Here is a 72,089-nt window from a genome sequence, read left to right as displayed (position 1 = left end):
ATAAATACACTGGGGATATCGGGGAAGATGGGTGACACCTGGAGGAGGGCGGAGACAATCACAAGGACAGGGGAAACAGATCAGGCTGTAACACAACAAAATATGGAATAAGTCAAGGGGTATGAATACTTTCTGACGGCTCTGTATCCTCGAGGTGGTTACGGTTCGAGAATGCTGAAGACTATAGTAATGTATAGAACTGAGTAAATGTGCTGTTTATCTCATTGGAGCAGAAATGGTAATTGACCATTAATTACATAAACAATATTAACATATCCAGGCCTCCATGTATACAAGTCACTGTCGGAATATAAATCAAATACAATTCTAATAAATACATTTAATATACACTATCACAAAAATATATTTATTTTATACAGGTCTAAATTAACATGGTATGAAGTAAATGTATTTCAGAAGAACAGAATATGAGTTTGTCTTCTATATGTTAACTGGCTATGCGCCATGCCATATGCTGTAGGCTTGTTCATTTTGTTTATAGTATATGAGTTTATAGTATATGAGTTTATAGTATATGAGTTTATAGTAATCAGAATATAATTTAACTTAGCTGAAAAAAATAGAAAGAATATTTTTCCCATTCCGGAGAGAGTGCTCATGTGAAGTGGCTATGTTGAGCGTTTAAACGTGATCATTTGAAACAGGTCCTATATTGCTAGATTTAGAGTTATTTGGAAACTTTTAGTTGTGAATGATACAAACCTTAGAATGTCTCAGAAATCAATACATATATGATGATTTGATTTCTCTGTTCCTTGCCTCAGGCTTCACACGCTGTTCTCTCATCAAGTCATCACATTTTCACTCATCAGACTATTCTCAGTTTAATCTGGTCTTTACTAATATGTCAAATTTGTTTAGTTTATAATGCTCCATTATCAAATAGTCAGGAACTGGGGCAGTGGGGGGAAAAATACAAGTCTTCCATATGCACTCAAATAGTGATTATATACCGGTTAGTTTGTAGCTGAGTGTAAGTACAGTATAAGCAGCTGAGAAGTAAATATAGTAGCAGCTGGGATCCTCCTCTTTTTAGCAGCAGCCATCAAATCACTGCTTTCACACAGGATTACATATAGAAATGTCTGGGCTTATAAGAAAACATTTCACTCCACACATCAACCACTGTTTGAGGAGCGTACAGCCTCTCGCTGCACGACAGGTGATTCTCCACCCAAACTCTGTATGTCATGGGCTCTCCAACCCGGTTCCTGCAGCTACCCAGTACTTTGTATGTCATGGGCTCTCCAACCCGGTTCCTGCAGGTACCCAGTACTCTGTATGTCGTGGGCTCTCCAACCCGGTTCCTGCAGGTACCCAGTAATCTGTATGTCGTGGGCTCTCCAACCCGGTTCCTGCAGGTACCCAGTACTCTGTATGTCGTGGGCTCTCCAACCCGGTTCCTGCAGATACCCAGTACTCTGTATGTCGTGGGCTCTCCAACCCGGTTCCTGCAGCTACCCAGTACTCTGTATGTCGTGGGCTCTCCAACCCGGTTCCTGCAGCTACCCAGTACTCTGTATGTCTGGGCTCTCCAACCCGGTTCCTGCAGCTACCCAGAACTCTGTAAACATGTGGGCTCTCCAACCCGGTTCCTGCAGCTACCCAGTACTCTGTATGTCGTGGGAATCCAAGGTTCCTGCAGGTACCCAGTACTCTGTATGTCGTGGGAGATCCAACCCGGTTCCTGCAGGTACCCATTTACTCTGAAAATATATCAAATGGGCCTCCAACCCGGTTCCTGCAGCAACCCATTCACTCTGTATGTAGTAGGCTAACTCCAACCCGGTTCCTGCAGGTACCCAGTAGTCTGTATAGAGCTCTCCAACCCGGTTCCTGCAGTGTACCCAGTACTCTGTTGCGTGGGTTCCAACCCGGTTCCTGCAGCTACCCAGTACTCAAATCTGTGGGCTCTCCAACCCGGTTCCTGCAGCTACCCAGTACTCTGTTCCGTGGGCTCTCCAATTGAAAATGCAGCTACCCAGTACTCTGTATGACTGGGCTCTCCAACCCGGTTCCTGCAGGTACCCAACTCTGTATGTCGTGGGCTCTCCAACCCGGTTCCTGCAGCAACCCAGTACTCTGTATGTCGTGGGCTCTCCAATAAAGGTTAGAATCTCTGTACCCCGCACGGTTCCTGCAGGTACCCAGTACTCTGTATATCGTGGGCTCTCCAACCCGGTTCCTGCAGGTACCCAGTACTCTGTCTGCTATGGGCTCTCCAACCCTGTTCCTGCAGCTACCCAGTACATCTGTAATGTCGTGGGCTCTCCAACCCGGTTCCTGCAGCTACCCAGTACTAGTAATGTATGGGCTCTCCAACCCTGTTCCTGCAGCTACCCAGTACTCTGTATGTCGTGGGCTCTCCAACCCGGTTCCTGCAGCTACCCAGTACTAGTAATGCCGTGGGCTCTCCAACCCTGTTCCTGCAGCTACCCAGTACTCTGTCTGCCGTGGGCTCTCCAACCCGGTTCCTGCAGGTACCCAGTACTCTGTATGTCGTGGGCTCTCCAACCCGGTTCCCGCAGGTACCCAGTACTCTGTATGACGTGGGCTCTCCAACCCGGTTCCCGCAGGTACCCAGTACTCTGGAATGTATGGGCTCTCCAACCCGGTTCCTGCAGGTACCCAGTACTCTGTATGTCGTGGGCTCTCCAACCCGGTTCCTGCAGGTACCTAGTACTCTGTATGTTGTGGGCTCTCCAACCCGGTTCCTGCAGGTACCCAGTACTCTGTCTGTCGTGAGCTCTCCAACCCGGTTCCTGAGCTACCCAGTACTCTGTATGTATGGGCTCTCCAACCCGGTTCCTGCAGCTACCCAGTACTCTGTATGTCGTGGGCTCTCCAACCCGGTTCCTGCAGCTACCCAGTACTCTGTCTGCTGTGGGCTCTCCAACCCTGTTCCTGCAGCTACCCAGTACTCTGTATGTAATATGGGCTCTCCAACCCTGTTCCTGCAGGTACCCAGTACTCTGTATGTCGTGGGCTCTATGAGTTCCTGCAGGTACCCAGTACTCTGTATGTCGTGGGCTCTCCAACCCGGTTCCTGCAGGTACCCAGTACTCTGTCTATGAGCTCTCCAACCCGGTTTCTGCAGCTACCCAGTACTCTGTATGTCGTGGGCTCTCCAACCCGGTTCCTGCAGCTACCCAGTACTCTGTATGTATGGGCTCTCCAACCCGGTTCCTGCAGGTACCCAGTACTCTGTATGAGCTCTCCAACCCGGTTCCTGCAGGTACCCAGTACTCTGTATGTATGGGCTCTCCAACCCGGTTCCTGCAGCAACCCAGTACTCTGTAATGTATGGGCTCTAACCCGGTTCCTGCAGGTATCCAGTACTCTAATGTCGTGGGCTCTCCAACCCGAGTTCCTGCAGGTACCCAGTACTCTGTATGTGTGGCCTCTCCAACCCGGTTCCTGCAGTTACCCAGTACTCTGTATATCGTATGGGCTCCAACCCGGTTCCTGCAGGTATCCAGTACTCTGTATGTCGTGGGCTCTCCAACCCTGTTCCTGCAGCTACCCAGTACTCTGTAATGTCGTGGGCTCTCCAACCCGGTTCCTGCAGCTACCCAGTACTCTGTCTGCCGTGGGCTCTCCAACCCTGTTCCTGCAGCTACCCAGTACTCTGTATGTCTTTTGGGCTCTCCAACCCTGTTCCTGCAGCTACCCAGTACTCTGTCTGCCGTGGGCTCTCCAACCCGGTTCCTGCAGGTACCCAGTACTCTGTATGTCGTGGGCTCTCCAATGGTTCCTGCAGGTACCCAGTACTCTGTATGTCGTGGGCTCTCCAACCCGGTTCCTGCAGGTACCCAGTACTCTGTATGTCGTGGGCTCTCCAACCCGGTTCCTGCAGCTACCCAGTACTCTGTCTGCAATGGGCTCTCCAACCCTGTTCCTGCAGCTACCCAGTACTCTGTATGTCGTGGGCTCTCCAACCCGGTTCCTGCAGCTACCCAAGTGCTCAATTTGGGAAACCAAGTTAAATCTGTTTTGGGAACATCGATGGTACACATGTTTTCGCAACAAAACATGTTGACAGCCCCTCTCTTTGCACGCTCGATAAAGGAATGAAGGAGAGGGAGAGAGGAGATGGAAACACAGGCTGGTGAGAGATAACCTGCAGCTAAAGTTAACGCCTATTTATTAAGAAAATATATCAAATGCCCCATTACTAGGCTATTCCAAATCACATTCACTATAATAGTAGGCTAACTGTAAGGGCGGCAGGGTAGCCTAGTGGTTAGAGCTAGTAAACGGACTAGTGAACGAAAGGTTGCAGGTTCAAATCCCCGAGCTGACATGGTACAAATCTGTCGTTCTGCCCCCTGAACAGGCAGTTAACCCACTGTTCCTAGGCCGTCATTGAAAATAAGAATTTGTTCTTAACTGACTTGCTTTTAGTTAAATAAAGGTAAAATAGAAAAAGCCACCCCGCACAATCAATGAACCAACAGCATCACCTAGACCTTTACGTTCCCCCCCAGACTAATGGGTTGAAAGTTAGGAGCATATCATGCATAAAAACGGCACAATCAATATTCAGGTTAGGGCATGTATGAGTTCTACATAGTAATGTATGAGCTCTATATAATGTATGAGTTGTATATAGTAATGTATGAGTTGTATATAGTAATGTATGAGCTCTATATAGTAATTTATGAGCTCTACATAGTAATGTATGAGCTCTACATAGTAATGTATGAGCTCTACATAGTAATGTATGAGCTCTACATAGTAATGTATGAGCTATATATAATGTATGAGCTGTATATAGTAATGTATGAGCTCTATATAGGAAATGTATGAGCTCTATATAATGTATGAGCTCTATATAGGAATGTATGAGCTGTATATAGGAATGTATGAGCTCTATGATAGGAATGTGTGAGCTCTATATAGTAATGTATGAGCTCTATATAGAAATGTGTGAGCTCTATATAGGAATGTGTGAGCTCTATATAGGAATGTATGAGTTCTATATAGTAATGTATGAGTTCTATATAGTAATGTATGAGCTCTATATAGGAATGTATAGAGCTCTATATAGAATGTATGAGCTGAATACAATGTAGGTGTATAGAGCTCTATATAGTAATGTATGAGTTCTATATAGGTGAATGTATGAGCTCTATATAGGAATGCATGAGCTCTATATAGTAATGTATGAGCTCTATATAGAAATGTATGAGCTCTATATAGGAATGTATGAGCTCTATATGAGCTCTATATAGTAATGTATGAGTTCTATATAGGAATGCATGAGCTCTATATAGTAATGTATGAGCTCTATATGAGCTCTATATAGTAATGTATGAGCTCTATATGAGCTCTATATAGTGAATGTATGAGCTCTATATAGGACTGTATGAGCTCTATATAGTAATGTATGAGCTCTACAGTGGCTCTATATAGTAATGTATGAGCTCTATATAGGTAATGTGTGAGTTCTATATAGTAATATATGAGTTCAGCAATGTATGAGCTCTATATAGTAATGTATGAGCTCTATATAGGACTGTATGAGCTCTATATAGTAATGTATGAGCTCTACATGGGCTCTATATAGTAATGTATGAGCTCTATATAGTAATGTGTGAGTTCTATATAGTAATATATGAGTTCAGCAATGTATGAGCTCTATATAGGAATGTATGAGCTCTATATAGTAATGTATGAGCTCTATATAGGAATGTATGAGCTCTATATAGGAATGTATGAGCTCTATATGAGCTCTATATAGTAATGTATGAGCTCTATATAGGAATGTATGAGTTATATACAGTAATGTATGAGCTCTATATAGTAATGTATGAGTTCTATGTAGTAATGTATGAGCTCTATATAGTAATGTATGAGCTCTATATAGTAATGTATGAGTTCTATATGAGCTCTATATAGTAATGTATGAGTTCAGTAATGTATGAGCTCTATATAGTAATGTATGAGTTCTATATAGTAATGTATGAGCTCTATATAGTAATGTATGAGTTCAGTAATGTATGAACTCTATATGAGCTCTATATAGTAATGTATGAGCTCTATATAGGAATGTATGAGTTCAGTAATGTATGAACTCTATATGAGCTCTATTTAGGAATGTATGAGCTCTATATGAGCTCTATTTAGGAATGTATGAGCTCTATATGAGCTCTATTTAGGAATGTATGAGCTCTATATGAGCTCTATTTAGGAATGTATGAGTTCTACGTGTATGGGTCTTTGAATGAATCATGCCCACAGTGAAAGCGCAGTCCATTTCTTTGGGTTAGACTTTGAAACAACATCCACAACTACCATATTTTACACTCAGTTTCCACCTGCTGTTGAACTTCTTTCTTCAAATTAATCAACGGTGAGGTGTTGTAAAAGCACCATACTGTTTTGATGATAAGTGTGTTGGATGTGTTTTTAGACGCATTCAGGAATTGATGTCAGAGTGGTTAGAGGAACAATAGGGCCCTGAGTACCAGACCATTAGTGAAACGGTCATTAGCGAGGATCTACCAACGCATGTCCAGAGTGCATAAGAGGAAGGAGTCACATGTCATTTTATACTGAGGGCATGACTCATGACTGCTGGTGTGGCGGTAATAACAGTCACCAGTGAAATAACAATCCAACCACCGCTAATAATGACCTAATCTGGGCTGTTTAACATAAAGTCTCTAAACAGATAAAGCACGCTGAGTATATTTTGCAAATTTAAAAAGGATCCAGTATAAAATGGAACCCGCCAATTAAAATGTAGTTTAATGATTTGTCGTAACTCTGGTATGGCAGTGAAATGGTGTGGGGTGGGGGTGGGGGGGGGCTTTTACAACTTCAAATAAACATAATGGGATAAAAAGACCATTTTACACCTGAATTTTGTAAAAGTATTTTAGGTGTGGACAGAAATGCCCCAGTGAAATGCCTGTAAGGCATGACTTGGGAGATTTCCATATTGAGAAAAGAGACACTAAATTCGGGACTCATCTGAGAATATTACCATCAAATCAAATGTTATTAGTTACATACGCGAATACAACAGGTGTAGTAGACCTCACAGTGAAATGCTGAATACAACAGGTGTAGTAGATCTCAGTGAAATGCTGAATACAACAGGTGTAGTAGACCTCACAGTGAAATGCTGAATACAACAGGTGTAGTAGACCTCACAGTGAAATGCTGAATACAACAGGTGTAGTAGACCTCACAGTGAAATGCTGAATACAACAGGTGTAGTAGACCTCACAGTGAAATGCTGAATACAACAGGTGTAGTAGACCTCACAGTGAAATGCTGAATACAACAGGTGTAGTAGACCTCACAGTGAAATGCTGAATACAACAGGTGTAGTAGACCTCACAGTGAAATGCCGAATACAACAGGTGTAGTAGACCTCACAGTGAAATGCCGAATACAACAGGTGTAGTAGACCTTACAGTGAAATGCTGAATACAACAGGTGTAGTAGACCTCACAGTGAAATGCTGAATACAACAGGTGTAGTAGACCTCACAGTGAAATGCTGAATACAACAGGTGTAGTAGACCTTACAGTGAAATGCTGAATACAACAGGTGTAGTAGACCTCACAGTGAAATGCTGAATACAACAGGTGTAGTAGACCTCACAGTGAAATGCCGAATACAACAGGTGTAGTAGACCATACAGTGAAATGCTGAATACAACAGGTGTAGTAGACCTTACAGTGAAATGCTGAATACAACAGGTGTAGTAGACCTTACAGTGAAATACTGAATACAACAGGTGTAATAGACCTTACAGTGAAATGCTGAATACAACAGGTGTAGTAGACCTCACAGTGAAATGCTGAATACAACAGGTGTAGTAGACCTCACAGTGAAATGCTGAATACAACAGGTGTAGTAGACCTCACAGTGAAATGCCGAATACAACAGGTGTAGTAGACCTCACAGTGAAATGCTGAATACAACAGGTGTAGTAGACCTCACAGTGAAATGCTGAATACAACAGGTGTAGTAGACCTCACAGTGAAATGCCGAATACAACAGGTGTAGTAGACCTTACAGTGAAATGCTGAATACAACAGGTGTAGTAGACCTCACAGTGAAATGCTGAATACAACAGGTGTAGTAGACCTCACAGTGAAATGCCGAATACAACAGGTGTAGTAGACCTTACAGTGAAATGCTGAATACAACAGGTGTAGTAGACCTCACAGTGAAATGCCGAATACAACAGGTGTAGTAGACCTCACAGTGAAATGCCGAATACAACAGGTGTAGTAGACCATACAGTGAAATGCTGAATACAACAGGTGTAGTAGACCTCACAGTGAAATGTTGAATACAACAGGTGTAGTAGACCTCACAGTGAAATGCTGAATACAACAGGTGTAGTAGACCTTACAGTGAAATGCTGAATACAACAGGTGTAGTAGACCTTACAGTGAAATGCTGAATACAACAGGTGTAGTAGACCTTACAGTGAAATGCTGAATACAACAGGTGTAGTAGACCTTACAGTGAAATGCTGAATACAACAGGTGTAATAGACCTTACAGTGAAATGCTGAATACAACAGGTGTAGTAGACCTTACAGTGAAATGCTGAATACAACAGGTGTAGTAGACCTTACAGTGAAATGCTGAATACAACAGGTGTAGTAGACCTTACAGTGAAATGCTGAATACAACAGGTGTAATAGACCTTACAGTGAAATGCTGAATACAACAGGTGTAGTAGACCTCACAGTGAAATGCTGAATACAACAGGTGTAGTAGACCTCACAGTGAAATGATGAATACAACAGGTGTAGTAGACCTCACAGTGAAATGCTGAATACAACAGGTGTAGTAGACCTCACAGTGAAATGCTGAATACAACAGGTGTAGTAGACCTTACAGTGAAATGCTGAATACAACAGGTGTAGTAGACCTTACAGTGAAATGCTGAATACAACAGGTGTAGTAGACCTCACAGTGAAATGCTGAATACAACAGGTGTAGTAGACCTCACAGTGAAATGTTGAATACAACAGGTGTAGTAGACCTCACAGTGAAATGCCGAATACAACAGGTGTAGTAGACCATACAGTGAAATGCTGAATACAACAGGTGTAGTAGACCTTACAGTGAAATGCTGAATACAACAGGTGTAGTAGACTTTACAGTGAAATGCTGAATACAACAGGTGTAGTAGACCTTACAGTGAAATGCTGAATACAACAGGTGTAGTAGACCTCACAGTGAAATGCTGAATACAACAGGTGTAGTAGACCTCACAGTGAAATGCTGAATACAACAGGTGTAGTAGACCATACAGTGAAATGCTGAATACAACAGGTGTAGTAGACCTTACAGTGAAATGCTGAATACAACAGGTGTAGTAGACTTTACAGTGAAATGCTGAATACAACAGGTGTAGTAGACCTTACAGTGAAATGCTGAATACAACAGGTGTAGTAGACCTCACAGTGAAATGCTGAATACAACAGGTGTAGTAGACCTCACAGTGAAATGCTGAATACAACAGGTGTAGTAGACCTCACAGTGAAATGCTGAATACAACAGGTGTAGTAGACCTTGCAGTGAAATGCTGAATACAAAAGGTGTAGTAGACCTTACAGTGAAATGCAGAATACAATAGGTGTACTAGACCTTACAGTGAAATGCTGAATACAACAGGTGTAGTAGACCTTACAGTGAAATGCGGAATACAACAGGTGTAGTAGACCTCACAGTGAAATGCTGAATACAACAGGTGTAGTAGACCTCACAGTGAAATGCTGAATACAACAGGTGTAGTAGACCTCACAGTGAAATGCCGAATACAACAGGTGTAGTAGACCATACAGTGAAATGCTGAATACAACAGGTGTAGTAGACCTTACAGTGAAATGCTGAATACAACAGGTGTAGTAGACTTTACAGTGAAATGCTGAATACAACAGGTGTAGTAGACCTTACAGTGAAATGCTGAATACAACAGGTGTAGTAGACCTCACAGTGAAATGCTGAATACAACAGGTGTAGTAGACCTCACAGTGAAATGCTGAATACAACAGGTGTAGTAGACCTCACAGTGAAATGCTGAATACAACAGGTGTAGTAGACCTTGCAGTGAAATGCTGAATACAAAAGGTGTAGTAGACCTTACAGTGAAATGCAGAATACAATAGGTGTACTAGACCTTACAGTGAAATGCTGAATACAACAGGTGTAGTAGACCTTACAGTGAAATGCGGAATACAACAGGTGTAGTAGACCTTACTTACGAGCCCTAACCAACAACACAGTTGAAAAAAAGACAAAAAATATTAAGAAATGAAAGTAACAAGTAATTAAAGAGCAGAAGTAAAATAAGTAAAATAAGAATAGCGAGACAATATACAGGCAGGGTACTGGTACAAGTCAATTATTATATTCCAGGTGTAGTTATGTTGTGTGTATTATATTCCAGGTATAGTTATATTGAATACAACAGGTGTATAGACCTTACAGTGTGTGTATTATATTCCAGGTATAGTTATGACCTCACAGTGTATTATATTCCAGGTATAGTTAGTTGTGTAGTATTATATTCCAGTGTATAGTTATGTGTGAATACAACAGGTATAGTTAGACCTCACAGTGTAAATATGAATACAACAGGGTATGTTGTAGTATAGTGTTAGTAGTGTATTAATTGCTGAATACAACAGTGTGTATTATATTCCAGGTATAGTTAAATGCTGTATTATATTCCAGGTATAGTATTATATTCCAGGTATTACAGTGTGTGTATTATATTCCAGGTATAGTTATGTTGTGTGTATTATATTCCAGTGTAAGTTATGCTGTAATACAACAGGTGTAGTAGTTGTGTGTATTATATTGCAGGAATAGTTATGTTTGTGTGTATTATATTCCAGGTATAGTTATGTTGCTGTTTTATACAACAGGTGTAGTAGACCTTAGTTAGTGAAATGTGATTATATTCCAGGTATAGTTATGTTTGTGTGAAATTATATACAACAGGTATAGTTAGTTACAGTGAAATTGCTGAATAGTTACAGGTGTATTATATTCCAGGTATAGTTATGTTGTGTGTATTATACAATAGTTATGTTGTGTGTATTATACCAGGTATAGTTATGTTGTGTGTATTATATTCCAGGTATAGTTATTATATTCCAGGTATAGTTATGTGTACAGTGAAATGTGTAATACAACAGGTAGTAGATGTTACAGTGATTATATTGCTGAATAGTTAACAGGTGTATTAGATTACAGTAAATGTGTGTATTATACAATAGTTATGTTGTAGTATTATATTCCAGGATAGTTATGTTGCTGTATTATACAACAGGTATAGTTATGTTACAGTGAGGTTATATTCCAGGTATAGTTAGGTGTATTATACCAGGTATAGTTAAATGCTGATTATATTCCAGGTATAGTTATGTTGTGTGTATTATATTCCAGGTATAGTTACAGTTGTGTGTATATTAGACCTCACAGTGATATGCTGAATACAACAGGTGTAGTAGATATTACAGTGAAATGTGTGAATACAAGTTATGTTGTGTGTATTATATTCCAGGTATAGTTAAATGCTGAATACAACAGGTGTAGTTAGACCTTACAGTGAAATGCTGAATACAACAGTGTGTATTATATTCCAGGTATAGTTATATGTGTTAAATGTGTATTATACAACAGGTGTAGTTAGACCTTACAGTGAAATTATATACCAGGTGTAGTTAGTTTACAGTGATTATATTGCAGGTATAGTTATGTTGTGTAGTATTATATTCCAGTGAAATGCTGATTATATTCCAGGTATAGTTATGTTGTGTGTATTATATTCCAGGTATAGTTACAGTGAAATGCTGATTATACAGGTATAGTTATGTTGTGTGTATTATACCAGGTATAGTTAGTGTAAATGCAGGAATACAACAGGTGTATTATACCAGGTACAGTGAAATGCTGAATATACAACAGGTGTAGTAGACCTTACAGTGAAATGCTGAATACAACAGGTAGTAGACCTTACAGTGAAATGCTGAATACAACAGGTGTAGTAGACCAGGTACAGTGAAATGCTGAATACAACAGGTATAGACCTTACAGTGAAATGCTGAATAGGTGTAGTAACAGGTTGAATGTGTATTACCTTACAGGTATAGTTATGTTTGGTGTATTATATTCACAGTGAAATGCTGAATACAACAGGTGTAGTAGATTCACAGTGAAATTATGTTGTGTGAATACAACAGGTGTAGTAGACCTTACAGTGAAATGCTGAATACAACAGGTGTAGTAGACCTTACAGTGAAATGCTGATTATACAGGTATAGTACAGGTGTTATGTTGTGTGTATTATATTACAGTGAAATGCTGAATACAACAGGTGTAGTAGACCTCACAGTGAAATGCTGAATACAACAGGTGTAGTAGACCAGGTACAGTGAAATGCTGAATACAACAGGTGTAGTAGACCTTACAGTGAAATGCTGAATACAACAGGTGTAGTAGACCTTACAGTGAAATGCAGGTATAGTTAGACCTTACAGTGAAATGCTGAATACAACAGGTGTTAGTAGATTATACAGTGAAATGCTGAATACAACAGGTATAGTTATGTTACAGTGTGAAATGCTGAATACAACAGGTGTAGTAGACCTTACAGTGAAATGTATAGTTAACAGTGTGTATTATACAAAGTTATGTTGCTGATTATGTAGTAGACCTTACAGTGAAATGCTGAATACAACAGGTGTAGTAGACCTTACAGTGAAATTGAATACAACAGGTGTAGTAGACCTTACAGTGAAATGCTGAATACAACAGGTGTAGTAGACCTCACAGTGAAATGCTGAATACAACAGGTGTATTAGACCAGGTACAGTGAAATGCTGAATACAACAGGTGTAGTAGACCTTACAGTGAAATGCTGAATACAACAGGTGTAGTAGACCTTACAGTGAAATGCTGAATACAACAGGTGTAGTAGACCTTACAGTGAAATGCTGAATACAACAGGTGTAGTAGTTGTATAGTGTATGCTGAATACAACAGGTATAGTAGACCTTACAGTGAAATGCTGAATACAACAGGTGTAGTTAGTTTGTGTGTATTATATTCCAGGTATAGTTATGTTGTGTGTATTAATACAACAGGTGTAGTAGTTTACAGTGAAATGCTGAATAGTTATGTTGTGTAGTAGACCAGTGAAATGCTGAATACAACAGGTATAGTTACAGTGAAATGCTGAATACAACAGGTGTAGTAGACCTTACAGTGAAATGCTGAATACAACAGGTGTATGTTGTAGACCTATACAGTGAAATGCTGTATTATACAACAGGTATAGTTACAGTTGTGTGTATTATACCAGGTATCACAGTGAAATGCTGAATACAACAGGTGTAGTAGTTCACAGTGAAATGCTGAATACAACAGGTGTAGTAGATAGTTTACAGTGAAATGCTGAATACAACAGGTGTAGTAGACCAGGTACAGTGAAATGCTGAATATTCCAGGTATAGTTATGTTGTGTGTATTATATTCCAGGTATAGTTACAGGTGTAGTAGATTCCAGGTACAGTGAAATGCTGATTATATTCCAGGTATAGTTATGTGTGTGTGTATTATATTCCAGGTATAGTTAAATGCTGAATACAACAGGTGTAGTAGACCTTACAGTGAAATGCTGAATACAACAGGTGTAGTAGTTACAGTGAAATGCTGAATACAACAGGTGTAGTTAGACCTTACAGTGAAATGCTGAATACAACAGGTATAGTTAGTTGAAATGCTGAATACAACAGGTGTAGTTAGTACAGTGAAATTATATACAACAGGTGTATAGTTACAGTGAAATGCTGTATTATACAACAGGTGTAGTTAGTTACAGTGAAATGCTATATACAACAGGTGTAGTAGACCTTACAGTGAAATGCTGAATACAACAGGTGTAGTATTATATTACAGTGTATAGTTATGTTGTGTGTATTATATTCCAGGTATAGTTATGTGTGTGTATTATATTCCAGGTATACAGTGAAATTATATTCCAGGTATAGTTATGTTGTGTGTATTATATTCCAGGTATAGTTATGTTGTGTGTATTATATTCCAGGTATAGTTAACAGGTGTATTATATTCCAGGTACAGTTAAATGCTGAATACAACAGGTATAGTTAGACCTTACAGTGAAATTATATACAACAGGTATAGTTAGTTACAGTGAAATGCTGAATACAACAGGTATGTTAGTTAGTATTATATTCCAGTGAAATGCTGAATACAACAGGTGTATTATATTCCTCACAGTGAAATGCTGTATTATACAACAGGTATAGTTAGTTGTGTGTATTATATTGAATAGGTATAGTTAGGTGTTGTAGATTATATTCCAGTGTAAGTTATGTTGTGTGTATTATATTCCAGGTATAGTTATGTTGTGTGTATTATATTCCAGTGTATAGTTATATTGTATAGTTATGTTGTGTGTATTATATTCCAGGTATAGTTATTATACAGGTATAGTTATGTTGTGTGTATTATATTCCAGTGTAAATGTTGTGTGTATTATACAGGTGTTATGTTGTAGATTATATTCCAGGTATAGTTATGTTGTGTGTATTATATTCCAGGTATAGTTACGTTGTGTGTATTATACAGGTATAGTTATGTTGTGTGTATTATATTCCAGGTATAGTTATGTTGTGTGTATTATATTCCAGGTATAGTTATGTTGTGCTGATTATATTCAACAGGTGTAGTAGTTACAGTGAAATGTGTATTATATTCCAGGTATAGTTATGTTGTGTGTATTATATTCCAGGTATAGTTATGTTGTGTGTATTATATTCCAGGTATAGTTATGTTGAATTATATTCCAGGTATAGTTATGTTGTGTGTATTATATTTATAGTGTTGTGTGTATTATATTCCAGGTATAGTTATGTTGTGTGTATTATATTCCAGGTATAGTTATGTTGTGTGTATTATATTCCAGGTATAGTTATGTTGTGTGTATTATATTCCAGGTATAGTTATGTTGTGTGTATTATATTCCAGGTATAGTTATGTTGTGTGTATTATATTCCAGGTATAGTTAGTTGTGTGTATTATATTCCAGGTAAGTTATGTTGTGTGTATTATACAACAGGTATAGTTATGTTGTGTGTATTATATTCCAGGTATAGTTATGTTGTGTGTATTATATTCCAGGTATAGTTAGTTGTGTGTATTATATTCCAGGTACAGTTAGGTGTTAGTAGTGTGTATTATATTCCAGGTATAGTTATGTTGGTGTATTATATTCCAGGTATAGTTACAGTGATTATATGCTGAATACAGTTAGGTTGTGTAGTATTATATTCCAGGTGAAGTTATGTTGTGTGTATTATATTCCAGGTATAGTAGATTCCAGGTATAGTTAGGTGTTGTGTACAGTATTATATTGAGTTATGTTGTGTGTATTATACAACAGGTATAGTTACCTTACAGTGAAATGTATTATATTCCAGGTACAGGTGTAGTATTATATTCCAGTGTATAGTTATGCTGTATTATAACAGGTATAGTTATGTTGTGTGTAATATGCTGGTATAGTTACAGGTGTAGTATTATATTCCAGGTAAGTTATGTGTGTATTATACAGGTATAGGTGTGTATTATATTACAGGTATAGAAATGCTGTATTATATTCCAGGTATAGTTATGTTACAACAGGTGTGTATTATATTCCAAATATAGTTAGGTGTGTATTATATTCCAGGTATAGTTAAATGCTGATTATAACAGGTATAGTTAGTTTACAGTGAATTATGCAGGTATAGTTATGTTGTGTGTATTATATTCCAGGTATAGTTATGTTGTGTGTATTATATGAAATATTGAATACCAGGTGTAGTTATGTTGTGTGTATTATATTACAACAGGTGTAGTAGACCTTACAGTGAAATGCTATATTCCAGGTATGTTAGTAGACCTATATTCCAGTGAAATAGTTATGTTGTGTGTGTATTATATTCCAGGTAAGTTAGTTGAATTATAGACAAAAATATTTAGAAATGTATTATAACAAGTAATTATGTTGTGTGTATTATATTAAGAAGTTATGTTGTGTGTATTATATACAGGTATAGTTATGTTGTGTGTATTATATTCAGGTATAGTTATGTTGTGTGTATTATATTCCAGGTATAGTTATGTTGTGTGTATTATATTCCAGGTATAGTTATGTTGTGTGTATTATATTCCAGGTATAGTTATGTTGTGTGTATTATATTCCAGGTATAGTTATGTTGTGTGTATTATATTCCAGGTATAGTTATGTTGTGTGTATTATATTCCAGGTATAGTTATGTTGTGTGTATTATATTCCAGGTATAGTTATGTTGTGTGTATTATATTCCAGGTAGTTATGTTGTGTGTATTATATTTATGTTATGTTGTGTGTATTATATTCCAGGTATAGTTATGTTGTGTGTATTATATTCCAGGTATAGTTATGTTGTGTGTATTATATTCCAGGTATAGTTATGTTGTGTGTATTATATTCCAGGTATAGTTATGTTGTGTGTATTATATTCCAGGTATAGTTATGTTGTGTGTATTATATTCCAGGTATAGTTATGTTGTGTGTATTATATTCCAGGTATAGTTATGTTGTGTGTATTATATTCCAGGTATAGTTATGTTGTGTGTGTATTATATTCCAGGTATAGTTATGTTGTGTGTATTATATTCCAGGTATAGTTATGTTGTGTATTCAGTTATGTTGTGTGTATTATATTCCAGGTATAGTTATGTTGTGTGTATTATATTCCAGGTATAGTTATGTTGTGTGTATTATATTCCAGGTATAGTTATGTTTGTGTGTATTATATTCCAGGTATAGTTATGTTGTGTGTATTATATTCCAGGTATAGTTATGTTGTGTGTATTATATTCCAGGTATAGTTATGTTGTGTGTATTATATTCCAGGTATAGTTATGTTGTGTGTATTATATTCCAGGTATAGTTATGTTGTGTGTATTATATTCCAGGTATAGTTATATATTTGTGTGTATTATATTCCAGGTATAGTTATGTTGTGTGTATTATATTCCAGTATAGTGTTGTGTGTGTATTATATTCCAGGTATAGTTATGTTGTGTATTATATTCCAGGTATAGTTATGTTGTGTGTATTATATTCCAGGTATAGTTATGTTGTGTGTATTATATTCCAGGTATAGTTATGTTGTGTGTATTATATTCAGGTATAGTTATGTTGTGTGTATTATATTCCAGGTATATAGTTATGTTGTGTGTATTATATTCCAGGTATAGTTATGTTGTGTGTATTATATTCCAGGTATAGTTATGTTGTGTGTATTATATTCCAGGTATAGTTATGTTGTGTGTATTATATTCCAGGTATAGTTATGTTGTGTGTATTATATTCCAGGTATAGTTATGTTGTGTGTGTATTATATTCCAGGTATAGTTATGTTGTGTGTATTATATTCCAGGTATAGTTATGTTGTGTGTATTATATTCCAGGTATAGTTATGTTGTGTGTATTATATTCCAGGTATAGTTATGTTGTGTGTATTATATTCCAGGTATAGTTATGTTGTGTGTATTATATTCCAGGTATAGTTATGTTGTGTGTATTATATTCCAGGTATAGTTATGTGTGTGTGTATTATATTCCAGGTATAGTTATGTTGTGTGTATTATATTCCAGGTATAGTTATGTTGTGTGTATTATATTCAGGTATAGTTATGTTGTGTGTATTATATTCCAGGTATAGTTATGTTGTGTGTATTATATTCCAGGTATAGTTATGTTGTGTGTATTATATTCCAGGTATAGTTATGTTGTGTGTATTATATTCCAGGTATAGTTATGTTGTGTGTATTATATTCCAGGTATAGTTATGTTGTGTGTATTATATTCCAGGTATAGTTATGTTGTGTGTATTATATTCAGGTATAGTTATGTTGTGTGTATTATATTCCAGGTATTGTTATGTTGTGTGTATTATATTCCAGGTATAGTTATGTTTTGTGTATTATATTCCAGGTATAGTTATGTTGTGTGTATTATATTCCAGGTATAGTTATGTTGTGTGTATTATATTCCAGGTATAGTTATGTTGTGTGTGTATTATATTCCAGGTATAGTTATGTTGTGTGTATTATATTCCAGGTATAGTTATGTTGTGTGTATTATATTCCAGGTATAGTTATGTTGTGTGTATTATATTCCAGGTATAGTTATGTTGTGTGTATTATATTCCAGGTATAGTTATGTTGTGTGTATTATATTCCAGGTATAGTTATGTTGTGTGTATTATATTCCAGGTATAGTTATGTTGTGTGTATTATATTCCAGGTATAGTTATGTTTTGTGTGTTTTATATTCCACGTATAGTTGTTTTGTTGATATATATCAGTGGTGTAAATCTTGGTGGGGAAAAGCAAAGCCACTACACAACACTAAACAATACATTAAGTGCACTATAACGGTGACAAATGGAGTCCACAAACTGTTAGGGCCTACATAAAGCTGTCCCAACAGCAGAGCCTTTATTCAGCACCATGGAGTGAACCCTTACCACCGCTACACCTGGCTGTCAGCGGAGCCTTGTCCTGCAGAGAAACAGTTCATTCAGCCTCATTTGCCACCTTTTAAAAAACATAGCTGACATGGCTGACTTGCTTAAACAGATGGTTTCTACTGACAATTGAGATGTACAAACTACTGCATAAGGGAATGATGAGCAGATAAGAGGCAATCCGTAATTTTGATTAAGACTAACGAAGAAGCTAGGACGGACATAGTCAAAATAACTATTTGTTCAGCACTTTTTAAATGTACAGCGACAGAATTCAGAACATCGGCCGATCATATAGTATCCTCCCTGTACACCAAGTCAGAACCATAGGATAAATAAAGGGGGTGTGTAAAGCAGGCAATGAAAGCTCTTACAATATTCAATGATGGCATTTCTCTGAAACAGGCTACAGGCTACATGTGCACCACCAAGTCAGAACCATAGGATAAATAAAGGGGGTGTGTAAGCAGACAATGAAAGCTCTTACAATATTCAATGATACCATTTGTCTGAAACAGGCTACAGGCTACATGTGCACCACCAAGTCAGAACCATAGGATAAATAAAGGGGGCATGTAAGCAGGCAATGAAAGCTCTTACAATATTCAATGATGCTATTTCTCTAAAACAGGCTCCAGGCTACATGTGCACCACCAAGTCAGAACCATAGGATAAATAAAGGGGGCGTGTAAGCAGACAATGAAAGCTCTTACAATATTCAATGATGCCATTTGTCTGAAACAGGCTACAGGCTACATGTGCACCACCAAGTCAGAACCATAGGATAAATAAAGGGGGCGTGTAAGCAGACAATGAAAGCTCTTACAATATTCAATGATGCCATTTGTCTGAAACAGGCTACAGGCTACATGTGCACCACCAAGTCAGAACCATAGGATAAATAAATGTGGCGTGTAAGAAGACAATGAAAGCTCTTACAATATTCAATGATACCATTTGTCTGAAACAGGCTACAGGCTACATGTGCACCACCAAGTCAGAACAGTATACACATCTCTCCTGGCATATTACATCATTTATGCAGCAGCATACAAGACATTTTGGACTTTGTTGTTCTGTTCTCACTTGAACAGAAAGGTGGTTCGGCGATCCTTCATAGGCAAATTTTGTCATCAAAGTCTTGCATTCTCTGGATTTATGGTGATTTCAAGCCAACTGGCAAGTGGAAAAAGGTAAAATCATGAGGTCAGTGATCTTCGGGAATTCCGAGTTGGATGACCTTTCAAAACGTATTTTCCAGGTCAGAGCTGAATTTCCAGTTGTCTTGAACTGAAATCTGAGATTTCCAAGTTTCCAGAACGCGGCAGGATTGACAGTGTATTCAACCTTTCTCTGGTCCATGAAGTTGCATGTGAATGTTTATCTTTATAAACTTGTTGTGTAATGTTTATGTCCAATGGAGGATGAGCACCAATACATTTTATGTATTAAGTTTCTCTTCATATGACAAGTATTGAAAAGAGGATTTGGTTTGTCAACTTGATTCATGACGATGATTGCTTGCTAGGCAAGATTTATAAAGTATGAGAGAGAATCGGGGAGGAGAGTCTGAAGGGGATGGAGTGTGATGAACTGTCACCTCCTGTCCACTGAACTGTCACCTCCTGTCCACTGAACTGTCACCTCCTGTCCAATGAACTGTCACCTCCTGTCCAGTCAGAGAGCTCCTGTCCAGTCAGGGACACACACACACACACTTCATAACAGATAAATCACACACACACACTACACTATACACACTTCATAACATTCATAACCCATCCTCATGACAGAACATCACACACACACACTACACAATACACACTTCATAACCCATCTTCCTGACAGAACATCACACACACACACAGTAACAAATACTGTGGACTCATTCAAGGGCAGGGCTCTACTCTAAGGACACATCTGGCCCCTTGTTCTATCTGTCGACCTCGGCATTATGCCGATTTAAGTAGCTATGAGATACAAACAGTCTTTGTTTAAATACTAGGATGACTTCCTTCCCTACTCTACATGATACAAACCCCTGCGCCTACTCAGCAGAATGACATTTACTAGTAGTAGTGTGGTGTGCTTACTAGTATTGAATTATTTATTGTTGTAAATTAATAGTTGTGGTAGGGGTAGTGACAGCAGTAGTAGGGGTAGTGACAGCAGTAGTAGTGGTAGTGACAGCAGTAGTAGGGGTAGTGACAGCAGTAGTAGTGGTAGTGACAGCAGTAGTAGGGGTAGTGACAGCAGTAGTAGGGGTAGTGACAGCAGTAGTAGGGGTAGTGACAGCAGTAGTAGGGGTAGTGACAGCAGTAGTAGGGGTAGTGACAGCAGTAGTAGTGGTAGTGACAGCAGTAGTAGGGGTAGAGACGGTAGTAGTAGTGGTGGTGATGGTAGTAGTAGTGGTGGTGATGGTAGTAGTAGTGGGGGTGATGGTAGTAGTAGTGGTGGTGATGGTAGTAGTAGTGGTGGTGATGGTAGTAGTAGTGGTGGTAGTAGTAGTGGTGGTGATGGTAGTAGTAGTGGTGGTAGTAGTAGTGGTGGTGATGGTAGTAGTAGTGGTGGTAGTAGTAGTGGTGGTAGTAGTAGTGGTGGTAGTAGTAGTGGTGGTGATGGTAGTAGTAGTGGTGGTAGTAGTAGTGGTGGTGATGGTAGTAGTAGTGGTGGTAGTAGTAGTGGTGGTGATGGTAGTAGTAGTGGTGGTGATGGTAGTAGTAGTGGTGGTGATGGTAGTAGTAGTGGTGGTGATGGTAGTAGTGGTGGTGATGGTAGTAGTAGTGGTGGTGATGGTAGTAGTAGTGGTGGTGATGGTAGTAGTAGTGGTGGTGATGGTAGTAGTAGTGGTGGTGATGGTAGTAGTAGTGGTGGTGATGGTAGTAGTAGTGGTGGTGATGGTAGTAGTAGTGGTGGTGATGGTAGTAGTAGTGGTGGTGATGGTAGTAGTAGTGGTGGTGATGGTAGTAGTAGTGGTGGTGATGGTAGTAGTAGTGGTGGTGATGGTAGTAGTAGTGGTGGTGATGGTAGTAGTAGTGGTGGTGATGGTAGTAGTAGTGGTGGTGATGGTAGTAGTAGTAGTGGTGATGGTAGTAGTAGTGGTGGTGATGGTAGTAGTAGTGGTGGTGATGGTAGTAGTAGTGGTGGTGATGGTAGTAGTAGTGGTGGTGATGGTAGTAGTAGTGGTGGTGATGGTAGTAGTAGTGGTGATGGTAGTAGTAGTAGTAGTGGTGGTGATGGTAGTAGTAGTAGTAGTGGTGATGGTAGTAGTAGTGGTGGTGATGGTAGTAGTAGTGGTGGTAGTAGTAGTGGTGGTGATGGTAGTAGTAGTGGTGGTGATGGTAGTAGTAGTGGTGGTGATGGTAGTAGTAGTGGTGGTGATGGTAGTAGTAGTGGTGGTGATGGTAGTAGTAGTGGTGGTGATGGTAGTAGTAGTAGTGGTGGTAGTAGTAGTGGTGGTGATGGTAGTAGTAGTGGTGGTGATGGTAGTAGTAGTGGTGGTGATGGTAGTAGTAGTGGTGATGGTAGTAGTAGTAGTAGTGGTGATGGTAGTAGTAGTAGTAGTGGTGATGGTAGTAGTAGTGGTGATGGTAGTAGTAGTGGTGGTGATGGTAGTAGTAGTGGTGGTGATGGTAGTAGTAGTGGTGGTGATGGTAGTAGTAGTGGTGGTGATGGTAGTAGTAGTGGTGGTGATGGTAGTAGTAGTGGTGGTGATGGTAGTAGTAGTGGTGATGGTAGTAGTAGTAGTAGTGGTGATGGTAGTAGTAGTGGTGGTGATGGTAGTAGTAGTGGTGGTGATGGTAGTAGTAGTGGTGATGGTAGTAGTAGTGGTGGTAGTAGTAGTGGTGATGGTAGTAGTAGTGGTGATGGTAGTAGTAGTGGTGGTAGTAGTAGTGGTGGTGATGGTAGTAGTAGTGGTGGTGATGGTAGTAGTAGTGGTGGTGATGGTAGTAGTAGTGGTGGTGATGGTAGTAGTAGTGGTGGTGACGGTAGTAGTAGTGGTAGAGACAGCAGTAGTAGGGGTAGAGACGGCAGTAGTAGGGGTAGTGATGGTAGTAGTAGTGGTGGTGATGGTAGTAGTAGTGGTGGTGATGGTAGTAGTAGTGGTGGTGATGGTAGTAGTAGTGGTGGTGATGGTAGTAGTAGTGGTGGTAGTAGTAGTGGTGGTGATGGTAGTAGTAGTGGTGATGCAGTAGTAGGTGGTAGTGATGGTAGTAGTAGTGGTGGTGATGGTAGTAGTAGTGGTGGTGATGGTAGTAGTAGTGGTGGTGATGGTAGTAGTAGTGGTGGTGATGGTAGTAGTAGTGGTGGTGATGGTAGTAGTAGTGGTGGTGATGGTAGTAGTAGTGGTGGTGATAGTAGTAGTAGTGGTGGTGATGGTAGTAGTAGTGGTGGTGATGGTAGTAGTAGTGGTGGTGATGGTAGTAGTAGTGGTGTAGTGATGGTAGTAGTAGTGGTGGTGATGGTAGTAGTAGTGGTGGTGATAGTAGTAGTAGTGGTGGTGATGGTAGTAGTAGTGGTGGTGATGGTAGTAGTAGTGGTGGTGATGGTAGTAGTAGTGGTGGTGATGGTAGTAGTAGTGGTGGTGATGGTAGTAGTAGTGGTGGTGATGGTAGTAGTAGTGGTGGTGATGGTAGTAGTAGTGGTGGTGACGGTAGTAGTAGTGGTAGTGACAGCAGTAGTAGGGGTAGAGACAGCAGTAGTAGTGGTAGTGACAGCAGTAGTAGTGGTAGTGACAGCAGTAGTAGTGGTAGTGACAGCAGTAGTAGGGGTAGTGACAGCAGTAGTAAGGGTAGTGACAGCAGTAGTAGGGGTAGAGACAGCAGTAGTAGTGGTAGTGACAGTAGTAGTAGGGGTAGAGACAGCAGTAGTAGTGGTGGTGATGGTAGTAGTAGTGGTGGTGATGGTAGTAGTAGTGGTGGTGATGGTAGTAGTAGTGGTGGTGATGGTAGTAGTAGTGGTGGTGATGGTAGTAGTAGTAGTGGTGATGGTAGTAGTAGTAGTGGTGATGGTAGTAGTAGTGGTGGTGATGGTAGTAGTAGTGGTGGTGATGGTAGTAGTAGTGGTGGTGATGGTAGTAGTAGTGGTGGTGATGGTAGTAGTAGTGGTGGTGATGGTAGTAGTAGTAGTGGTGATGGTAGTAGTAGTGGTGGTGATGGTAGTAGTAGTGGTGGTGATGGTAGTAGTAGTGGTGGTGATGGTAGTAGTAGTGGTGGTGATGGTAGTAGTAGTGGTGGTGACGGTAGTAGTAGTGGTAGAGACGGCAGTAGTAGGGGTAGAGACGGCAGTAGTAGGGGTAGTGACGGCAGTAGTAATGGTAGTGACGGCAGTAGTAATGGTAGTGACAGCAGTAGTAGTGGTGGTGATGGTAGTAGTAGTGGTGGTGATGGTAGTAGTAGTGGTGGTGATGGTAGTAGTAGTGGTGGTGATGGTAGTAGTAGTGGTGGTGATGGTAGTAGTAGTGGTGGTGATGGTAGTAGTAGTGGTGGTGATGGTAGTAGTAGTGGTGGTGATGGTAGTAGTAGTGGTGGTGATGGTAGTAGTAGTGGTGGTGATGGTAGTAGTAGTGGTGGTGATGGTAGTAGTAGTGGTGGTGATGGTAGTAGTAGTGGTGGTGATGGTAGTAGTGGTGGTGGTGATGGTAGTAGTGGTGGTGGTGATGGTAGTAGTAGTGGTGGTGATGGTAGTAGTAGTAGTAGTGGTGGTGATGGCAGTAGTAGGGGTAGTGACAGCAGTAGTAGTGGTAGTGACAGCAGTAGTAGTGGTGGTGATGGTAGTAGTAGTGGTGGTGACAGCAGTAGTAAGTGGTAGTGATGGTAGTAGTAGGGGTAGAGATGGCAGTAGTAGTGGTGGTATAGTAGTGGTGGTGATGGTAGTAGTGGTAGTGACAGCAGTAGTAATGGTAGTGACAGCAGTAGTAGTGGTGTGTAGTAGTAGTGGTGGTGATGGTAGTAGTAATGGTAGTGACAGCAGTAGTAGGGGTGTGTGATGGCAGTAGTAGTGGTGGTGATGGTAGTAGTAGTGGTGGTGATGGTAGTAGTAGGTGGTGAGTGGTAGTAGTAGTGGTAGTGATGGTAGTAGTAGTGGTGGTGATGGTAGTAGTAGTGGTGGTGATGGTAGTAGTAGTGGTGGTGATGGTAGTAGTAGTGGTGGTGATGGTAGTAGTAGTGGTGGTGATGGTAGTAGTAGTGGTGGTGATGGTAGTAGTAGTGGTGGTGATGGTGAGTAGTAGTGGTGGTGATGGTAGTAGTAGTGGTGGTGATGGTAGTAGTAGTGGTGGTGATGGTAGTAGTGGTGATGGTAGTAGTAGTGGTGGTGATGGTAGTAGTAGTGGTGGTGATGGTAGTAGTAGTGGTGGTGATGGTAGTAGTAGTGGTGGTGATGGTAGTAGTAGTGGTGGTGATGGTAGTAGTAGTGGTGGTGATGGTAGTAGTAGTGGTGGTGATGGTAGTAGTAGTGGTGGTAGTAGTAGTGGTGGTGATGGTAGTAGTAGTGGTGGTGACGGCAGTAGTAGTGGTGGTGGTGATGGTAGTAGTAGTGGTGGTGATGGTAGTAGTAGTGGTGGTGATGGTAGTAGTAGTGGTGGTGATGGTAGTAGTAGTGGTGGTGATGGTAGTAGTAGTGGTGGTGATGGTAGTAGTAGTGGTGGTGATGGTAGTAGTAGTGGTGGTGATGGTAGTAGTAGTGGTGGTGATGGTAGTAGTAGTGGTGGTGATGGTAGTAGTAGTGGTGGTGATGGTAGTAGTGGTGGTGGTGATGGTAGTAGTGGTGGTGGTGATGGTAGTAGTAGTGGTGGTGATGGTAGTAGTGGTGGTGGTGATGGTAGTAGTGGTGGTAGTGACAGCAGTAGTAGGGGTAGAGACAGCAGTAGTAGGGGTAGAGACAGCAGTAGTAGTGGTAGTGACAGCAGTAGTAGTGGTAGTGACAGCAGTAGTAGGGGTAGTGACAGCAGTAGTAGGGGTAGTGACAGCAGTAGTAGGGGTAGAGACAGCAGTAGTAGTGGTAGTGACAGTAGTAGTAGGGGTAGAGACAGCAGTAGTTATGGTGGTGATGGTAGTCGTAGTGGTGGTGATGGTAGTAGTAGTGGTGGTGACAGCAGTAGTAGGGGTAGTGACAGCAGTAGTAATGGTAGAGACAGCAGTAGTAGGGGTAGTGACAGCAGTAGTAGGGGTAGTGACAGCAGTAGTAATGGTAGAGACAGCAGTAGTAGTGGTGGTGACAGCAGTAGTAGGGGTAGTGACAGCAGTAGTAATGGTAGTGACAGCAGTAGTAGTAGTGTAGTAGTGGTGGTGACAGCAGTAGTAGGGGTAGTGACAGCAGTAGTAGTGGTAGTGACAGCAGTAGTAATGGTAGTGACAGCAGTAGTAATGGTAGTGACAGCAGTAGTAGGGGTAGTGACAGCAGTAGTAGGGGTAGTGACAGCAGTAGTAGGGGTAGTGACAGCAGTAGTAATGGTAGTGACAGCAGTAGTAATGGTAGTGACAGCAGTAGTAGGGGTAGTGACAGCAGTAGTAATGGTGGTGACAGCAGTAGTAGGGGTAGTGACAGCAGTAGTAATGGTAGTGACAGCAGTAGTAATGGTAGTGACAGCAGTAGTAGTGGTAGTGACAGCAGTAGTAATGGTGGTGACAGTAGTAGTGGTGGTAGTGACAGCAGTAGTAGTGGTAGTGACAGCAGTAGTAGGGGTAGAGACAGCAGTAGTAATGGTATTGACAGCAGTAGTAATGGTAGTGACAGCAGTAGTAATGGTAGTGACAGCAGTAGTAATGGTAGTGACAGCAGTAGTAATGGTAGTGACAGCAGTAGTAATGGTAGTGACAGCAGTAGTAGCAGGTACAGATGTTGTGACAGTAGTGACAGCAGTAATAGTGGTAGTGACAGCAGTAGTAGGGGTAGTGACAGCAGTAGTGGTAGTGACAGCAGTAGTAGACAGGTGTATTGACAGCAAGACAGCAGTAGTAATGGTAGTGACAGCAGTAGTAGTGGTAGTGACAGCAGTAGTAGGGGTAGTGACAGCAGTAGTAGTGGTAGTGACAGCAGTAGTAGTGGTAGTGACAGCAGTAGTAGTGGTAATGGCAGCAGTAATGGTAGTAATGGTAGTAATATCAGTAGTAATGGTAGTAATAGCAGTAGTAATGGTAGTAATAGCAGTAGTAATGGTAGTAGTGATGGTAGTGACGGCAGTAGTAATGGTAGTAATGGTAGCAGTAATGGTAGTGACAGCAGTAGTAATGGTAGTAATGGTAGTGACAGCAGTAGTAATGGCAGCAGTAATGGTAGTAATAGCAGTAGTAATGGTAGTAATAGCAGTAGTAATGGTAGTAATGGTCATGCCACCATTTCGTTGCTTTTTGAGAAGTGTAACTTGGTCCAATAACATTGTCATAAAGTGCACATGTTCAACTTAATAAAAACATTGCTTTCCATACAGATGTTGTGTGGCGTACAGAGATGAGGTAGCCATTCAAAAATAATGCCATACACTTATTGCACACAGAGTGAGTCCATGCAACTTATTATGAGACTTGTTAAGCACATTTTTACTCCTGAACTTATTTAGGCTCCTTGCCATAAACAAAGAGGTTGAATACTTATTGACTCAAGACATTTCAGATTTTCACTTTTAATTCATTTGTAAAAACTTTAAAAAAAAAAAAAAAAATCCACTTTGACATTATGGGGTATTGTGTGTAGGCCAGTGACACAACATCTCAATTTAATAAAATGTTTTATTCAAGCTGTAACACAAGAAAAGAGCTCTACCAATCAACACAGAGCTCTACCAATCAACACAGAGCTCTACCAATCAACACAGAGCTCTACCAATCAACACAGAGCTCTACCAATCAACACAGAGCTCTACCAATCAACACAGAGCTCTACCAATCAACACAGAGCTCTACCAATCAACACAGAGCTCTACCAATCAACACAGAGCTCTACCAATCAACACAGAGCTCTACCAATCAACACAGAGCTCTACCAATCAACACAGAGCTCTACCAATCAACACAGAGCTCTACCAATCAACACAGAGCTCTACCAATCAACACAGAGCTCTACCAATCAACACAGAGCTCTACCAATCAACACAGAGCTCTACCAATCAACACAGAGCTCTACCAATCAACACAGAGCTCTACCAATCAACACAGAGCTCTACCAATCAACACAGAGCTCTACCAATCAACACAGAGCTCTACCAATCAACACAGAGCTCTACCAATCAACACAGAGCTCTACCAATCAACACAGAGCTCTACCAATCAACACAGAGCTCTACCAATCAACACAGAGCTCTACCAATCAACACAGAGCTCTACCAATCAACACAGAGCTCTACCAATCAACACAGAGCTCTACCAATCAACACAGAGCTCTACCAATCAACACAGAGCTCTACCAATCAACACAGAGCTCTACCAATCAACACAGAGCTCTACCAATCAACACAGAGCTCTACCAATCAACACAGAGCTCTACCAATCAACATAGAGCTCTACCAATCTCTAGAGATCTAACCCACTGTTCCCCGGCGCCCCGGTACATCAAAGGTGGTGTCAGAGGAAGGCCTCAACAAACTGTCAAGGACTCCAGTCATCCAAGTCCTACTGTTCTCTCTGCTACAGCACGGCAAGCGGTACCGGAGCGCCATGTCTGGGACCAAAAGGCTCCTGAACAGCTTCTACCCCCGAGCCATCAGACTGCTGAACGGTTCATCCAATGGCTACCTGGACTATTTGCATTGACCCCCCTCCCCCCTCCCACTCCCCCTTACTTTAGTAAATATTTTCTTAACTCTTATTTTTCTTAAAAATAGTTAAGGGCTTGTAAGTAAGCATTGCCCAGTAAGGCGTGTTGTATTCAGCACGTGACAAATATATACCTCTGCCACAAAGGGTACTTTTCCATCGCCTGGATGGGTAAGGGCACAGACAGAGAGACAGTTCAGACACTCTTCAGGCCATTATTGAATGCAGCTTTGTGACAATAACAGTCTCTGTGAGATGGATAGTTGTGTCTTTCTGTTCTGGACCCCTCAGGTCAACTCACTTCCTGTTTGCCCGTGGTATCAACCCACTTCCTGTTTGCCCGTGGTATCAACCCACTTCCTGTTTGCCCGTGCTATCCCAAGGGAGAGAAGAGGAAGGTCCGTGTAGTTCACTCCTATTCTCCAAGGGTAGTGTTCATTAGAGAGCGGCGTAATAAAAATGTTTTCAACGTTAAGTTGAACAACAAGCTAGTCGTTTTTTATTTTAAAGTTTGGATAAAGCATCTCGCCGTTTTCAGACCTTCTTTTAGGCATAATACGCCATCCTCTCCTTCTCTCTCATTGGGCCATGTAATTAGCCAGCTCCTTCTCCAGACTCTGAGTGAAGCGATGGTTGAGGAACAGCAGCTGACCGTGTGGTAATAGACGATGGAGCAGGACATCAATACGGTCACTCTTCAACAGGACCTGAAGAATAAAACAAAACTTTAGAAGAAGACAGGCAGGTTTTCCTCTAACTTTGTCCCTAGGATTTACTCATATTTATTTCAATCCTGACAAACTCCCCAGTCCCTGTCAGTGACAAGCATACCCATAACATGATGCTGTCACCACAATACCTGGAAACACTTAAAAGCTCTGCCTCACTCTTCTGAACACAAATATTAATGTCAAAGAAACACCATAATGGCTTTCAAAGAAGTGTTGAGTTGAATGGTTTAGTCTCAGTTCTGACAAAAATTTGATTGAAAGTCAGAGATAAGGTTTGAATATTGCTGTGCGTCAATTAGCAATTTTTGACAAAACAATGAACATTCAGTATTCACAGCCCTAGACTTTTCCACATTTTATTGTGTTACTTATTCTAAATTGGACAGGGGGAAAAAACTCTCATCTACACACAAAACCCCACAATGACAAAGAAAAACAGGTTTCTAGACATTTATGTATAAATTATTTTTGGAAATATCACATTTACGTTTTCAGAACCTCAGTACTTTGTTGAAGAGTCTTTGGCAGCGATTACAGCCTCCAGTCTTCTTGGGTATGACGCTACAAGCTTGGCACACCTGTATTTGGGGAGTTTCTCCCATTCTTCTCTGCACATCCTCTCAAGCTCTGTCAGGTTGGATGGGGAGTGTCGCTGCACAGCTATTTTCAGGTCTCTCCAGAGATCTTAGATCGGGATCAAGTCGAGGCATTGGCTGGGCCACTCAAAGACATTTAGAGACTTGTCCCAAAGCCACTCCTGTGGTGTATTGTCTGTGTGCTTAGGGTCGTTGTCCTGTTGGAAGGTGAACCTTCGCCCCAGTCTGAGGTCTTAAGCGCTCTGGGGCAGGTTTTCATCAAGGATCTCTCTGTACTTTGCTCCATTCATCATTTCCTCGATCCTGACTAGTCTCCCAGTCCCTGCCGCTGATAGACATCCCCACAGCATGATGCTGCCACCACCATACTTCACCGTAGGGATGGTACCAGGTTTCCTCCAGACCTGACGCTTGGCATTCAGGCCAAAGAATTCAATCTTGGTTTCATCAGACCAGAGAATCTTGTTTTTTATGGTCTGAGAGTCTTTAGGGACCTTTTGGCAAACTCTAAGCAGGTTGTCATGTACTGAGGAGTGGCTTCCATCTGGCCACTATACCATAAGTATAGGCCTGATTGGTAGAGTGCTGCCGAGATGGTTATCCTTCTGGAAGGTTCTCCCATCTCCACAGAGGAACTCTAGAGCTCGTTCAGAGTGACCATTGGGTTCTTGGTCACCTCCCTGACCAAGGCCCTTCTCCCCTGATTGCTCAATTTGGCCAGTGGCCAGTCTTGGTGGTTCCATACTTCTTCAATTTAAGAATGTCTTGGGGACCTTATTTTGATTCCCTTCCCCAGATCTATGCCTCGACACAATCCTGTCTCAGAGCTCTAAGAGTAATCCCTTTGACCTCATGGCTTGGTTTTTGCTCTGACATGCACAGTCAACTGTGGACCTTATATCAACAGGTGTGTGCCTTTACAAATCATGTCCAATCAATTGAATTTACCACAGGTGGACTCCAATCAAGTTGACTGATTGATTGGTAAAGCCCCACCTTATCTCAGCTCACTGGTCACCTGTAGCACGTGCTCAAACAGGTATATTTCACCGTTCACTCCCAAAGCCAATTCCTCCTTTGGCCGCCTTTCCTTCCAGTTCTCTGCTGTCAATGACTGGAACGAATTGCAAAAATCACTGAAGCTGGAAACTCATATCTCCCTCACTAACTTTAAGCACCAGCTGTCAGAGCAGCTCACAGATCACTGCACATAGCCCATCTGTAATAAGCCCATCTAAATACCTCATCCCCATACTGTTATTGAGTTTTTGCACCCCAGTATCTCTACTTGCACACTCATCTATCACTCCAATATTTAATTGCTAAATTGTAATTATCTCACCGCTATGGCCAATTTATTGCCTTACCTCCCTTATCCTACCTCATTTGCACACACAGTATATAGATTTTTCAACTGTATAATTGACTGTATGTTTTGTTTATTCCATGTGTAACTCTGTGTTGCACTGCTTTGCTTTATCTTGGCCAGGTCGCAGTTGTAAATGAGAACTTGTTCTCAACTGGCCTACCTGGTTAAATAAAGGTGAAATTAAATAAATAAATAAAAAGTTGTAGAAACATCTCAAGGATGATCAATGGAAACAGGATACACCTGAGCTCAATTTTGAGTCTCATAGCAGAGATTCTGAATAATACCGTTTTTTATTTTATACATTTGCAAAGATTGTTGTGTTTTTAAACTATTTTTTCCCCAAGTGACCAGGGTGAAGGCTAGGCCCCAGTGACCAGGGTGAAGGCTAGGCCCCAGTGACCAGGGTGAAGGCTAGGCCCCAGTGACCAGGGTGAAGGCTAGGCCCCAGTGACCAGGGTGAAGGCTAGGACCCAGTGACCAGGGTGAAGGCTAGGACCCAGTGACCAGGGTGACCAGGGTGAAGGCTAGGCCCCAGTGACCAGGGTGAAGGCTAGGCCCCAGTGACCAGGGTGAAGGCTAGGCCCCAGTGACCAGGGTGAAGGCTAGGCCCCAGTGACCAGGGTGAAGGCTAGGAGCCAGTGACCAGGGTGAAGGCTAGGCCCCAGTGACCAGGGTGAAGGCAAGGCCCCAGTGACCAGGGTGAAGGCTAGGACCCAGTGACCAGGGTGAAGGCTAGGCCCCAGTGACCAGGGTGAAGGCTAGGCCCCAGCGACCAGGGTGAAGGTTAGGACCCAGCGACCAGGGTGAAGGCTAGGACCCAGTGACCAGGGTGAAGGCTAGGCCCCAGTGACCAGGGTGAAGGCTAGGCCCCAGTGACCAGGGTGAAGGCTAGGCCCCAGTGACCAGGGTGAAGGCTAGGCCCCAGTGACCAGGGTGAAGGCTAGGCCCCAGTGACCAGGGTGAAGGCTAGGCCCCAGTGACCAGGGTGAAGGCTAGGCCCCAGTGACCAGGGTGAAGGCTAGGCCCCAGTGACCAGGGTGAAGGCTAGGCCCCAGTGACCAGGGTGAAGGCTAGGCCCCAGTGACCAGGGTGAAGGCTAGGCCCCAGTGACCAGGGTGAAGGCTAGGCCCCAGTGACCAGGGTGAAGGCTAGGCCCCAGTGACCAGGGTGAAGGCTAGGCCCCAGTGACCAGGGTGAAGGTTAGGACCCAGCGACCAGGGTGAAGGCTAGGACCCAGTGACCAGGGTGAAGGCTAGGACCCAGTGACCAGGGTGAAGGCTAGGACCCAGTGACCAGGGTGAAGGCAAGGCCCCAGTGACCAGGGTGACCAGGGTGAAGGCTAGGACCTAGTGACCAGGGTGAAGGCAAGGCCCCAGTGACCAGGGTGACCAGGGTGAAGGCTAGGACCTAGTGACCAGGGTGAAGGCTAGGCCCCAGTGACCAGGGTGACCAGGGTGAAGGCTAGGACCCAGTGACCAGGGTGAAGGCTAGGCCCCAGTGACCAGGGTGACCAGGGTGAAGGCTAGGCCCCAGTGACCAGGGTGAAGGCTAGGACCCAGTGACCAGGGTGAAGGCTAGGCCCCAGTGACCAGGGTGAAGGCTAGGACCCAGTGACCAGGGTGAAGGCTAGGCCCCAGTGACCAGGGTGAAGGCTAGGCCCCAGTGACCAGGGTGAAGGCTAGGCCCCAGTGACCAGGGTGAAGGCTAGGCCCCAGTGACCAGGGTGAAGGCTAGGACCCAGTGACCAGGGTGAAGGCTAGGCCCCAGTGACCAGGGTGACCAGGGTGAAGGCTAGGCCCCAGTGACCAGGGTGAAGGCTAGGCCCCAGTGACCAGGGTGAAGGCTAGGCCCCAGTGACCAGGGTGAAGGCTAGGAGCTAGTGACCAGGGTGAAGGCTAGACCCAGTGACCAGGGTGAAGGACTAGGGGACCCAGTGACCAGGGTGAAGGCTAGGCCCCAGTGACCAGGGTGAAGGTTGACCCAGCGACCAGGGTGAAGGCTAGGCCCCAGTGACCAGGGTGAAGGTTAGGACCCAGTGACCAGGGTGAAGGCTAGGACCCAGTGACCAGGGTGAAGGCTAGGCCCCAGTGACCAGGGTGAAGGGCTGGGTCCCAGTGACCAGGGTGAAGGCTAGGCCCCAGTGACCAGGGTGAAGGCTAGGCCCCCAGTGACCAGGGGGTAGGACCCAGTGACCAGGGTGAAGGCTAGGACCCAGTGACCAGGGTGACCAGGGTGAAGGCTAGGCCCCAGTGACCAGGGTGAAGGCTAGGCCCCAGTGACCAGGGTGAAGGCTAGGCCCCAGTGACCAGGGTGAAGGCTAGGCCCCAGTGACCAGGGTGAAGGCTAGGAGCCAGTGACCAGGGTGAAGGCTAGGCCCCAGTGACCAGGGTGAAGGCAAGGCCCCAGTGACCAGGGTGAAGGCTAGGACCCAGTGACCAGGGTGAAGGCTAGGCCCCAGTGACCAGGGTGAAGGCTAGGCCCCAGTGACCAGGGTGAAGGTTAGGACCCAGTGACCAGGGTGAAGGCTAGACCCAGTGACCAGGGTGAAGGCTAGGCCCCAGTGACCAGGGTGAAGCTAGGCCCCAGTGACCAGGGGAAGGCTAGGCCCCAGTGACCAGGGTGAAGCTAGGCCCCAGTGACCAGGGTGAAGGCTAGGCCCCAGTGACCAGGGTGAAGGCTAGGCCCCAGTGACCAGGGTGAAGGCTAGGCCCCAGTGACCAGGGTGAAGGCTAGGCCCCAGTGACCAGGGTGAAGGCTAGGCCCCAGTGACCAGGGTGAAGGCCAGGACCCTAGTGACCAGGGTGAAGGGTGAAGGCAGGTGAAGGTTAGGACCCAGTGACCAGGGTGAAGGCTAGGACCCAGTGACCAGGGTGAAGGCTAGGACCCAGTGACCAGGGTGAAGGCTAGGACCCAGTGACCAGGGTGAAGGCAAGGCCCCAGTGACCAGGGTGACCAGGGTGAAGGCTAGGACCTAGTGACCAGGGTGAAGGCAAGGCCCCAGTGACCAGGGTGACCAGGGTGAAGGCTAGGACCTAGTGACCAGGGTGAAGGCTAGGCCCCAGTGACCAGGGTGACCAGGGTGAAGGCTAGGACCCAGTGACCAGGGTGAAGGCTAGGACCTAGTGACCAGGGTGAAGGCTAGGCCCCAGTGACCAGGGTGACCAGGGTGAAGGCTAGGCCCCAGTGACCAGGGTGAAGGCTAGGACCCAGTGACCAGGGTGAAGGCTAGGCCCCAGTGACCAGGGTGAAGGCTAGGACCCAGTGACCAGGGTGAAGGCTAGGCCCCAGTGACCAGGGTGAAGGCTAGGCCCCAGTGACCAGGGTGAAGGCTAGGCCCCAGTGACCAGGGTGAAGGCTAGGCCCCAGTGACCAGGGTGAAGGCTAGGACCCAGTGACCAGGGTGAACAGGCCTAGTGACCAGGGTGACCAGGGTGAAGGCTAGGCCCCAGTGACCAGGGTGAAGGCTAGGCCCCAGTGACCAGGGTGAAGGCTAGGCCCCAGTGACCAGGGTGAAGGCTAGGAGCTAGTGACCAGGGTGAAGGCTAGGACCCAGTGACCAGGGTGAAGGCTAGGACCCAGTGACCAGGGTGAAGGCTAGGCCCCAGTGACCAGGGTGAAGGCTAGGCCCCAGCGACCAGGGTGAAGGTTAGGACCCAGCGACCAGGGTGAAGGCTAGGACCCAGTGACCAGGGTGAGGCTGGGCCCCAGTGACCAGGGTGAAGGCTAGGCCCCAGTGACCAGGGTGAAGGCTAGGCCCCAGTGACCAGGGTGAAGGCAGGCCCCAGTGACCAGGGTGAAGGCTAGGCCCCAGTGACCAGGGTGAAGGCTAGCCCCAGTGACCAGGGTGAAGGCTAGGCCCCAGTGACCAGGGTGAAGGCTAGGCCCCAGTGACCAGGGTGAAGGCTAGGCCCCAGTGACCAGGGTGAGGCCAGGCCCCAGTGACCAGAAGGCAGGCCCCAGTGACCAGGGTGAAGGCTAGCCCCAGTGACCAGGGTGAAGGTTAGGACCCAGCGACCAGGGTGAAGGCTAGGACCCAGTGACCAGGGTGAAGGCTAGGACCCAGTGACCAGGGTGAAGGCTAGGACCCAGTGACCAGGGTGAAGGCAAGGCCCCAGTGACCAGGGTGACCAGGGTGAAGGCTAGGACCTAGTGACCAGGGTGAAGGCAAGGCCCCAGTGACCAGGGTGACCAGGGTGAAGGCTAGGACCTAGTGACCAGGGTGAAGGCTAGGCCCCAGTGACCAGGGTGACCAGGGTGAAGGCTAGGACCCAGTGACCAGGGTGAAGGCTAGGACCTAGTGACCAGGGTGAAGGCTAGGCCCCAGTGACCAGGGTGACCAGGGTGAAGGCAGGGGCCCCAGTGACCAGGGTGAAGGCTAGGACCCAGTGACCAGGGTGAAGGCTAGCCCCAGTGACCAGTGACCAGGGTGAAGGCTAGGACCCAGTGACCAGGGTGAAGGCTAGGCCCCAGTGACCAGGGGTGAAGGCTAGGCCCCAGTGACCAGGGTGAAGGCTAGGCCCCAGTGACCAGGGTGTTGAGCCAGGCCCCAGTGACCAGGGTGAAGGCTAGGACCCAGTGACCAGGGTGAAGGCTAGGCCCCAGTGACCAGGGTGACCAGGGTGAAGGCTAGGCCCCAGTGACCAGGGTGAAGGCTAGGCCCCAGTGACCAGGGTGAAGGCTAGGCCCCAGTGACCAGGGTGAAGGCTAGAAGTGACCAGGCTACAGTGACCAGACCAGGGGTGAAGGGGCCCCCAGTGACCAGGGTGAAGGCTAGGCCCCAGTGACCAGGGTGAAGTGAGCCAGGACCAGGGGTGAAGGCTAGGAGCCAGTGACCAGGGTGAAGGCTAGGCTAGGAGCCAGTGACCAGGGTGAAGGCTAGGAGCCAGTGACCAGGGTGAAGGCTGCCAGTGACCAGGCTAGGAGCCAGTGACCAGGGTGAAGGCTAGGAGCCAGTGACCAGGGTGAAGGCTAGGAGCCAGTGACCAGGGTGAAGGCTAGGAGCCAGTGACCAGGGTGAAGGCTAGGAGCCAGTGACCCAGTGACCAGGGTGAAGCCCTATTCCCAGTGACCAGGGTGAAGGCTAGGAGCCAGTGACCAGGGTGAAGGCTAGAGCCAGTGACCAGGGTAGGCTAGGAGCCAGTGACCAGGTGAAGGCCAGGAGCCAGTGACCAGGGTGAAGGCTAGGAGCCAGTGACCAGGGTGAAGGCTAGGAGCCAGTGCCCAGTGACCAGGGTGAAGGCTAGGGCCCCAGTGACCAGGGTGAACACTAGGCCCCAGTGACCAGGGTGAAGGCTAGGCCCCAGTGACCAGGGTGAAGGCTTAGTGAACACGACCAGGGTGAAGGCTAGGACCCAGTGACCAGGGTGAAGGCTAGGACCCAGTGACAGGGTGAAGGCTAGGACCCAGTGACCAGGGTGAAGCAAGGCCCCAGTGACCAGGGTGACCAGGGTGAAGGCTAGGACCTAGTGACCAGAAACAAGGCCCCAGTGACCAGGGTGACCAGGGTGCCCTATGGACCTAGTGACCAGGGTAGGCTAGCCCCAGTGACCAGGGTGACCAGGGTGAAGGCTAGGACCCAGTGACCAGGGTGAAGGCTAGGACCAGTGACCAGGGTGAGGCTAGGCCCCAGTGACCAGGGTGACCAGGGTGAAGGCTAGTGACACTATGCCCCAGTGACCAGGGTGAAGGCTAGGACCCAGTGACCAGGGTGAAGGCTGGCCCCAGTGACCAGGGTGAAGGCTAGGACCCAGTGACCAGGGTGAAGGCTAGGCCCCAGTGACCAGGGTGAAGGCTAGGCCCCAGTGACCTGTATGTGAAGGCTAGGCCCCAGTGACCAAGGCCCCAGTGACCAGGGTTGCTAGGACCCAGTGACCAGGGTGAAGGCTAGGCCCCAGTGACCAGGGTGAAGGCTAGGCCCCAGTGACCAGGGTGAAGGCTAGGCCCCAGTGACCAGGGTGAAGGCTAGGCCCCAGTGACCAGGGTGAAGGCTAGGAGCTAGTGACCAGGGTGAAGGCTAGGACCCAGTGACCAGGGTGAAGGCTAGGACCCAGTGACCAGGGTGAAGGCTAGGCCCGCCCCAGTGACCAGGGTGAAGGCTAGGCCCCAGTGACCAGGGTGAAGTCTAGGAGCCAGTGACCAGGGTGAAGGCTAGGAGCCAGTGACCAGGGTGAAGGCTAGGACCTAGTGACCAGGGTGAAGGCTAGGAGCCAGTGACCAGGGTGAAGGCTAGGAGCCAGTGACCAGGGTGAAGGCTAGGAGCCAGTGACCAGGGTGAAGGCTAGGAGCCAGTGACCAGGGTGAAGGCTAGGAGCCAGTGACCAGGGTGAAGGCTAGGAGCCAGTGACCAGGGTAGGAGCCAGTGACCAGGGTAGGCTAGGGCCCCAGTGACCAGGGTGAAGGCAGGAGCCAGTGACCAGGGTGAAGGCTAGGAGCCAGTGACCAGGGTGAAGGCTAGGAGCCAGTGACCAGGGTGAAGGCTAGGAGCCAGTGACCAGGGTGAAGGCTAGGAGCCAGTGACCAGGGTGAAGGCTAGGAGCCAGTGACCAGGGTGAAGGCTAGGAGCCAGTGACCAGGGTGAAGGCTAGGCCCCAGTGACCAGGGTGAAGGCTAGGCCCCAGTGACCAGGGTGAAGGCTAGGAGCCAGTGACCAGGGTGAAGGCTAGGCCCCAGTGACCAGGGTGAAGGCTAGGAGCCAGTGACCAGGGTGAAGGCTAGGAGCCAGTGACCAGGGTGAAGGCTAGGACCTAGTGACCAGGGTGAAGGCTTGGACCCACATCTCTCACCTCACTCCCCGTCCCCAGCATGCGTAGATATTCCAGACAGTGTCTGGTGAGGCTCTTCAGGGTCCCCTCAGCCAGAAGCAGGTTCTCATGGGGCTCAGTGACCAGGGTGAAGGCTAGGCTCTGGACCCCCAGCCACAGAGCACTCCTCTCCCCAGCCCAGGGCTCTCCCTTCCCCAGCCGCTGAACCCCGCTGTCAGCCTCTTGGAGAGCCACCAGCTCCTCTCCCAGTACGGCCTCTACCAACACCCGGCCTGACGCCTCACGGGACTGGGTCACTGCACTACGCACCTGCCTGAGAGAGGGATGGAGTAGAGAGAGAGAGAGAGAGTTATTATACCTGCTAGCAACACCCGGCATGAGCAACACCGGACTGGGTCACTGCACTACGCACCTGCCTGAGAGAGGGATGGAGTAGAGAGAGAGAGAGAGTTATTATACCTGCTAGCAACACCCGGCATGAGCAACACCGGACTGGGTCACTGCACTACGCACCTGCCTGAGAGAGGGATGGAGTAGAGAGAGAGAGAGAGAGAGAGAGTTATTATACCTGCTAGCAACACCCGGCATGAGCAACACCGGACTGGGTCACTGCACTACGCACCTGCCTGAGAGACCGAGATGGTATTATGGAAAGAGAGAGATAGTTTGGTCGACACAGACAGTTAGCAACAAGCCCTCGGGAGAGCCGGTGTCCCTCCAGTAATCGAGCGACAGCTTTTTCGCCCATCGTGTCATTCACAGGGAGCCAGCGATGGCCAACTCTGTCAAGCAGCAGCCCTCCTCCCCACCGGCCACCACACAACAGCTGCTAGTCGGAGGCAAGTCGCTGTTTTCAACATCAAGCCAGCAAGCGCGCCTACTTCCTGTCGCCACTTATGTTGACATATGTATAGATTAGGCTACCACCCAGCAATGCAAATCACATCTTGAATGGCAAACTCCCCTCGCCCGCTGGCGGTAGGAATGTATAGCCTTGGGCGTAGTGAAGGCAGAACATAACACAGGGGGAATGTTTTCTACCAACTGGCATCCTGTTCCCCATATATAGTGGACTACTGTTGACCAGAGCCCTATAGAACCCTGTTCCCTATATATAGTGGACTACTGTTGACCAGAGCCCTATTCCCTATATATAGTGGACTACTGTTGACCAGGGCCCTATTCCCTATATATAGTGGACTACTGTTGACCAGGGCCCTATTCCCTATATAGAACACTACTGTTGACCAGGGCCCTATTCCCTATATATAGTGGACTACTGTTGACCAGGACCCTATTCCCTATATAGAACACTACTGTTGACCAGGGCCCTATTCCCTATATATAGTGGACTACTGTTGACCAGGACCCTATATAGAACACTACTGTAGACCAGGACCCTATATAGTACACTACTGTAGACCAGGACCCTATATAGAACACTACTGTAGACCAGGACCCTATATAGTACACTACTGTAGACCAGGACCCTATATAGAACACTACTGTAGACCAGGACCCTATATAGAACACTACTGTAGACCAGGACCCTATATAGTACACTACTGTAGATCAGGACCCTATATAGAACACTACTGTTGACCAGAACCCTATTCCCTATATAGAACACTACTGTTGACCAGAACCCTATTCCCTATATAGAACACTACTGTAGACCAGGACCCTATATAGTACACTACTGTTGACCAGGACCCTATATAGAACACTACTGTTGACCAGGACCCTATATAGAACACTACTGTTGACCAGGACCCTATATAGAACACTACTGTTGACCAGGGCCCTATATAGAACACTACTGTTGACCAGGACCCTATATAGAACACTACTGTTGACCAGGACCCTATATAGAACACTACTGTTGACCAGGGCCCTATTCCCTATATAGAACACTACTGTAGACCAGGACCCTATATAGAACACTACTGTTGACCAGGACCCTATATAGTACACTACTGTTGACCAGGCCCCTATATAGAACACTACTGTTGACCAGGGCCCTATTCCCTATATAGTACACTACTGTTGACCAGAGCCCTATTCCCTATATATAACACTACTGTAGACCAGGACCCTATATAGAACACTACTGTTGACCAGGGCCCTATTCCCTACATAGAACACTACTGTTGACCAGGGCCCTATTCCCTATATAGTACACTACTGTTGACCAGAGCCCTATTCCCTATATAGAACACTACTGTTGACCAGGGCCCTATTCCCTATATAGAACACTACTGTTGACCAGGGCCCTATTCCTATAGTACTATTCCCTATTCCCTATAGTGCACTACTGTTGACCAGGGCCTATTCCCTAGTCACTACTGTTGACCAGGGCCCTATTCCCTATATAGAACACTACTGTTGACCAGGACCCTATTCCCTATATAGAACACTACTGTTGACCAGGACCCTATTCCCTATATAGAACACTACTGTTGACCAGGACCCTATATAGAACACTACTGTTGACCAGGGCCCTATGGAACCATATTCCCTATATAGTGCACTACTGTTGACGATGCCCTACTTACAGTATTGTGCATTCAAAGAAGCTCACGCAGTCACGTTCATATTTGACATTACAGGATTGTCACGTTAGTGGCCTCGCCTGTATGTCAAAACTGCATGCAACAACATTGTATTTCTAGTACAGGTTCCAGGACCGTTGCTCACCTCGCCACCACCGCTACCTTCTCATTTTGCAGAAGCCGCCTCCGTTCCGGTCCCAGTTCACTGTCCGCCCCGGTCAGCGCGCCCTCCTCCGGTCCAAACACACGGGAGTAGAGCACGCGGCTCTCCCCGGGGGCCAGAGTGCTTACCGGGTTAACGGTATGGATCAGGAAACATTGAACCATGGTGTCGCTGTGTGACTTAATGAACTAAGATATCGATCTAGTTAGTCTTTCTCTGTCGATAACTACAGGGATGTCAGATTGCAGGGCTTGTTATGCTCTGCTTCCTGGATTCGATCAGGTGACAAGACAGATGCAGTCATTTGGAGGCAACACTAGAGGGCGCCACTGTCAGCGTAGAGAGCGAGAGCATGAAGAAATGTGTTCATCGAGTGAAACCGAATGAGTGGATCCGGATTTACCAGTGGTTTAAAAAGTACCCAATTGTCATACTTGAGTAAACGTAAAGATACCTTAATAGAAAATGACTCAAGTAAAAGTCAAAGTACTTGTTTTTAAATATACTTAATTATCAAAAGTAAATGTAAGTTCTAAAATATACATAAGTATCAAAAGTGAAAGTATAAATAATTTCAAAGTCCTGATATTAAGCAAACCAGACAGCACCCGTGTTCTTGTTTTGTTTAATATACAGATAGCCAGGGGCACTCTTCAACTCTCCATTTACAAATGAAGCATGTGTTTAGAAATCCTACCTACAACAGGCCTAAATCCTACCTACAACAGGCCTAAATTCTACCTACAACAGGCCTAAATTCTACCTACAACAGTCCTAAATTCTACCTACAACAGTCCTAAATTCTACCTACAACAGGCCTAAATTCTACCTACAACAGGCCTAAATTCTACCTACAACAGGCCTAAATTCTACCTACAACAGGCCTAAATCCTACCTACAACAGGCTTAAATTCTACCTACAACAGTCCTAAATTCTACCTACAACAGACCTAAATCCTACCTACAACAGGCCTAAATCCTACCTACAACAGGCCTAAATTCTACCTACAACAGACCTAAATCCTACCTACAACAGGCCTAAATCCTACCTACAACAGGCCTAAATTCTACCTACAACAGACCTAAATCCTACCTACAACAGGCCTAAATCCTACCTACAACAGGCCTAAATTATACCTACAACAGACCTAAAATCTTATGCAAACTATATTCAATGTTCTCAGATAAGGCCTTTAACACCTACCATACACTTTGTACTTAGTATATATATTTGTAATTATTTTTTACATAGGCAAGGCCTTGGTGTTACCTCATATCCCAGTGATAATGCCTTGCATTACGCCTGGGAAGAAAACACTTACATTGGCTCAATTTACCTCATGGCCATTGGCTCAATTTACCTCATGGCCATTGGCTCAATTGACCTCATGGCCATTGGCTCAATTGACCTCATGGCCATTGGCTCAATTTACCTCATGGCCATTGGCTCAATTTACCTCATGGCCATTGGCTCAATTGACCTCATGGCCATTGGCTCAATTTACCTCATGGCCATTGGCTCAATTGACCTCATGGCCATTGGCTCAATTGACCTCATGGCCATTGGCTCAATTTACCTCATGGCCATTAGCTCAACTTAGCCCAAGGCTATATTAGCCCACACAGCTACAAGGATGCACTTCCATGCTGGGTTTACGACCTCATATTGAAGCTTACAGAGACCCCAGCTGATGTATAGAACAATCATGAAATGATCTACTTTAATTTAGATACAAGCATCACGAAACCTCTAAACACAAATTAATTTGACTTGGTGAAAATGATATTTATTTTTGGGACCGGACTTGCTAACCACTTTTTCCATGTGATTTCTTCCTTCACCAGACTCCGTGAAATGATGACCTCTCCCTAAATATTATTTGGTCAAATTATTAAGTTTGTGTATGATTCCATTGGAAAAAATGTGTCTCAACTAACTCCACTGTTTTTTCTATTTATTTTACTGGGTATGTCGTTTAAGAACTAATTCTTATCTTCAATGACGGCCTAGGAACAGTGGGTTAACTGCCTTGTTCAAGGGAACAGTGGGTTAACTGCCTTGTTCAGGGGAACAGTGGGGTTAACTGCCTTGTTCAGGGGAACAGTGGGGTTAACTGCCTCGTTCAGGGGAACAGTGGGTTAACTGCCTTGTTCAGGGGAACAGTGGGTTAACTGCCTTGTTCAGGGGAACAGGGGGTTAACTGCCTTGTTCAGGGGAACAGTGGGTTAACTGCCTTGTTCAGGGGAACAGTGGGTTAACTGCCTTGTTCAGGGGAACAGTGGGTTAACTGCCTTGTTCAAGGGAACAGTGGGTTAACTGCCTTGTTCAGGGAACAGGGGTTAACTGCCTTGTTCAGGGAACAGGGGTTAACTGCCTTGTTCAGGGAACAGTGGGTTAACTGCCTTGGTCAGAGGAACAGGGGTTAACTGCCTTGTTCAGGGGAACAGGGGGTTAACTGCCTTGTTCAGGGGAACAGGGGGTTAACTGCCTTGTTCAGGGGAACAGGGGGTTAACTGCCTTGTTCAGGGGAACAGTGGGTTAACTGCCTTGGTCAGAGGAACAGGGGGTTAACTGCCTTGTTCAGGGGAACAGGGGGTTAACTGCCTTGTTCAGGGGAACAGGGGGTTAACTGCCTTGTTCAGGGGAACAGGGGGTTAACTGCCTTGTTCAGGGGAACAGGGGGTTAACTGCCTTGTTCAGGGGAACAGTGGGTTAACTGCCTTGTTCAGGGGAACAGGGGGTTAACTGCCTTGTTCAGGGGAACAGTGGGTTAACTGCCTTGTTCAGGGGAACAGTGGGGTTAACTGCCTTGTTCAGGGGAACAGTGGGTTAACTGCCTCGTTCAGGGGAACAGGGGGTTAACTGCCTTGTTCAGGGGAACAGTGGGTTAACTGCCTCGTTCAGGGGAACAGTGGGTTAACTGCCTCGTTCAGGGGAACAGTGGGTTAACTGCCTCGTTCAGGGGCAGAACGACAGGAAATCAATCTTGCAACCTTCCAGTTACTAGTCCAACGCTCTAACCACTAGGCTACCTGCCACCTCTACACTCTAACCACTAGACTACCTGCCACCCCTACGCTCTAACCACTAGGCTACCTGCCACCCCTACGCTCTAACCACTAGGCTACCTGCCACCCCTACGCTCTAACCACTAGGCTACCTGCCACCCCTACGCTCTAACCACTAGGCTACCTGCCACCCCTACGCTCTAACCACTAGACTACCTGCCACCCCTACGCTCTAACCACTAGGCTACCTGCCACCCCTACGCTCTAACCACTAGGCTACCTGCCACCCCTACGCTCTAACCACTAGGCTACCTGCCACCCCTAGGCGCTCTAACCACTAGGCTACCTGCCACCCCTACGCTCTAACCACTAGGCTACCTGCCACCCCTACGCTCTAACCACTAGGCTACCTGCCACCCCTACGCTCTAACCACTAGGCTACCTGCCACCCCTACGCTCTAACCACTAGACTACCTGCCACCCCTACGCTCTAACCACTAGGCTACCTGCCACCCCTACGCTCTAACCACTAGGCTACCTGCCACCCCTACGCTCTAACCACTAGGCTACCTGCCACCCCTACGCTCTAACCACTAGGCTACCTGCCACCCCTACGCTCTAACCACTAGGCTACCTGCCACCCCTACAGTCTAACCACTAGACTACCTGCCACCCCTACGCTCTAACCACTAGACTACCTGCCACCCCTACAGTCTAACCACTAGACTACCTGCCACCCCTACAGTCTAACCACTAGACTACCTGCCACCCCTACAGTCTAACCACTAGACTACCTGCCACCCCTACGCTCTAACCACTAGACTACCTGCCACCCCTACGCTCTAACCACTAGACTACCTGCCACCCCTACGCTCTAACCACTAGGCTACCTGCCACCCCTACGCTCTAACCACTAGACTACCTGCCACCCCTACAGTCTAACCACTAGGCTACCTGCCACCCCTACGCTCTAACCACTAGGCTACCTGCCACCCCTACGCTCTAACCACTAGGCTACCTGCCACCCCTACAGTCTAACCACTAGGCTACCTGCCACCCCTACACTCTAACCACTAGGCTACCTGCCACCCCTACGCTCTAACCACTAGACTACCTGCCACCCCTACAGTCTAACCACTAGACTACCTGCCACCCCTACAGTCTAACCACTAGACTACCTGCCACCCCTACAGTCTAACCACTAGACTACCTGCCACCCCTACGCTCTAACCACTAGACTACCTGCCACCCCTACGCTCTAACCACTAGACTACCTGCCACCCCTACGCTCTAACCACTAGGCTACCTGCCACCCCTACGCTCTAACCACTAGACTACCTACACTCTAAACCACTAGACTACCTGCCACCCCTACAGTCTAACCACTAGGCTACCTGCCACCCCTACGCTCTAACCACTAGGCTACCTGCCACCCCTACGCTCTAACCACTAGGCTACCTGCCACCCCTACAGTCTAACCACTAGGCTACCTGCCACCCCTACACTCTAACCACTAGGCTACCTGCCACCCCTACGCTCTAACCACTAGGCTACCTGCCACCCGTTTAATAACGCCCTGCTTTGACTGCTCATGTCACGTGGTTTGTAGGTTTTAAAAACATTTATTGTTTTTAAGTTGTATTTTTGTATTTTTTATTTTTGTGTGACTGTCCTTGTCTACTAATGTTTTATTACTTGTCAGGAATAGTAACTTCTGCTTCTGCAAAAGCTTTTTCGGGGATCCTAATAAACAAGTGAGGGTTGGCTTCATGCTAGCTGCAGGAGCCATGAAGATAGTTGCTCCTAAGGACTCTATTGTTGTAGAAAGCCTCTGTTGATATTTAACCAGATGGCCACAGCTATATAACCATCTAGCAAGATGACAAATAAACCCTTTAATTCACTCTCCATAACTACACAGCCCATAGATCCAATATTAGCTAGCTGGCTAACGTTAGCTAAATGGTTGACATGATTCGCTAGCTAGCTGTTGTGCTAACTAGGTAAAGTACAAACACTGCATTGACTCTTGGCAGTCAGATGTAGAATAATAACTTAATTATACATGTAGATGATGAGTTGCAAGGGTGTCCTGAGTTTTGTAGTTGCAAATATGTAACTTATTTTGTGAATAAATGCAACCTTGCGTTACGTGATGTGTGAATAAATATAACAACACTTGTAAACAGTTTAAGTTGATATGTGAATAAATTCAATAAAAACCGTGCAAACTACATTTGAGAATGAAATCAACTAATTTACTAAACTTGAGAATCTCCTTCTGTGAATCAAAGCTACACTTTGCAGATGTCGAATCTGTGCGCTCAGAGTTTTACCTGTTACCTTATCAGTTATATCTAAATATGTTTGAGTTACCAAACGTTTTGTGGTAGTAAAAACAGAAGAAGAACACGAGCTCAGGACTTTTTTTTCCGATTTGGAAGCTTTTCTATCGTGCTAAATATGGATTAAATGAGATAATTAATAGCTATCTAGCTAAATGATATTCACAGAATTTGAAAGCTACACCAAGGTGTTGGTGAAGAAGATGAATGGAATAATTAAACAAGTGTTTCCACATAGCATAACCGCTAACAGTACTGATGCTTTTCTATTGGCATTACAGTGTGGCTGGTTATCTAGCATTAGAGGCTTTTTCTCTTGCCTGTATCTAGTGGTTCTTACGTTGTGTATCAGAGCGATGTGTCTAGCTATGTACTTGTTATTTGGTTGAGACTAACAGTAGAAAAATACTTGTTTGCTCTGTGTATATTTGGTGTGTAGTTAGTTGGCTTGGCCTAGTTAGCAAGCTGAGATCTCTGCTCAAGTATGGCTAACGTTAGCTAGCTTGCTAATAATGTTTTGAGGAGGGAATAGGGCTCTGGTCTAAAGCTCCCTGTAGAATCAAGACAAGCGGGGAAGAAGATTTTTGATACAGTTGCTTCATCTGGCTGCTGCTGCAGTGCCCAGGCGAGATAAGCAAGCTAGATGTTGAAGCGATGCAATGATATTCATTTTATTGGCTTGCTATACGAGCTGCTTTTCCTGAAAATGTCTATCTGCAATAGCTAGTTGTTGTGTGTTCTAGTGTCCCGTTAAATGTTACAGCCACAGCATCGTGATCATGCAGACCAGCGAGAAGGAGAAAAGACTACTTTGTGTGAGCTAGCTAGAACAAAACCAACTAGCTAGCTAGAAGATCAGATAAACATGTCGAGGAAAATAATGTGAAGAGCTAGCTATCTGTAGTGATCGTATTATTAGAAATCAACTGTATTTGTGTTACATTCCATATTATGTTTCACTGTAATGAAGTTGTACAAAATTATCAACATCAATAATAATTAATTATTTTTTAATTGTCAAGTGGACTGAATTTTCATTCAAATAATGTTGGATTTTTTAAATGTATTTAACTAGGCAAGTTAGTAAAAATAACAAATTCTTATTTACAATGATGGCCTACACTGGCCAAACCCGGACGACGTTGGGCCAATTGTGGGACTCCCAATCACGGCCGGTTGTGATACAGCCTGGAATCGAACCATGGTGTCTGTAGTGACGCTGTAGTGACACTGAGATGCAGCGGCTTAGACCGCTGGGGAGCCACTGGCTCTCCTTCAGATCAGCTCAGCACACTTCTGCCACTACTAGCCACAGAGTGGTTGGGTAAGCTCCCTTCTGGCTGGCCATTTCCAGGGTTGACATGGGTTGGGGCCACAGTGTCTCCCAACCCCCCTGTCTCAGACCCCAGTAATTATAATGAATCAAATTATATTCTATAACATACCACCGTCCATCATTATCCATGACGTTTTCTATGTTATTAATAATCCCTTTGATTGGCAACATGCTTGACTGAAAACATCTCAGAGATACACTGCTTTTACTCCCAGGGGCGGACAGCTGTTGAGTTACAGCTATGTTTTCATTCCTCTTTAAAAGGTCTCCCTTCTTCTCACAGACCTGCTGCTACTACTGCTGCTCTGTGGCATCGCTGAGGAGCAAGCCAGTGGAGTAGATCTTGGAGCTGGGCCCAGGATAGAGCTTCCCTGGTCGTGCATGGAGATTGTTTTCTATTCTGCACTGCAGCTCAGTACGGAAGGTGGGCTGGGGACCGATGACCAGTCGATACTGGGGGCAGAGACAGTGCTGGGGGCCGATGACCAGTCGATACTGGGGGCAGGGACAGTGTTGGGGGCGATGACAGTGATACTGGGGGGGACAGTGCTGGGGGCCGATGACCAGTCGATACTGGGGGCAGAGACAGTGCTGGGGGCCGATGACCAGTCGATACTGGGGGCAGAGACAGTGCTGGGGGCCGATGACCAGTCGATACTGGGGGCAGAGACAGTGCTGGGGGCCGATGACCAGTCGATACTGGGGGCAGAGACAGTGCTGGGGGCCGATGACCAGTCGATACTGGGGGCAGAGACAGTGCTGGGGGCCGGTGAACAGGCAGTACTTGGGGTGCAGTGTCTTCACTGACATTTTCGACCTGAATCAGTCTGTAATAGCTACATGCCAAGGTAACCTGCCTAAATGACTATTGCTCCGTTACACTCACATCTTTAGCCATGAAGTGCTTTGAAAGGCTGGTCATGGCTCACATCAACACCATCGTCTCAGACACACTGGACCTACGTCAATTCACATACTGTACCGTCCCAACAGATCCACAGATGACGCAGTCTCTATTACACTCCACACTGCCGTCTCCCACCTGGACAAAAGGAACACCTATGTGAGAATGCTGTTCATTGACTAGAGCTCAGATTTCAACACCATAGTGCCCTCAAAGCTCATCACTAATCTAAGGATCCTGGGATTAAACACCTCTCTCTGCAACTGCATCCAGGACTTCCTGACGGGCCGCCCCCAGCTGGTGAGGGTATGCAACAAGAAATCCGCCACGCTGACCCTCAACACAGGGACCCCTCCGGGGTGCGTGCTTAGTCCCCTCCTGTACAACCTGTTCACCCACGACTGCACACAACTCTAGTTTGAAGGGTGTCCTCATACACATGTATATATTGTGTGTGTGGACACCCCTTCAAATGAGTGGATTCGGCTATTTCAGCCACACACGTTGCTGACAGGTGTATAAACACAGCCATGGAATCTCCACAGACAAACAGTAGAATGGTCCTTACTGAAGAGCTCAGTGACTTTCAACGTGGCACCATCATAGGATGCCACCTTTCCAACAAGTCAGTTTGTCAAATTTCTGCCCTGCTAGAGCTTCCCCGGAGTGCTGTCATTGTGATTCAGGTTGAAACGTCTAGGCCGCGAAGTGGCAGACCACACAAGTTCACAGAATGGGACCTGCGAGGCTTGAAGCACATCACGTGTAAAAATCGTCCCTGTCTACCGAGTTCCAAACTGTGTCTGGAAGCAACGTCAGCACAATAACTGTTAGTCAGGAGCTTCATGAAATGGGTTTCCGTGGCTGAGCAGCTGCACACAAGCCTAAGATCACCATACATATAATACAATGATTTTTCCCAAGGTTGCTGTTGACACATATCCCACAGTAGTTATTGGGGTCAAATGTGGATTAGGGTGATCTCTCTGTTACTCACTCTCTGTCTCTCTATGTCACTCACTCTCTGTCTCTCACTCACTCACTCTCTCTGTCTCTATCTCTCTGTGTGTGTCTCTCTCTGTCTCTCACTCACCACTCTGCTGACCTCGTGCCAATGCCAATACATTCCCTCATGGATCCACTCAGAGGATAGGAATGTGTGTCTGTGTGTGCAAGTGCGTACCGCATGCTGGAGCCGTCAACTTGAGCGGGAGGATTTGAAAAGCGGAAACAGTATTGTGTGCAGCAAGGTACAGGCCCCGCCCTCAGCAGGGAACAGTATTGTGTGCAGCAAGGTACAGGCCCCGCCCTCAGCAGGGAACAGTATTGTGTGAAGCAAGGTACAGGCCCCGCCCTCAGCAGGAACAGTATTGTGTGAAGCAAGGTACAGGCCCCGCCCTCAGCAGGGAACAGTATTGTGTGAAGCAAGGTACAGGCCCCGCCCTCAGCAGGAACAGTATTGTGTGCAGCAAGGTACAGGCCCCACCCTCAGCAGGGAACAGTATTCTGTGAAGCAAGGTACAGGCCCCGCCCTCAGCAGGGAACAGTATTGTGTGAAGCAAGGTACAGGCCCCGCCCTCAGCAGGGAACAGTATTGTGTGAAGCAAGGTACAGGCCCCGCCCTCAGCAGGGAACAGTATTGTGTGCAGCAAGGTACAGGCCCCGCCCTCAGCAGGGAACAGTATTGTGTGAAGCAAGGTACAGGCCCCGCCCTCAGCAGGAACAGTATTGTGTGCAGCAAGGTACAGGCCCCGCCCTCAGCAGGAACAGTATTGTGTGCAGCAAGGTACAGGCCCCGCCCTCAGCAGGGAACAGTATTGTGTGAAGCAAGGTACAGTCCCCGCCCTCAGCAGGGAACAGTATTGTGTGAAGCAAGGTACAGGCCCCGCCCTCAGCAGGTTACAGTATTGTGTGAAGCAAGGTACAGTCCCCGCCCTCAGCAGGGAACAGTATTGTGTGCAGCAAGGTACAGGCCCCGCCCTCAGCAGGGAACAGTATTGTGTGAAGCAAGGTACAGTCCCCGCCCTCAGCAGGGAACAGTATTGTGTGCAGCAAGGTACAGGCCCCGCCCTCAGCAGGAACAGTATTGTGTGCAGCAAGGTACAGGCCCCGCCCTCAGCAGGAAACAGTATTGTGTGAAGCAAGGTACAGGCCCCGCCCTCAGCAGGGAACAGAAGACGTCAGCATTTTGCAGAACTTTGAATCTGAAAGAGTGTCAGTTTACAACAAATATCATGAATCTGTCAATATAAGTCATGTAAAAGTTAAATTGAGAAAAGTCTTAAAAGATTGGAACAAACATTACACATTAGCAAGGGGAATGGAAACGAAGTGAACTGCAGATTTAAAAAGCTGTGCTGCATTAACTCTGCAATAAGACACTGTCATCATTATAACACATAAAACATTCATCTCAGGGATATCCACCTAACTTTCTAACTCTTTTAAAAACACGGAAACCAAACGGGGCAACTATGGATACAACTTCCTCAACATTTTCATAATTCATATGTGATCCACTAGAAATCCCTGCATTTAGCATTCATGTTTCTGTTAGCCGATATATCCTGACAAAATACCATACATTTATGGTGTGTACCGTATATAAATATTACATATTTAATACATATTTATACATATTAATACATATTTAATATTACATATTAAACCCCTACAACTCATCCAGAACGCTGCAGCCCGTCTGGTGTTCAACCTTCCCAAGTTCTCTCACGTCACCCCGCTCCTCCGCTCCCTCCACTGGCTTCCAGTTGAAGCTCGCATCCGCTACAAGACCATGGTGCTTGCCTACGGAGCTGTGAGGGGAACGGCACCTCAGTACCTCCAGGCTCTGATCAGGCCCTACACCCAAACAAGGGCACTGCGTTCATCCACCTCTGGCCTGCTCGCCTCCCTACCACTGAGGAAGTACAGTTCCCGCTCAGCCCAGTCAAAACTGTTCGCTGCTCTGGCCCCCCAATGGTGGAACAAACTCCCTCACGACGCCAGGACAGCGGAGTCAATCACCACCTTCCGGAGACACCTGAAACCCCACCTCTTTAAGGAATACCTAGGATAGGATAAAGTAATCCTTCTCACCCCCTTAAAAGATTTAGATGCACTATTGTAAAGTGGCTGCTCCACTGGATGTCATAAGGTGAATGCACCAATTTGTAAGTCGCTCTGGATAAGAGCGTCTGCTAAATGACTTAAATGTAATGTAAATGTACTGCTACTTGCTAATGTGCCTGGACCTTGAAATTAATATCCATTCAAAATGCCAGGCTTCTGAGCGGATATTCAAATTGCATAGGCTGTTCACTGCAGTGTACAGCCTAGACGAGAGGTTTGTACTTACTTAAACAATAATAACGTTTGTCATTACATTGTGTTGTTGTAGCCTAGTTAGGATTTTTTTTTAATTTATCCCTAAAAAACTGAATCAATAGGGTAAACTGCGGGCTTGGGGACTGGGGGCACACATAGTGTAGGCTAGCATACCTACAGTAACTTAGGCTATAGGCTAGCATACCTATAGTAACTTAGGCTATAGGCTAGCATACCTACAGTAACTTAGGCTATAGGCTAGCATACCTATAGTAACTTAGGCTATAGGCTAGCATACCTATAGTAACTTAGGCTATAGGCTAGCATACCTATAGTAACTTAGGCTATAGGCTAGCATACCTACAGTAACTTAGGCTATAGGCTAGCATACCTACAGTCACTTAGGCTATAGGCTAGCATACCTACAGTAACATAGGCTACATCTAGCATACCTACAGTCACTTAGGCCATACAGTGTCTTGCAAAAGTATTCAACCCTCTTGGTGTTTTTCCTATTTTGTTACATTACAACCTGGATTTAAAACGATTTATTTGGATTTCATGTAATGGACATACACAAAATAGTCCAAATTGGTGAAATGAAAATTAAAAAAAAAAAAAACTTATTTCAGAAAATTAAAAAAACAGGAAAGTGGTGGGTACATATTGTATTCACCCCCTTTCCTATGAAGCCCCTAACTAAGATCTGGTGCAACCAATTACCTTCAGAAGACACATAATTAGATAAATAAAGTCCACCTGTGTGCAATCTAAGTGTCACTGAGGCTATAGGCGACATCTTCTGACTGAGGCTATAGGTGACATCTTCTGACTGAGGCTATAGGCGACATCTTCTGACTGAGGCTATAGGAGACATCTTCTGACTGAGGCTATAGGAGACATCTTCTGACTGAGGCTATAGGAGACATCTTCTGACTGAGGCTATAGGTGACATCTTCTGACTGAGGCGACATCTTCTGACTGAGGCTATAGAAGACATCTTCTGACTGAGGCGACATCTTCTGACTGAGGCAACATCTTCTGACTGAGGCGACATCTTCTGACTGAGGCAACATCTTCTGACTGAGGCTATAGGCGACATCTTCTGACTGAGGCAACATCTTCTGACTGAGGCAACATCTTCTGACTGAGGCTATAGGCGACATCTTCTGACTGCGGCGACATCTTCTGACTGAGGCTATAGGCGACATCTTCTGACTGAGGCTATAGGCGACATCTTCTGACTGAGGCTATAGGCGACATCTTCTGACTGAGGCGACATCTTCTGACTGAGGCTATAGGCGACATCTTCTGACTTAGGCGACATCTTCTGACTGAGGCTATAGGCGACATCTTCTGACTGAGGCGACATCTTCTGACTGAGGCTATAGGCGACATCTTCTGACTGAGGCTATAGGCGACATCTTCTGACTGAGGCTATAGGCGACATCTTCTGACTGAGGCTATAGGCGACATCTTCTGACTGAGGCTATAGGAGACATCTTCTGACTGAGGCTATAGGAGACATCTTCTGACTGAGGCGACATCTTCTGACTGAGGCTATAGGAGACATCTTCTGACTGAGGCTATAGGCGACATCTTCTGACTGAGGCTATAGGCGACATCTTCTGACTGAGGCTATAGGAGACATCTTCTGACTGAGGCGACATCTTCTGACTGAGGCTATAGGCGACATCTTCTGACTGAGGCTATAGGCGACATCTTCTGACTGAGGCTATAGGCGACATCTTCTGACTGAGGTGACATCTTCTGACTGAGGCTATAGGCGACATCTTCTGACTGAGGCTATAGGCGTCATCTTCTGACTGAGGCTATAGGCGACATCTTCTGACTGAGGCTACAGGGGACATCTTCTGACTGAGGCTATAGGGGACATCTTCTGACTGAGGCTATAGGCGACATCTTCTGACTGAGGCGACATCTTCTGACTGAGGCGACATCTTCTGACTGAGGCTATAGGCGACATCTTCTGACTGAGGCTATAGGCGACATCTTCTGACTGAGGCTATAGGCGACATCTTCTGACTGAGGCTATAGGAGACATCTTCTGACTGAGGCTATAGGAGACATCTTCTGACTGAGGCTATAGGAGACATCTTCTGACTGAGGCTATAGGAGACATCTTCTGACTGAGGCTATAGGAGACATCTTCTGACTGAGGCGACATCTTCTGACTGAGGCTATAGGCGACATCTTCTGACTGAGGCTATAGGCGACATCTTCTGACTGAGGCGACATCTTCTGACTGAGGCGACATCTTCTGACTGAGGCTATAGGCGACATCTTCTGACTGAGGCTATAGGCGACATCTTCTGACTGAGGCTATAGGCGACATCTTCTGACTGAGGCTATAGGAGACATCTTCTGACTGAGGCTATAGGAGACATCTTCTGACTGAGGCTATAGGAGACATCTTCTGACTGAGGCGACATCTTCTGACTGAGGCTATAGGCGACATCTTCTGACTGAGGCTATAGGCGACATCTTCTGACTGAGGCTATAGGCGACATCTTCTGACTGAGGTGACATCTTCTGACTGAGGCTATAGGAGACATCTTCTGACTGAGGCTATAGGAGACATCTTCTGACTGAGGCGACATCTTCTGACTGGGGCTATAGGTGACATCTTCTGACTGAGGCGACATCTTCTGACTGAGGCTATAGGCGACATCTTCTGACTGAGGCTATAGGCGACATCTTCTGACTGAGGCGACATCTTCTGACTGAGGCTATAGGCGACATCTTCTGACTGAGGCTATAGGCGACATCTTCTGACTGAGGCGACATCTTCTGACTGAGGCGACATCTTCTGACTGAGGCTATAGGCGACATCTTTTGACTGAGGCTATAGGCGACATCTTCTGACTGAGGCTATAGGCGACATCTTCTGACTGAGGCTATAGGAGACATCTTCTGACTGAGGCTATAGGCGACATCTTCTGACTGAGGCTATAGGCGACATCTTCTGACTGAGGCTATAGGCGACATCTTCTGACTGAGGCTATAGGCGACATCTTCTGACTGAGGCTATAGGCGACATCTTCTGACTGAGGCGACATCTTCTGACTGAGGCGACATCTTCTGACTGAGGCTATATGCGACATCTTCTGACTGAGGCGACATCTTCTGACTGAGGCTATAGGCGACATCTTCTGACTGAGGCGACATCTTCTGACTGAGGCTATAGGCGACATCTTCTGACTGAGGCTATAGGTGACATCTTCTGACTGAGGCTATAGGCGACATCTTCTGACTGAGGCTATAGGCGACATCTTCTGACTGAGGCGACATCTTCTGACTGAGGCTATAGGCGACATCTTCTGACTGAGGCTATAGGCGACATCTTCTGACTGAGGCGAAATCTTCTGACTGAGGCGACATCTTCTGACTGAGGCTATAGGCGACATCTTCTGAGTGAGGCTATAGGCGACATCGTCTGACTGAGGATATAGGCGACATCTTCTGACTGAGGCTATAGGCGACATCTTCTGACTGAGGCTATAGGTGACATCTTCTGACTGAGGCTATAGGAGACATCTTCTGACTGAGGCTATAGGAGACATCTTCTGACTGAGGCTATAGGCGACATCTTCTGACTGAGGCTATAGGCGACATCTTCTGACTGAGGCTATAAGCGACATCTTCTGACTGAGGCGACATCTTCTGACTGAGGCGACATCTTCTGACTGAGGCGACATCTTCTGACTGAGGCGACATCTTCTGACTGAGGCGACATCTTCTGACTGAGGCTATAGGCGACATCTTCTGACTGAGGCTATATGCGACATCTTCTGACTGAGGCGACATCTTCTGACTGAGGCTATAGGCGACATCTTCTGACTGAGGCTATAGGCGACATCTTCTGACTGAGGCTATAGGTGACATCTTCTGACTGAGGCTATAGGCGACATCTTCTGACTGAGGCTATAGGCGACATCTTCTGACTGAGGCGACATCTTCTGACTGAGGCTATAGGCGACATCTTCTGACTGAGGCTATAGGCGACATCTTCTGACTGAGGCGAAATCTTCTGACTGAGGCGACATCTTCTGACTGAGGCTATAGGCGACATCTTCTGAGTGAGGCTATAGGCGACATCGTCTGACTGAGGATATAGGCGACATCTTCTGACTGAGGCTATAGGCGACATCTTCTGACTGAGGCTATAGGTGACATCTTCTGACTGAGGCTATAGGAGACATCTTCTGACTGAGGCTATAGGAGACATCTTCTGACTGAGGCTATAGGCGACATCTTCTGACTGAGGCGACATCTTCTGACTGAGGCTATAGGCGACATCTTCTGACTGAGGCTATAGGCGACATCTTCTGACTGAGGCTATAGGCGACATCGTCTGACTGAAGCTATAGGCGACATCTTCTGACTGAGGCTATAGGAGACATCTTCTGACTGAGGCTATAGGAGACATCTTCTGACTGAGGCTATAGGAGACATCTTCTGACTGAGGCGACATCTTCTGACTGAGGCTATAGGCGACATCTTCTGACTGAGGCGACATCGTCTGACTGAGGCTATAGGCGACATGTTCTGACTGAGGCTATAGGAGACATCTTCTGACTGAGGCTATAGGAGACATCTTCTGACTGAGGCTATAGGAGACATCTTCTGACTGAGGCGACATCTTCTGACTGAGGCTATAGGCGACATCTTCTGACTGAGGCGACATCTTCTGACTGAGGCTATAGGAGACATCTTCTGACTGAGGCTATAGGCGACATCTTCTGACTGAGGCTATAGGTGACATCTTCTGACTGAGGCTATAGGTGACATCTTCTGACTGAGGCGACATCTTCTGACTGAGGCGACATCTTCTGACTGAGGCTATATGCGACATCTTCTGACTGTGGCGACATCTTCTGACTGAGGCTATAGGCGACATCTTCTGACTGAGGCTATAGGCGACATCTTCTGACTGAGGCTATAGGCGACATCTTCTGACTGAGGCTATAGGCGACATCTTCTGACTGAGGCTATAGGCGACATCTTCTGACAGAGGCGAAATCTTCTGACTGAGGCGACATCTTCTGACTGAGGCTATAGGCGACATCTTCTGAGTGAGGCTATAGGCGACATCATCTGACTGAGGAGATAGGCGACATCTTCTGACTGAGGCTATAGGCGACATCTTCTGACTGAGGCTATAGGTGACATCTTCTGACTGAGGCTATGGGCGACATCTTCTGACTGAGGCTATAGGCGACATCTTCTGACTGAGACTATAGGCGACATCGTCTGACTGAAGCTATAGGCGACATCTTCTGACTGAGGCTATAGGCGACATCTTCTGACTGAGGCTATAGGCGACATCTTCTGACTGAGGCTATAGGAGACATCTTCTGACTAAGGCTATAGGCGACATCTTCTGACTGAGGCTATACGCGACATCTTCTGACTGAGGCGACATCTTCTGACTGAGGCTATAGGCGACATCTTCTGACTGAGGCTATAGGCGACATCGTCTGACTGAGGCTATAGGCGACATCTTCTGACTGAGGCTATAGGCGACATCTTCTGACTGAGGCTATAGGAGACATCTTCTGACTGAGGCTATAGGAGACATCTTCTGACTGAGGCTATAGGAGACATCTTCTGACTGAGGCGACATCTTCTGACTGAGGCTATAGGTGACATCTTCTGACTGAAGCGACATCTTCTGACTGAGGCTATAGGCGACATCTTCTGACTGAGGCGACATCTTCTGACTCAGGCTATAGGCGACATCTTCTGACTGAGGCGACATCTTCTGACTGAGGCTATAGGCGACATCTTCTGATTGAGGCTATAGGCGACATCTTCTGACTGAGGCTATAGGCGACATCTTCTGACTGAGGCTATAGGAGACATCTTCTGACTGAGGCTATATGCGACATCTTCTGACTGAGGCTATAGGCGACATCGTCTGACTGAGGCTATAGGCGACATCTTCTGACTGAGGCGACATCTTCTGACTGAGGCTATAGGCGACATCTTCTGACTGAGGCTATAGGCGACATCTTCTGACTGAGGCTATAGGCGACATCTTCTGACTGAGGCTATAGGAGACATCTTCTGACTGAGGCAACATCTTCTGACTGAGGCTATAGGAGACATCTTCTGACTGAGGCTATAGGCGACATCTTCTGACTGATGCAACATCTTCTGACTGAGGGTATAGGCGACATCTTCTGACTGAGGCTATAGGCGACATCTTCTGACTGAGGCTATAGGAGACATCTTCTGACTGAGGCTATAGGCGACATCTTCTGACTGATGCAACATCTTCTGACTGAGGGTATAGGCGACATCTTCTGACTGAGGCTATAGGCGACATCTTCTGACTGAGGCTATAGGAGACATCTTCTGACTGAGGCTATAGGAGACATCTTCTGACTGAGGCTATAGGAGACATCTTCTGACTGAGGCGACATCTTCTGACTGAGGCTATAGGCGACATCTTCTGACTGAGGCGACATCTTCTGACTGAGGCTATAGGAGACATCTTCTGACTGAGGCTATAGGCGACATCTTCTGACTGAGGCTATAGGTGACATCTTCTGACTGAGGCTATAGGTGACATCTTCTGACTGAGGCGACATCTTCTGACTGAGGCGACATCTTCTGACTGAGGCTATATGCGACATCTTCTGACTGTGGCGACATCTTCTGACTGAGGCTATAGGCGACATCTTCTGACTGAGGCTATAGGCGACATCTTCTGACTGAGGCTATAGGCGACATCTTCTGACTGAGGCTATAGGCGACATCTTCTGACTGAGGCTATAGGCGACATCTTCTGACAGAGGCGAAATCTTCTGACTGAGGCGACATCTTCTGACTGAGGCTATAGGCGACATCTTCTGAGTGAGGCTATAGGCGACATCATCTGACTGAGGAGATAGGCGACATCTTCTGACTGAGGCTATAGGCGACATCTTCTGACTGAGGCTATAGGTGACATCTTCTGACTGAGGCTATGGGCGACATCTTCTGACTGAGGCTATAGGCGACATCTTCTGACTGAGACTATAGGCGACATCGTCTGACTGAAGCTATAGGCGACATCTTCTGACTGAGGCTATAGGCGACATCTTCTGACTGAGGCTATAGGCGACATCTTCTGACTGAGGCTATAGGAGACATCTTCTGACTAAGGCTATAGGCGACATCTTCTGACTGAGGCTATACGCGACATCTTCTGACTGAGGCGACATCTTCTGACTGAGGCTATAGGCGACATCTTCTGACTGAGGCTATAGGCGACATCGTCTGACTGAGGCTATAGGCGACATCTTCTGACTGAGGCTATAGGCGACATCTTCTGACTGAGGCTATAGGAGACATCTTCTGACTGAGGCTATAGGCGACATCTTCTGACTGAGGCTATAGGAGACATCTTCTGACTGAGGCGACATCTTCTGACTGAGGCTATAGGTGACATCTTCTGACTGAAGCGACATCTTCTGACTGAGGCTATAGGCGACATCTTCTGACTGAGGCGACATCTTCTGACTCAGGCTATAGGCGACATCTTCTGACTGAGGCGACATCTTCTGACTGAGGCTATAGGCGACATCTTCTGATTGAGGCTATAGGCGACATCTTCTGACTGAGGCTATAGGCGACATCTTCTGACTGAGGCTATAGGAGACATCTTCTGACTGAGGCTATATGCGACATCTTCTGACTGAGGCTATAGGCGACATCGTCTGACTGAGGCTATAGGCGACATCTTCTGACTGAGGCGACATCTTCTGACTGAGGCTATAGGCGACATCTTCTGACTGAGGCTATAGGCGACATCTTCTGACTGAGGCTATAGGCGACATCTTCTGACTGAGGCGACATCTTCTGACTGAGGCTATAGGCGACATCTTCTGACTGAGGCGACATCTTCTGACTGAGGCGACATCTTCTGACTGAGGCTATATGCGACATCTTCTGACTGAGGCGACATCTTCTGACTGAGGCGACATCTTCTGACTGAGGCTATAGGCGACATCTTCTGACTGAGGCGACATCTTCTGACTGAGGCTATAGGCGACATCTTCTGACTGAGGCTATAGGTGACATCTTCTGACTGAGGCTATAGGCGACATCTTCTGACTGAGGCTATAGGCGACATCTTCTGACTGAGGCGACATCTTCTGACTGAGGCTATAGGCGACATCTTCTGACTGAGGCTATAGGCGACATCTTCTGACTGAGGCGAAATCTTCTGACTGAGGCGACATCTTCTGACTGAGGCTATAGGCGACATCTTCTGACTGAGGCTATAGGCGACATCGTCTGACTGAGGATATAGGCGACATCTTCTGACTGAGGCTATAGGCGACATCTTCTGACTGAGGCTATAGGTGACATCTTCTGACTGAGGCTATAGGAGACATCTTCTGACTGAGGCTATAGGAGACATCTTCTGACTGAGGCTATAGGCGACATCTTCTGACTGAGGCGACATCTTCTGACTGAGGCTATAGGCGACATCTTCTGACTGAGGCTATAGGCGACATCTTCTGACTGAGGCTATAGGCGACATCGTCTGACTGAAGCTATAGGCGACATCTTCTGACTGAGGCTATAGGAGACATCTTCTGACTGAGGCTATAGGAGACATCTTCTGACTGAGGCTATAGGAGACATCTTCTGACTGAGGCGACATCTTCTGACTGAGGCTATAGGCGACATCTTCTGACTGAGGCGACATCGCCTGACTGAGGCTATAGGCGACATCTTCTGACTGAGGCTATAGGAGACATCTTCTGACTGAGGCTATAGGAGACATCTTCTGACTGAGGCTATAGGAGACATCTTCTGACTGAGGCAACATCTTCTGACTGAGGCTATAGGAGACATCTTCTGACTGAGGCTATAGGCGACATCTTCTGACTGATGCAACATCTTCTGACTGAGGGTATAGGCGACATTTTCTGACTGAGGCTATAGGCGACATCTTCTGACTGAGGCTATAGGAGACATCTTCTGACTGAGGCTATAGGAGACATCTTCTGACTGAGGCTATAGGAGACATCTTCTGACTGAGGCGACATCTTCTGACTGAGGCTATAGGCGACATCTTCTGACTGAGGCGACATCTTCTGACTGAGGCTATAGGAGACATCTTCTGACTGAGGCTATAGGCGACATCTTCTGACTGAGGCTATAGGCGACATCTTCTGACTGAGGCTATAGGAGACATCTTCTGACTGAGGCGACATCATCTGACTGAGGCGACATCTTCTGACTGAGGCTATAGGCGACATCTTCTGACTGAGGCTATAGGCGACATCTTCTGACTGAGGCTATAGGCGACATCTTCTGACTGAGGCTATAGGAGACATCTTCTGACTGAGGCTATAGGAGACATCTTCTGACTGAGGCTATAGGCGACATCTTCTGACTGATGCAACATCTTCTGACTGAGGGTATAGGCGACATTTTCTGACTGAGGCTATAGGCGACATCTTCTGACTGAGGCTATAGGAGACATCTTCTGACTGAGGCTATAGGAGACATCTTCTGACTGAGGCTATAGGAGACATCTTCTGACTGAGGCGACATCTTCTGACTGAGGCTATAGGCGACATCTTCTGACTGAGGCGACATCTTCTGACTGAGGCTATAGGAGACATCTTCTGACTGAGGCTATAGGCGACATCTTCTGACTGAGGCTATAGGCGACATCTTCTGACTGAGGCTATAGGAGACATCTTCTGACTGAGGCGACATCATCTGACTGAGGCGACATCTTCTGACTGAGGCTATAGGCGACATCTTCTGACTGAGGCTATAGGCGACATCTTCTGACTGAGGCTATAGGCGACATCTTCTGACTGAGGCTATAGGAGACATCTTCTGACTGAGGCTATAGGAGACATCTTCTGACTGAGGCGACATCTTCTGACTGAGGCGACATCTTCTGACTGAGGCGACATCTTCTGACTGAGGCTATAGGTGACATCTTACTGACTGAGGAGGCGACATCTTCTGACTGAGGCTATAGGCGACATCTTCTGACTGAGGTGACATCTTCTGACTGAGGCTATAGGCGACATCTTCTGACTGAGGCGACATCTTCTGACTGAGGCTATAGGCGACATCTTCTGACTGAGGCTATAGGCGACATCTTCTGACTGAGGCTATAGGCGACATCTTCTGACTGAGGCTATAGGAGACATCTTCTGACTGAGGCTATAGGCGACATCGTCTGACTGAGGCTATAGGCGACATCTTCTGACTGAGGCGACATCTTCTGACTGAGGCTATAGGCGACATCTTCTGACTGAGGCTATAGGCGACATCTTCTGACTGAGGCTATAGGCGACATCTTCTGACTGAGGCGACATCTTCTGACTGAGGCTATAGGCGACATCTTCTGACTGAGGCTATAGGCGACATCTTCTGACTGAGGCGACATCGCCTGACTGAGGCTATAGGCGACATCTTCTGACTGAGGCTATAGGAGACATCTTCTGACTGAGGCTATAGGAGACATCTTCTGACTGAGGCTATAGGAGACATCTTCTGACTGAGGCAACATCTTCTGACTGAGGCTATAGGAGACATCTTCTGACTGAGGCTATAGGCGACATCTTCTGACTGATGCAACATCTTCTGACTGAGGGTATAGGCGACATCTTCTGACTGAGGCTATAGGCGACATCTTCTGACTGAGGCTATAGGAGACATCTTCTGACTGAGGCTATAGGAGACATCTTCTGACTGAGGCTATAGGAGACATCTTCTGACTGAGGCGACATCTTCTGACTGAGGCTATAGGCGACATCTTCTGACTGAGGCGACATCTTCTGACTGAGGCTATAGGAGACATCTTCTGACTGAGGCTATAGGCGACATCTTCTGACTGAGGCTATAGGCGACATCTTCTGACTGAGGCTATAGGAGACATCTTCTGACTGAGGCGACATCTTCTGACTGAGGCGACATCTTCTGACTGAGGCTATAGGCGACATCTTCTGACTGAGGCTATAGGCGACATCTTCTGACTGAGGCTATAGGAGACATCTTCTGACTGAGGCTATAGGAGACATCTTCTGACTGAGGCGACATCTTCTGACTGAGGCGACATCTTCTGACTGAGGCGACATCTTCTGACAGAGGCTATAGGTGACATCTTCTGACTGAGGCTATAGGCGACATCTTCTGACTGAGGCTATAGGAGACATCTTCTGACTGAGGCTATAGGAGACATCTTCTGACTGAGGCGACATCTTCTGACTGAGGCGACATCTTCTGACTGAGGCGACATCTTCTGACTGAGGCTATAGGCGACATCTTCTGACTGAGGCTATAGGCGACATCTTCTGACTGAGGCTATAGGCGACATCGTCTGACTGAAGCTATAGGCGACATCTTCTGACTGAGGCTATAGGAGACATCTTCTGACTGAGGCTATAGGAGACATCTTCTGACTGAGGCTATAGGAGACATCTTCTGACTGAGGCGACATCTTCTGACTGAGGCTATAGGCGACATCTTCTGACTGAGGCGACATCGCCTGACTGAGGCTATAGGCGACATCTTCTGACTGAGGCTATAGGAGACATCTTCTGACTGAGGCTATAGGAGACATCTTCTGACTGAGGCTATAGGAGACATCTTCTGACTGAGGCAACATCTTCTGACTGAGGCTATAGGAGACATCTTCTGACTGAGGCTATAGGCGACATCTTCTGACTGATGCAACATCTTCTGACTGAGGGTATAGGCGACATTTTCTGACTGAGGCTATAGGCGACATCTTCTGACTGAGGCTATAGGAGACATCTTCTGACTGAGGCTATAGGAGACATCTTCTGACTGAGGCTATAGGAGACATCTTCTGACTGAGGCGACATCTTCTGACTGAGGCTGAGGAGGCATCTTCTTGACTGAGGCGACATCTTCTGACTGAGGCTATAGGAGACATCTTCTGACTGAGGCTATAGGCGACATCTTCTGACTGAGGCTATAGGCGACATCTTCTGACTGAGGCTATAGGAGACATCTTCTGACTGAGGCGACATCATCTGACTGAGGCGACATCTTCTGACTGAGGCTATAGGCGACATCTTCTGACTGAGGCTATAGGCGACATCTTCTGACTGAGGCTATAGGCGACATCTTCTGACTGAGGCTATAGGAGACATCTTCTGACTGAGGCTATAGGAGACATCTTCTGACTGAGGCGACATCTTCTGACTGAGGCGACATCTTCTGACTGAGGCGACATCTTCTGACTGAGGCTATAGGTGACATCTTCTGACTGAGGCGACATCTTCTGACTGAGGCTATAGGCGACATCTTCTGACTGAGGTGACATCTTCTGACTGAGGCTATAGGCGACATCTTCTGACTGAGGCGACATCTTCTGACTGAGGCTATAGGCGACATCTTCTGACTGAGGCTATAGGCGACATCTTCTGACTGAGGCTATAGGCGACATCTTCTGACTGAGGCTATAGGAGACATCTTCTGACTGAGGCTATAGGCGACATCGTCTGACTGAGGCTATAGGCGACATCTTCTGACTGAGGCTATAGGCGACATCTTCTGACTGAGGCTATAGGCGACATCTTCTGACTGAGGCTATAGGCGACATCTTCTGACTGAGGCGACATCTTCTGACTGAGGCTATAGGCGACATCTTCTGACTGAGGCTATAGGCGACATCTTCTGACTGAGGCGACATCGCCTGACTGAGGCTATAGGCGACATCTTCTGACTGAGGCTATAGGAGACATCTTCTGACTGAGGCTATAGGAGACATCTTCTGACTGAGGCTATAGGAGACATCTTCTGACTGAGGCAACATCTTCTGACTGAGGCTATAGGAGACATCTTCTGACTGAGGCTATAGGCGACATCTTCTGACTGATGCAACATCTTCTGACTGAGGGTATAGGCGACATCTTCTGACTGAGGCTATAGGCGACATCTTCTGACTGAGGCTATAGGAGACATCTTCTGACTGAGGCTATAGGAGACATCTTCTGACTGAGGCTATAGGAGACATCTTCTGACTGAGGCGACATCTTCTGACTGAGGCTATAGGCGACATCTTCTGACTGAGGCGACATCTTCTGACTGAGGCTATAGGAGACATCTTCTGACTGAGGCTATAGGCGACATCTTCTGACTGAGGCTATAGGCGACATCTTCTGACTGAGGCTATAGGAGACATCTTCTGACTGAGGAGACATCTTCTGACTGAGGCGACATCTTCTGACTGAGGCTATAGGCGACATCTTCTGACTGAGGCTATAGGCGACATCTTCTGACTGAGGCTATAGGAGACATCTTCTGACTGAGGCTATAGGAGACATCTTCTGACTGAGGCGACATCTTCTGACTGAGGCGACATCTTCTGACTGAGGCGACATCTTCTGACTGAGGCTATAGGTGACATCTTCTGACTGAGGCGACATCTTCTGACTGAGGCTATAGGCGACATCTTCTGACTGAGGTGACATCTTCTGACTGAGGCTATAGGCGACATCTTCTGACTGAGGCGACATCTTCTGACTGAGGCTATAGGCGACATCTTCTGACTGAGGCTATAGGCGACATCTTCTGACTGAGGCTATAGGCGACATCTTCTGACTGAGGCTATAGGAGACATCTTCTGACTGAGGCTATAGGCGACATCTTCTGACTGAGGCTATAGGCGACATCGTCTGACTGAGGCTATAGGCGACATCTTCTGACTGAGGCGACATCTTCTGACTGAGGCTATAGGCGACATCTTCTGACTGAGGCTATAGGCGACATCTTCTGACTGAGGCTATAGGCGACATCTTCTGACTGAGGCGACATCTTCTGACTGAGGCTATAGGCGACATCTTCTGACTGAGGCTATAGGCGACATCTTCTGACTGAGGCTATAGGAGACATCTTCTGACTGAGGCTATAGGCGACATCTTCTGACTGAGGCTACAGGTGACATCTTCTGACTGAGGCTATAGGTGACATCTTCTGACTGAGGCTATAGGCGACATCTTCTGACTGAGGCTATAGACGACATCTTCTGACTGGGGCTATAGGCGACATCTTCTGACTGAGGCTATAGGAGACATCTTCTGACTGAGGCTATAGGCGACATCTTCTGACTGAGGCTATAGGCGACATCTTCTGACTGAGGCGACATCTTCTGACTGAGGCGACATCTTCTGACTGAGGCGACATCTTCTGACTGAGGCGACATCTTCTGACTGAGGTGACATCTTCTGACTGAGGCTATAGGAGACATCTTCTGACTGAGGCTATAGGCGACATCTTCTGACTGAGGCTACAGGTGACATCTTTTAACTTAAGACAGGCTGGAGATGTCGCATATAGCCTGTCTTTGTTCTGTTGTGCTCTCCACTGCCCCGGATATTCCTCTTAAATCTTGTCCCAGGAAAAGCCAGACTACAAAAGCTTGTTGAACACTTTCAGCTTTCTTTCTTTACTGATAGCGTATTAGAGGACAGACGCTTGCTCTTGCTTGCTGAGTGTAAAATAGGCTACAGCATTAAGAACGGGAGTTGGAAAGGAGAAGCTCATGTTTTCCTTTTTGTTGAGGCCTATCTTGGTTGGGCTGGTCACACTGGGCTACATCCAGATAGAATACACCATATCAGTGTCTTGCTTATGTACCTTTTATGGACCTTTTAAAAACTGCCCAGGATTAGACCCGAACTGATCCAAAATGGTTGCATAACTAGGCTGAAGGCCTTTGCAGTTATATCAGCATGAAACAAAACAGGACGTTTCAAATCAGATGTTATTGATCACATGGTTATCAGATGTTATTGATCACATATACATAGTTAGCAGATGTTATTGATCACATATACATAGTTAGCAGATGTTATTGATCACATATACATAGTTAGCAGATGTTATTGATCACATGGTTATCAGATGTTATTGATCACATATACATAGTTAGCAGATGTTATTGATCACATATACATAGTTAGCAGATGTTATTGATCACATAGTTATCAGATGTTATTGATCACATATACATAGTTAGCAGATGTTATTGATCACATATACATAGTTAGCAGATGTTATTGATCCCATATACATAGTTATCAGATGTTATTGATCACATATACATAGTTAGCAGATGTTATTGATCACATATACATAGTTAGCAGATGTTATTGATCACATATACATAGTTAGCAGATGTTATTGATCACATATACATAGTTATCAGATGTTATTGATCACATGGTTATCAGATGTTATTGATCACATGGTTATCAGATGTTATTGATCACATATACATAGTTATCAGATGTTATTGATCACATATACATAGTTAGCAGATGTTATTGATCACATATACATAGTTAGCAGATGTTATTGATCACATATACATAGTTAGCAGATGTTATTGATCACATATACATAGTTAGCAGATGTTATTGATCACATATACATAGTTAGCAGATGTTATTGATCACATGGTTATCAGATGTTATTGATCACATATACATAGTTAGCAGATGTTAATGTGAGTGTAGCAAAACGCTTGTTTCTAGTTCTGACAGTTCAGTCATCTCTAACAAGTAATCAAACAATTCCCCAACAACTACCTAATACACACACATCTAAAGGGATGGAATAAGAATATGCACATATAAATATATGGATGAGCGATGGCCGAGCGGCAGACAAAATGCAGTAGATGGTATAAAATACAGTATGTACATATGAGATGAGTAATGCAAGATATGGAAACATTATTAAAGTGGCATTATTTAAAGTGACTAGTGATCCATTTATTAAAGTGGCCAATGATTTCAAGTATGTATGTAGGCAGCAGCCTCTCTGTGGTCTGAACCTGAATCTGGGTTAGAAACCTCATGGTCTGAACCAGTATCTGGGTTAGAAACCTCATGGTCTGAACCAGAATCTGGGTTAGAAACCTCATGGTCTGAACCAGTATCTGGGTTAGAAACCTCATGGTCTGAACCAGTATCTGGGTTAGAAACCTCATGGTCTGAACCAGAATCTGGGTTAGAAACATCATGGTCTGAACCAGTATCTGGGTTAGAAACCTCATGGTCTGAACCAGAATCTGGGTTAGAAACATCATGGTCTGAACCAGTATCTGGGTTAGAAACCTCATGGTCTGAACCAGTATCTGGGTTAGAAACCTCATGGTCTGAACCAGAATCTGGGTAAGAAACCTCATGGTCTGAACCAGTATCTGGGTTAGAAACCTCATGGTCTGAACCAGAATCTGGGTAAGAAACCTCATGGTCTGAACCAGTATCTGGATATCTTGTTACCACCTTAATAGGCAGTGGGATGTGTTCATCAGTTGATTGATTATAGAACGATAAACTTCTCTAGTGTGGCTTCTCACAACCGTTTTATAGTTTGGCTGTGTCTCCTTCCTGATTGGGCAACCATCGATGAGTTATGGAGCGTTTCCTCAGCAGTTCAGCCAATAAGATCCAGGCTCTTCTGCTGGCCAGTAATATGGTCGCGTCAAGATGTATCGCCTGCATACCGGCCAAACAAATCCACAGATGATGCAATCTCTATTGCACTCCACACTGCCCTTTCCCATCTGGACAGAATGCTATTCGTTGACTACAGCTCAGCGTTCAACACCATTGTGCCCTCAAAGCTCATCACTAAGCTAAGGACCCTGGTACTAAACACCTCCCTCTGCAACTGGATCCTGGACTTCCTGATGGGCCGCCCCCAGGTGGTGAGGGTAGGTAGCAACACATCTGCCATGCTGGTCCTCAACACGGGGGCCCCTCAGGGGTGCGTGCTCAGTCCCCTCCTGTACTCCCTGTTCACCCACGACTGCATGGTCAGGCACGAGTCAAACACCATCTTTAAATTTGCAGACGACACAACAGTGGTAGGCCTGATCACCGACAATGACGAAACAGTCTATAGGGAGGAGGTCAGAGACCTGGCCGGGTGGTGCCAGAATAACCTCTCCCTCAACGTAACCAAGACTAAGGAGATGATTGTGGACTACAGGAAAAGGAGGACCCAGCACGGCCCCATTCTCATCGACGGGACTGCGGTGGAGCAGGTTGAGAGCTTCAAGATCCTTGGTGTCCACATCACCAACAAACTATCATGGGCCAAACACAGCAAGACAGTCGTAAAGAGGGCACAACAAAGCCTATTGCCTCAGGAAAATGAAAAGATTTGGCATGGTTCCTCAGATCCTCAAAAGGTTCTACAGCTGCAACAGAGAGAGCATTGCAATCACTGTCTGGTACGGCAATTGCTCAACCTCGGACCTCAAGGCACTTCAGAGGGTAGTGACCCAGTACATCAATCAGGCAAAGCTGCCTGCCATCCAGGACCTCTACACCAGGCGGTGTCAGAGGAAGGCCCTGAAAAGTGTTAAAGACCCCAGCCATAAGTTGTTCTCTCTACTACCCCATGGCAAGCGGTACCGGAGTGCGAAGTCAAGGACAAAAAGGCTTCTCAACAGTTTTTACCCCCCAAGCCATAAGACTCCTGAACAGGTAATCAAATGGCTACCCGGACTATTTGCATTGTGAGCCCCCACCCTAACCCCAACCCCTCTTTTACGCTGCTGCTACTCTCTGTTTATCATATATGCATAGTCACTTTAACTATACATTCATGTACATACTACCTCAATTGGCCCGACCAACCAGTGCTCCCACACATTGGCTAACCGGGCTATCTGCATTGTGTCCCGCCACCCACCAACCCCTCTTTACGCTGCTGCTACTCTCTGTTCATCGTATATGCATCGGCACTTTAACCATATCTACATGTACATACTACCTCAATCAGCCTGAATAACAGGTGTCTGTATGTAGCCTTGCTACTGTATAGAACATATCTACTGTATATAACCTCTCTACTGTATATAGCCTCTCTACTGTATATATCCTCTCTACTGTATATATCCTCTCTACTGTATATATCCTCTCTACTACTGTATATATCCTCTCTACTGTATATATCCTCTCTACTGTATATAGCCTCTACTGTATATAGCCTCTACTGTATATAGCCTCTCTACTGTATATATCCTCTCTACTGTATATAGCCTCTCTACTGTATATATCCTCTCTACTGTATATATCCTCTCTACTTAGCTTTCTACTTTTATAGCCTCGCTACTGTATATAGTCTTTATTTCTTTACCTACCTATTGTTCACCAAATACCTTTTTTTGCACTATTGTTTAGAGCCTGTAAGTAAGCATTTCACTGTGAGGTCTACTACACCTGTTGTATTCAGCATTTCACTGTGAGGTCTACTACACCTGTTGTATTCAGCATTTCACTGTGAGGTCTACTACACCTGTTGTATTCAGCATTTCACTGTGAGGTCTATTACACCTGTTGTATTCAGCATTTCACTGTGAGGTCTACTACACCTGTTGTATTCAGCATTTCACTGTGAGGTCTACTACACCTGTTGTATTCAGCATTTCACTGTAAGGTCTACTACACCTGTTGTATTTAGCATTTCACTGTAAGGTCTACTACACCTGTTGTATTCAGCATTTCACTGTCAGGTCTACTACACCTGTTGTATTCGGCATTACACTGTGAGGTCTATTACACCTGTTGTATTCAGCATTTCACTGTAAGGTCTACTACACCTGTTGTATTCAGCATTTCACTGTGAGGTCTACTACACCTGTTGTATTCAGCATTTCACTGTAAGGTCTACTACACCTGTTGTATTCAGCATTTCACTGTAAGGTCTACCACACCTGTTGTATTCAGTATTTCACTGTAAGGTCTACTACACCTGTTGTATTCAGCATTTCACTGTCAGGTCTACTACACCTGTTGTATTCGGCATTACACTGTGAGGTCTATTACACCTGTTGTATTCAGCATTTCACTGTAAGGTCTACTACACCTGTTGTATTCAGCATTTCACTGTGAGGTCTACTACACCTGTTGTATTCAGCATTTCACTGTAAGGTCTACTACACCTGTTGTATTCAGCATTTCACTGTAAGGTCTACCACACCTGTTGTATTCAGTATTTCACTGTAAGGTCTACTACACCTGTTGTATTCAGCATTTCACTGTGAGGTCTACCTACACCTGTTGTATTCAGCATTTCACTGTAAGGTCTACTACACCTGTTGTATTCAGCATTTCACTGTAAGGTCTACTACACCTGTTGTATTCAGCATTTCACTGTGAGGTCTACTACACCTGTTGTATTCAGCATTTCACTGTGAGGTCTACTACACCTGTTGTATTCAGCAATTCACTGTGAGGTCTACTACACCTGTTGTATTCAGCATTTCACTGTGAGGTCTACTACACCTGTTGTATTCACCATTTCACTGTGAGGTCTACTACACCAGTTGTATTCGGCGCACGTGACAAATAAACTGACTTGAAAGGCCTTTCAGCTGGCCAGTGATATGGTTGTCAGGATGAAACACAGGGATTTCTATGAATTATGATAAATGCAGAGGAAATTGGATCCATAGCTGACCCGTTTGGTTGTGTTTTAAAAGCACCCCCCCCCCCCCCCAAAAAGAAAGAGGTTTCTGTTTCAAGCACAGGTTTAATAGTGGATTGACTGTTTCTCTAATCTCTCAGATTAACTTCAGGTTTCAGTCTCCTTTCAAAATAGGCAAATAAGTCAAGAAATATGGATAAAAAAAATTGACAAAATGAGATTTATTCAGCAACTCTCCTTAGAACAAACATGTTCATCCACCACTCACTTCCTGTTCACTAACACACTTCCTGTTCACTAACACACTTCCTGTTCACTAACACACTTCCTGTTCACTAACACACTTCCTGTTCACACAGAAGGGCTCTTTGTGACCAACACAACATGGAGGTAACGTGTGAATCCACAAATAGCACCCAACTGCCATAGGGCTCTGGTCAAAAGTAGTGCACTATATAGGGAGTAGCGTGCTATTTGTGAGACACTAGGCCCTCTGACAACTCGCTGACCTGCAGCAATTGAACCTTTCACTTCAAAAGAGAACGCAGGGAAGGAAGTTTTCAAAAATGTACTTTTTGGTCAAAGAGGACAGGTTAAATTGTAGAATATCCCCAAATCTTATTTGATTATCAATATCAAGAGCTGTACAAACTATACTTATTATAGAAGTTCTCACAATTCACACAAAAACAAACATCCAATACTAAGACACGTCCACATTACGAGGGGTGTGTGATTATGGCCTAAGGAGAGGCTTTACAAAAATCTCACTCTTTTTTTTTTTTAATAATACAAGTCTAAAAACAAAAATGTACACGAGGAGGAACTCGAAATCCCCAAAACACCCCACGGCCATCTAAAAATAAAAAAATGAACACATTTTAAATTAAGTGCTTAATAAAATAGAGTAGTATTTATACAGCACATACAGAACTCGCATTTCATTCATTCATTCTGAGCAGCACATCTGTCCAGTGAGGAGACATCAGTTGAACGGTTTTAAACTAGGTAGTTGTCAGTCCTCGTCGTGTCTGGCAGTGGTCAGATCTGCAGTGGTTCTTGGTTCTGCAGTGGTCAGATCTTGGTTCTGCAGTGGTCAGATCTTGGTTCTGCAGTGGTCAGATCTTGGTTCTGCAGTCATTAAGCACAGTGGTCAGATCTTGGTTCTGCAGTGGTCAGATCTTG

The 72,089-nt window shown here is 45.7% G+C and overlaps 1 protein-coding gene across 2 annotated transcripts; it reads right to left on the bottom strand.

Annotated features, from left to right (window-relative positions):
* Positions 1 to 27,980: 27,980 nt before the first annotated feature.
* Positions 27,981 to 40,823, bottom strand: ap5s1 (adaptor related protein complex 5 subunit sigma 1). Of its 2 annotated transcripts, none has more exons than XM_029656220.2 (3): positions 40,505 to 40,823; positions 37,820 to 38,120; positions 27,981 to 29,054 (listed from the first exon to the last, which is right to left on the bottom strand). In XM_029656220.2, the coding sequence occupies exons 1-3, from the start codon at positions 40,684 to 40,686 to the stop codon at positions 28,926 to 28,928; spliced, it is 612 nt and encodes a 203-aa protein (XP_029512080.1). In that variant the 5' UTR covers positions 40,687 to 40,823; the 3' UTR covers positions 27,981 to 28,925. The 2 variants fall into 2 exon arrangements, with proteins under 2 accessions (XP_029512080.1, XP_029512081.1); XM_029656221.2 differs by having other exon boundaries at positions 37,829 to 38,120; positions 40,505 to 40,822.
* Positions 40,824 to 72,089: the final 31,266 nt, after the last annotated feature.

This window comes from Oncorhynchus nerka, linkage group LG12 (assembly GCF_034236695.1).
Source record: "Oncorhynchus nerka isolate Pitt River linkage group LG12, Oner_Uvic_2.0, whole genome shotgun sequence".
Lineage (NCBI taxonomy): Eukaryota > Metazoa > Chordata > Actinopteri > Salmoniformes > Salmonidae > Oncorhynchus > Oncorhynchus nerka.
This window is presented reverse-complemented; position numbering and strand designations above follow the sequence as displayed.

What these genes read in the sequence shown, in the direction of transcription:
- ap5s1 (XM_029656220.2), bottom strand. Translation starts at nt 40,686, where the DNA reads ATGGTTCAATGTTTCCTGATCCATACCGTTAACCCGGTAAGCACTCTG. An exon ending in AAGGTAGCGGTGGTGGCGAG is followed by an intron (nt 38,121 to 40,504) that starts GTGAGCAACGGT and finishes TCCCTCTCTCAG; the next exon opens with GCAGGTGCGTAGTGCAGTGA. An exon ending in CGGGGAGTGAGGTGAGAGAT is followed by an intron (nt 29,055 to 37,819) that starts GTGGGTCCAAGC and finishes TTTATTCTTCAG; the next exon opens with GTCCTGTTGAAGAGTGACCG.